The following is a 72,089-nucleotide window of genomic DNA, read 5'->3' as shown; positions in this document are numbered from 1 at the left end:
ACATGCTATCTGTGGTTTTCATGAGCAATAAAAAGGGCGGAAATGATGTTTATGTTGATCTCTATTCCAGCTTTATGTACAGGTTCCGGAACTCTCGGGACCGAGGTGATGAAAACCTTTTTTTGATGTTTGTAGCATCGATAATGCTATTCATCATCATTTTCACTGAAAGCTTTGTATCGTTGCAAAGTCTCGGTGGCTTTATGTTTCAGAGAAGACTCATAGGCATGTTAATACATGCGGTGGCATGCCTGGTGACAAATCAAGTGAATTCAAGAGTTAAGCTGGATAATTGACAGTTTCGTCTTGATTTATTACAACATTGATCAATTGATAGGTTGTCACTTCGCTTGATTTTCGTTGTGAATGCTGAAATTGATGCACAGACTGACGTCGTCGTTTTTAGCTGTAGATGGACTGAGGCACTGGCGGTTTTTGTAAGTCCCTGTAAATGGAATGTAGCGTCCCAGCTGATATGCGTTGATTTCACTGATAGTTGCTGTTGCATTTCCTACTCCAAAACTGCCCTACCGTTTTCTCTGTTGACGTGTTTGCAACCTGACTTGATCGATTTCATCGAATTACAGTTTTAAACATTTATGTGTGCTTTGTAAATTTTCGAAAGTAGCTATGAATACGGTACAATACAACGAATATCAACTTCAACAACATCGTTTCGTACTTTTAAAGTGCTGGATTTGCCACCATCTTCGCTTCATCGTCGACGAAAGAGTCGATATCCGTCTCTGACAGTGATAATGTCGGCACATAATTTTCGTGCATTTTCCGTCACACACCAGGCGTGTTGAATAAATCACATGGACCTTGAATCATATTTGATGGCTTTAAATACAGTAAGTCTGCATCAGTGTCGAAATCTGATATTTCTGCTGGGGTGACTTGATCACTTTGATGTGATGTGGATTTTTCGATCAGCCAATCAAAATGTGTGCTTGTGGCAACAGTCTCTTGTGGGATTCAATGGAATAGGTTAAGCGCTATTTATCTACAAAAACGTGGTGCTTCGCAATGTAATCCATTACAGATTTTAATTTTTGTTTGAATACACGAGCGGAAATATCGCGACGATCCGATGGTGACAGTACAGTTAACTGTTGTTTTATTTTGTGCCATCTGGGATTGCATTTGAATGTAAATGTAATAATTCAGAAACCTTCAGGCAGTGTGTACGAGAACTCACCATAGTTTCATCTCAGTCAAATGAATGGTACAGGAACGCATACTGGACGAACAAAGAAGCATTCATTGTTATATTTGCAGATTACACACTCTACAAGCTGTTCATTATTAAGACAGCATATTAAAATTTGGTGTTGTTACACTGTATATTAAAGAATTATGAGACTGATTAGCAGTTACGCATAGTAACAGAATGCCATTTACAGGGGAATCTTTGTGGTTCAAATGGCTCTGAGCACTATGGGACTCAACTGCTGAGGTCATAAGTCCCCTAGAACTTAGAACTACTTAAACCTAACTAAGCTAAGGACAACACACACATCCATGACCGAGGCAGGATTCGAACCTGCGACCGTAGCGGTCGCGCGGTTCCAGACTGTAGCGCCAGAACCGCTCGGCCACCAGCGGCCGGCGAATCTTTGTGGTTTCTTGTCTTGGTAGTGGAAGACAGTACCTGTGTGCCAAAAATTTATCACTTGCTTTAGTCGCTAAATTTACCTGCAGCGGGGTACAATTCCCCACATTTAGTGACACTCATCCTACTGTGCGATGGTACTAATTTGAAACGATATTCCTATCGTCAGGGACTTTCAAAGTTATCACTGAATAAAGTGGTTGCCTCGTCTACATCGTAGGGGTCACGATCGCGCTGATACTGCCTGTCCCTCTCAATAACAATTAATTTAAATTTCACGAAGTAAATATGTCTGTTCTGGTTGGATATATGGCATACAAATAATGACATACGACAACATTGTAGGTAATTGAATATTGCCTCTATCTATTAATCAGTTTTACACATTCAACGATGGACTGGTGAAGACTGCTCTAATTGCCGACACAACTTCGACCTAAATATGTCTCCAACCCCCATATTCTGTGCCAGGGTTGTTCAATCCCGTCTCCAGCCATCCTGATTTAGGTTTTCCGTGATTTCCCTAAATCGTTTCAGGCAAATGCCGGGATGGTTCCTTTGAAAGGGCACGGCCGATTTCCTTCCCAATCCTTCCCTAACCCGAGCTTGCGCTCCGTCTCTAATGACCTCGTTGTCGACGGCACGTTAAACACTAACCACCACCACCACCACATGTGCCAGGGTTGATACGTCGGCCGATGGTTGCACCAAAAATACCCAGTTAGTAATGATTGAAAGAGTTTATTTATAAAAGATATGTTTCTATGTGGATTGAAACAAAACATAAATAAGTCGCTTCTTGAAATACAACAATCATACTTCTGGCAGTTGGAGACCAGTTAGATTGTCACTTAGTCTCATTTTATTTAACACACAGTTTATAAAAAGTCCCGTAGGGTGCTCAAAGTACAAACTGAATGAACGACGTTTAAGTCCTGTAAGGAATAAACCTGTCTAAGTCCGGCACGTAGCCATTAAGAGGTACAATTTTACAAGTCCACAAGTTTGCCACGATGACAGGCGAGGATGCCATGAACACTGTAACAAGTAAATCCACAGCTGGCAACTGCTGTTGGAAGTCAGGCGTGAACGGCAGCGACATTGTGCAGGCGGCTCTTGTGCGAAAATCCTGATTGATGGAAGTCTTAAGGAAACTCACTCGGAGCGAAAATGTCGGGCCCGACCGCTGCCCTAAATACCACTTGATGCTAGAATTCGGCCGGGGCTATTTCCGATCACGTTCAAACCTATCTGTTATTATCAGGGGAGTAACTAAGTAAGCTACTGCTGTTTGTTTCAGCTAATGATTCAGTACAGGGTCGCCAGGTGCCAGAGCATCTGTAAGTAACATAAAATAAAGACATATAGTTTATGGCCTTTAGGCTGATTGGAAGCTATCTGTTATTCAAAAGAAAATTTGCAGTTGTCTTAACAACTCTGATGTAAGTATGGTTGATGGCCTTGGTTAAAAACTATATTCAAGTGAGATGGGGTTACTTCATATACAGGGTGTTACAAAAAGGTACGGCCAAACTTCCAGGAAACATTCTTCACACACAAAGAACGAAAATATGTTACGTGGACATGTGTCCGGAAAAGCTTACTTTCCATGTTAGAGCTCATTTTATTACTTCTCTTCAAATCACATTAATCATGGAATGGAAACACACAGCAACAGAACGTACCAGCGTGACTTCAAACACTTTGTTACAGGAAATGTTCAAAATGTCCTCCGTTAGCGAGGATACATGCATCCACCCTCCGTCGCATGGAATCCCTGATGCGCTGATGCAGCCCTGGAGAATGGCGTATTGTATCACAGCCGTCCACAATACGAGCACGAAGAGTCTCTACATTTGGTACCGGGGTTGCGTAGACAAGAGCTTTCAAATGCCCCCATAAATGAAATTCAAGAGGGTTGAGGCCTCTACCAATCCATCGGTCACCGAATCTGTTGTTGAGAAGTGTACGAACACTTCGACTGAAATGTGCAGGAGCTCCATCGTGCATGAACCACATGTTGTGTCGTACTTGTAAAGGAACATGTTCTAGCAGCACAGGTAAAGTATCCCGTATGAAATCATGATAACGTGCTCCATTGAGCGTAGGTGGAAGAACATGGGGCCCAATCAAGACATCACCAACAATGCCTGCCCAAACGTTCACAGAAAATCTGTGTTGATGACGTGATTGCACAATTGCATGCGGATTCTCGTCAGCCCACACATGTTGATTGTGAAAATTTACAATTTGATCACGTTGGAAGGAAGCCTCATCCGTAAAGAGAACATTTGAACTGAAATGAGGATTGACACATTGTTGGATGAACCATTCGCAGAAGTGTACCCGTGGAGGCCAATCAGCTGCTGATAGTGCCTGCACACGCTGTACATGGTACGGAAACAACTGGTTCTCCCGTAGCACTCTCCATACAGTGACGTGGTCAACGTTACCTCGTACAGCAGCAACTTCTCTGTCGCTGGCATTAGGGTTATCGTCAACTGCACGAAGAATTGCCTCGTCCATTGCAGGTGTTCTCGTCGTTCTAGGTCTTCCCCAGTCGCGAGTCGTAGGCTGGAATGTTCCGTGCTCCCTAAGACGCCGATCAATTGCTTCGAACGTCTTCCTGCCGGGACACCTTCGTTCTGGAAATCTGTCTCGATACAAACGTACCGCGCCACGGCTATTGCCCCGTGCTAATCCATACATCAAATTGGCATCTGCCAACTCCGCATTTGTAAATAGTGCACTGACTGCAAAACCACGTTCGTGATGAACACTAACCTGTTGATGCTACGTACCGATGTGCTTGATGCTAGTACTGTAGAGCAATGAGTCGCATGTCAACACAAGCACCGAAGTCAACATTACCTTCCTTCAATTGGGCCAACCGGCGGTGAATCGAGGAAGTACAGTACATACTGACGAAACTAAAATGAGCTCTAACATGGAAATTAAGCGTTTCCGGAAACATGTCCACATAACATCTTTTCTTTATTTGTGTGTGAGGAATGTTTCCTGAAAGTTTGGCCGTACCTTTTTGTAACATCCTGTATATTTTACGAAGATCGACACACGTTGGTAAAACTCAACATGGCGAACATGTTAGTTTAAAACAACTAGAAATACGTGATGTATTAAACTGTCTCAGATACAAGTAATAGACTTATTGTGGGTACGCAAGGTACTGGAAAAGACAGTACAAAAGAGGCGTTTCTCCACAGATCGTGACTGAAACGACTTTAAAAGTGACAGAGATAACCGCAATACCTTTGGTACTAAGGAGAAGTTCGACTTGCGCTAGAATAAAAACGTGACGGAGTAAGTTAACGAGGAAGTCATGGTAACTCAAGATACACCGTAACAAACGTTGAGTCCCGAATCGTGAATGAATTAAAATAAAAATGCAGGATCGTGAGTACGGTTCTGAAACTAGTCTAATTTGGTCGCAGGGTCCCTAAAGTTCAAACCTCATCGCATCGAGAATGCTCACTACCTTGGCTACCGACTAGGATCTCGAATGAACACCAATTAGTCTCTATCGATCTCAGAAACAGAAAGCTGCTGTTCTCCAGTGATCTCCAATACTGAATCTGCTCTCCTCCGCTCTCCGGAACAGAACGTTCTCTCCACTGTTATCCACAACATAATGTTCTCTCTCCTTTTCGTGTCTCTAACTGTGGCGTCCCACCAAAAATAATTTTACCAGAAAAGCTGCGTCTGCCAACCAGAGCTTATGCTTATTTGTTGACCTATAAAAAAAGAAAAAATTTTGCACACGAGTTATCTCCTCTTACCTTATAAGGCTCATAAAGAAGCACGCCACTTATTAGCGGCCAATGAGAGGTCTAGTCTTGCCGTTAGCAAATGCTCGTTTCTCCACCTACCATTCCGACTATTATTCGAAAGCTTCTTAACTCGTCTCACAGTCTTGTGAGGTCATAGTTTCCTACCTCATCAGCGGACTGTCAACCCTCGACTGGCGCCGGCATATTACTCGGGAGTGTGTAAACGATCGCCAGTTTCTGAACTGTCTCTTTGTTGCAGGAGCCATCGTGTCTGCAAGAGTTGTGTCTCCACCGTTAATCAGTGAAGTGTACGTCTCCTGGGTACGTACTGCTGAGAACAAACCATGACGAACCCCTAGAGGGCTTCACACAGGCCAGAGGCCTTGCTGTTCGCATTAAGTGAGCACAATAGGCCACCTTGCCGAAAGAGGCGTGCTACTCGCTTGCAAAATTCAGCCAACCAAACATTACCTCGCACGAATGAAAAACTACTATATCAATAATATCTGACTTCCTTGTCCCTGGAACTGTTAAGAGGCATGTGAAATTTCTATCTACAGTCTATTAAAAAGAACTAATTACGAAACCGACTGAAATTACTTCTGCTCAGATTGAAATTACAGATGGAAACCAACGTGAGCCATTTTTAATCATAGCAGACTGAGGTCTCGGTCAAAGTGAGACACATGCCAGCATCTTCCCATGCTCATTAGATTAATTTATACCTTTGTCGTTCGTTTTCGGACTGAATTTGCATATTAGCTGGATTAGGAAAGGAATCAGAAGTGAGGACCCAGATTATTATTTAACAAACATGCAAACCTAAAAAATACAGTGGCACATTTCTTTCACAGAGGTTGGTTATATTTGAAAACATTTAACAAATGACATTGCACAGTTCAGAAAAATAAAAGATATGAGAGGGATCTGACAGATCACTCTCAATGTGTCTCGCAGAACGTAATGGGTACACGCGGCCTGCAGCTCCTAGCAGTGCTATAGTTGCCTCCTGGTGGATGGTCGGAACATGGTCGTCTCTCTTCTCGGAAATTGTACCGTTGTGGCAGGCGTCTTCGAAGCACTGATGTGATGTTGGTTGTTGACACTGCAGACGTTAAGCCTCAATACTACATGACTCCACACCCCCCCCCCCCCCACCACCACCACCAACACCACCATCTGCAGAGAGGCAGGTTCCGTGCTGGCAGCTGGGGTGGTCAGGGGAATGACATCCACATCCATTGGCGTTGGTCCCGACGTGGTTTCTGGAACTGTTGAAGTTTCCTCTGGTGAGCTGGCCCCCCACAGCAGTTGAGATGGCCCAGTGGGGACCAGGTTGCAGATGGCGGGAGAGCAAAAGAAAGTGGTAGTTTTTCGGTGTTAGGGGAAGGACCACTGTGAGATTGTATTTGTTTGACATGTTTGTGGCACAGTGTGCCATCCTGAAGGGTCACCTTGACCAAGGGCCTTCCTACTTTGCCCACTAATGTGGAAATTACTGCCAGAAATTAATAATGGCGTGTATTAATAAAAACACTGACTCTTTAAGTGGAAAACAGTGATGGTTAGATCACATAGTAAAGGGGCTGTGAAATTTGGAGTCAATCATAGAAAGTTGGGACGGATGAGACTGGTTGTGAAGTCTTCCAGCAGGAGATGAGCCATCCTGTAGGCTCATCCTGCGAGTTGTCAGAAAAAGGGTGAGAGCCTCCTCCAGAGGATGGTCATGGTGAAGTTCAAAATTTTTTTGTTTTAAAAGTACAGACCTTGATGCAGTAGCACGCCCTTCAGTGTTGTGAGCTCATTCCAATGGTGGCAGTAGCCCTGAACCTACAGCTGCTGGATCTGTTTGCAGTCTGGCAGTGAACCGCGACACACCAGGTCGAGGATGTTGCTGAGGGTTGTGTCCACTGTGGTGTGGCATGCGATGAAGCTGTCCAGCGAGAGGTTGGCCATGGCTTCTTCTACAGCGATGTCCAGCTGGAAACACACTTTTAAATCCTTTTCGAACACTGGGACTGGTAGACATCATCAGTTTCTTCATCTTCCACACCCAATGCTACGTACCTTTCCTTGGTTCTGGCTTCTTTCTGACATATGTAGCATAACAGATTTATTGCAGCCAAAGTGAGCATTTAGTGCGTGAAGTACAGGAATTATTCTCTATTCACTATTATTATGCTTAGTCAGTACATAATTTCAGCAACGATTCTGTTCTCATGCTACAAATTACAAATGAAATCTCTGACACTGGTCACCGCACGTTTCACATACACAGCTCGTGCTGGGCTCGTGAAAACTCTGGGTGTTGCTCCGTTTGTGGTGAAATACATTCACGGAGAATCTTGTCACTACGTGACGGAATTCGTATCCTCCGTGCGTCCATTCATGGTTTGTCACGGCGCCTGTAACATAGAAATCCTTTTTGACTCATTGTTTGCTGCAATCTCTGCCTTCATGACTCGCAGTTGGTCGAAGTCCAACACACTTTTAGTGGTGTTTTAACCTTTATGAATTCCATGACGCTCAAAAATCTCTCCCGGAAAAGCCATCATTAAAAGTAAGAGGAGCGTTAGAAACACGAAGTTCGAAGATTGACCTTCCAAAAACACAATTTTTGGCATCCTTGACCATACACCACTGTTAAAAGATTCGGTTGGCTTGTGTTTTGTCTTTCAGACATTTCTTTAACAGCTCTGGATGAGCAAGATGCTGAAAAACAGGTTTCATGGCAAGCACAAACAGCATGTGTTATAGTCACTTTTAGAGGGAATGTCTACTTATCTTCCTCTTTTGATTTCACGTGTTTACAGCACTCATTGGAACACAGGCTGTGAACTGGTTCTGCATCTGTAGACAGCTTGTGGAAATAAACTGCCCAAATAGCTCTCTTCATACTATCTACATTGTCCCTGTTACTTCTAATAGCCATACCATAATATTGTGTAACATGATCAATTTGTTTCTCAGTCGGTCGACGGCTTATATTTAGACCATGTGATAACTTAGTAGTTCCCAATTGCTATTTTAGTCTACGCAGTCTCGTGCCTACCCTCTTCTGCATGTGATTAATGCACTCTAGTTTTGTAATTGACAAGTCACCGTAGGGTTTACTCCCTACGAATGGTGAAAAACAATTCCCACAAATTTCAGACAATGATTATTTTCAAATATCTATTTCAAATAGTAAATATTGGAATATTTCAAAAAAGAAACACCAAATTAAGCATAAATATCCTTATTTTAATGATCTGCTCAAAAGTGAAAATGTCAAATTTTGTAATTTTACGCGGTATGCTGATGATGAAGTCCCATACTCCTTGACAGAGAGTAGGGTACGATGCGGGAGACCCGCACCGCTGTACTAGCCAAGGTCCTAGCCGAGGTGCTTTGTTAGGCGGTACGACTCCCCTTAAAGACACCGCCGAACTTTTTCATGTTTATCTCTCTTTTATTATGTACTGCGCCATCTACTGATTTAACAGGCGCTATGTGTTGTCTACTCGAAATATGTTTGTTTTCTGTTTTATTCATACTTATATACTCGCATCATAACATGGTTATTTACATGTAATGAATAACTACTGTCCTATTTCGTAGTGAGGATGACGGTATTGTATACCAGAAGATTGCATTGTGAGAAAGTAGATGCGAAATAGAGAGAAATCTGATGTCACACAAAACTTTACTATTAATACAAGCCAATGGAGTACCATTTCCATATGCAGACGAAGAGATCTGATATTGTTTGCGTCAACATAACCACGCAGTCTCTGCAACCAGTCAGCTTGATTTAAAACTCTCGGTGATGCATCCAGCGGAATATAGAATAACGAGACAAATGTAGGAGTCGGAAATGCAGACATCAATGGGAGATTCATTGGAAGTATCCCCACAAAATTTTATTTAGAAAACTCTCGATCGAACGATTCTTAAGTACTGTCCGTCAGTGTGGATCCTTGGGAAGTTCGATTAGCAGTAGAAAGTGAGGAACGAAGGCCGATTAGGGTTTAACTTCATTAGAAGCAGGCTAAAGTATCGGCCTGGGGAAGGAAATCAGCCGCAGCGATTTGAGAGGAGCGATCCGACATTTTCTGTAGGCTGTTTAAGGAAAATTGTACCGTAGCACTGGTTGCCACCAGATCACCGAAGCTGAGCGTTGTCGGGTTTGGCTAGACCTTGGATAGGTGACCGTTCGGGTCTGCCGAGTGCTGTTGGGAAGCGGGTTGCACTCAACCCTTGTGAAGCCAATTGAGGAGCTGCTTTACTCAGAAGTAGCAGCGGCTCCGGTCACGAAAACTGACACCGGCCAGGATAGCTGTGTGCTAATCACATACCCCTCTATGTCCGCATCCAGTGACACCTATCGGCTGAGGACTACGTTGCGGTCAGCCGACACCGATGGGCCTTCCGAAGCCTGTTCGGGTGGAGAGTTTATCAAGGAAACATTATAAATCATGAATGTGAATAGCTACACGGGTTTTTGAACTACCATCCAACTGAAAGCGAATCTAGTGTGAATTAACAGAAAAAATTGGGAATTTTATGAGATCTGCCGATTTTTCGAGATTTATGTAGTCAGAGCGATAGCGCCACAGAAGTACTCAGGAACTGTAGTGAAAGATTATACAAGAGAGCCGCCGATGGCCACGATGGTGCTGGTGTCACTGTAAATCGCGTCAAGAGACATCTGTAGTAAATATGACAGTAAATGCATAGAAATTAGATGACGTACGGAGTCGACCGATTGTTTTGCTTAGTCTTTCCATGAATCCCACAGGAAGCGGAAAAACTGACAATTCGACACTACGTTTTCTCCTCCGTGAAATGTACGAATGGTTTTACATGTTCATCTACATACATACTACGTACGCCACCGTACGTAGGTGGCGGGTCGTACCTGTACCACTACTCGTCATTTCCTTTCCCGTTCCACACGCGAACAGAGCGAGAGATAAATGAGTATCTAAATGCCTCCGATGAGCCCAAATTTTTCGTATCTTATCTTCATGGTCCTCACGCTAAATGTATGTTGGTGGCAGCAGAATCGGTTTGCAGTCGTCTTCAAATGCCGATTCTTTAAATTTTCTCAATAGTGTTCCTCGAAAGGAACGTCCCCTTCCCTCCAGGGATTCCCATTTGAGTTCCCGAAGCATATCCGTCATACTTGTGCGAACCCAACGGTAACAAATCTATTAGCAAGCCTCTGAATTGCTTCGATGTCTTCCTTTAATCCTACCTTGTGCGGATCCCAAACACTCCAGCAGTCCTAAGGAATAGGTCGCACTAGCGTCCATGTGTGGTCTCTTTTACAGATCAATCACACTTTCCTAAACTTCTCCCAATAACCCGAAGTCGGCCTTTCTTCTTCCATTCTAAAATCCTCACGTGCTGGTTCCATGTCATATCGTTTTGCAACATTACACCCAGAGATTTAAACCACATGACTTTATCAAGCAGGACACTATTAATGCTGTGTTGGAAAACTACGGATTTGTTTCTCCTACTCTGTAACACCCCACCCGTCACTTAGCTGGTTTTGGCGTGTGTTCACCCCAACTAATTGACTAACAGATCAACAGAGAGTGCAAAACTGCCGCAATATCGGATAACGCAAAAAAGTAATATGGCCCTGTGACTCCTGATTGAACTGCGGTGGCAGTGTTGACATTAATTTGTTCAGAATTGATCCCTTTTTAATTAAAAAGGGGTGCACATTGATGTTATATTCAGCTATTGAACACCAGATGCAGATGTGAACATAAAATTAATTAAGAAAGTGACTTGGGATTTCAACTACTTGATTGAAAACAGATGCAGTCGATTATCACAGATTTATTTTAACTCATGACCTTCCATCATCACATTACATGACTCTCCTAACAGGCAGTGGTAATAAACTGCGTATGCGTGGAGTAAAGCGCGATAAATCAAAAGTAATTTCTATCGACTGACCCAGGTGTAATGCGAAGTGCGAGAAGAATTCTACAATCCACAGCCCATGAAACCCTCGTGGGAACTTTGCCCACATGATCCAACAAATTAATCAGTGGCCGGAGCGGGCGCAATATCACCGAATACAGTGTGGCGGAGCAGCGTCGTTGTGTGGACGTCGGCCGACCTCGTGGTGCTGCAAGGCTGTGCTCGTCTATTCACTCCTAGCTATCTTGCTCAGTACATAGCTGAACCAAAACTTTCTATCTCCAAGCTCAATCGTTCCATTTGCGAAGTCCTAAACTGCAGAGATGCTCACTCTTTCTCAGGCAAGCTGAGTAAAGAACGCCACGTCCGCACTCTAGGCAAGCTGGGAACAGAAGACCTCTACCGAGACTTCTGCCAGTCCGCTCTTCGCCTCAGTTTCCCCTCCAGCAAAATCACTTACACCAATTTCAGCGCAAGTCGCGTTAATTATGCATCGCTTCCCAGCGCCAACCAATGCCTGCTCTGGTAAGTCAACAAATTCCCACAAAATTTCCCTTCCTCTCAACTTCTGCTATTTAGCTCCCCCCAGGCCACCCATCAAGGTTAGCGTCTGCACGAACACCAAGTTTTCCGGAATTCTGACTCCCACGAGAGTACTTCAAATTCCTTGGTCCTACGTTCCCATCGGAGGCCGGCGTATTTCATTCTGTCGCTCTTCACCTGATTTACTTCAGACTCTGCAGACCGTGAATTCAGCGTGAAGTTGCTATAGTCAAGAACACGCATATTTTGACCTCTGTTCACCACTCCACCACAGCTTTGCACGGCTTTCTCTCATGTTTCACAGGAAACGGGGCGATGGACATTTATCAACAGGTGTACAAGTTCTCCGTCTGTTTCCCGGTACACCAGCATGGAGTCGGGGTCAACCACCCCCTCACTGTCACTCATCTTAAGGCGGATGGAGGCCGCGCATCGTTACCGCTTTCTCAAGAGTTTGAGCCGCCCTAAGCTGCCTATTGTCGCTTCCCTTCGCCGCTCCCCCGCCGGCCATGGTGGTCAACTCGAATACTTCCCTGGGGTAAACTAGCCTCCAGTATATCGACGCGTTTCCACAAAGTTTTCATGTCGTGTGAATTACTTTAAAACCATCACCCGACATTAATTATTCCAATACGTCCATACTATACCCTCTACAAGATGCATTGTGCCTTGTCAGTCATTTTTGTTCAGCCCTACTGTTCGCTCAACGTGAGTTAGGTGATCTTTAATGACTTCATGCAAGGGGCACAGTTCTTTCCATCTTACAACTCATGCGCGTTAACTTACATTTCTTTACATTTAGAGCGAGCTGCCATTCGTTACACCAACTGTAAATTCTTGTCTGCGTCATCTTCTACACTACTACAGTCACTCAACTTCGACTCCTTCCTGTACACCGCAGCATCGTCAGCAGACAACCGCAGATCCCTGCCCACCCTGTCCGACAGATCATTCGTGTACAAAGAAATTAGTAGCGGTCCAATCCCACGTCCATGAGGCATGCCTGGTTCGGCAGAGAGGAAGAGTGCACAGCAATGTGTGTGTGTGTGTGTGTGTGTGTGTGTGTGTGTGTGTGTGTGTGTGGTGTGTGGATAAGGCTTCTTTATTAATTTGGCTGTGTGCAGTTTCTTAAGGATTTCACTTTACATAAAACGGGCCCCTGGACCAGATGGGATGCTTTGCTTTTATTTATTCATTGGCCCTGACTCCAATCACGTCAAGCCTTGTTGCACTTTGCAATGACACTAACTTTGTTCTTCGCGTAAAATTCCACCATTTCTTGTCATTGTGTTCGTTTATCCTTCTCCACTGTTCAGAGTTACGGTTGTAGGACTCGATTTAGCAAGTTTGGGACTATTTTTTGCCGCTGACATCTCTAAGCCGTCTTCAGGTTTTTGATTCATGATGTCTGGAGATCATCGTCGGTGCTTATGAACCTGATCCATAGGGTTTTCGGTCGAAAAAGTCAAACATCCTTTAATTCGGTCTGTTTCTGCGCTTTCGTTTATCATGACCATGATCTCTTCCTCTAGTAAATTGTTCTAGCATCACAAGTAAACTGAATGTTTTGTGCATCTGCTCTGAATTAAATGGAACGTTGACAAAATTTCTGTACTCTTCTATACACAGAAAGTTAACTAAAACTGATATTCATAAGATGACCACCTCTGTTTATGTACCACTTCTTCTTATATCACATAGACATCATACACACACACACGTGTCCCTTCACTCAAACGTATGACGGATGCCTGATGTCGGAATCGAAATTAACATGACCATGTTAAACAATGAATGCAAGAATAAAATTAAAATCTATTCTGAAGTTAATTGTGAGCGAAGAATACTGTTATCTGTTGGGGCTGCGGAGTGCACGGGGCACATTACCACACAATAAATGGGCATTGATTCATTGGGATATATTTCGTAACTCAATGCTAATCGACAATGCCAAACTGTAAAAATGAGTGCAAATCGTCCTATTTTATTTACCTCCTCGGCTAGAAGCGTGAGTTTAGCGATAATTATATACTGTTTTGATAAGGTTTTACATGCGAGAAATGTTTCTGCTTTGACCGTATCAGATCAAAAATTTTCTATTGACTAGAGTCACAATGATTTCCACTGCAATATCACACTTTAAGAAGTTAATTTATTTCATTTAAAAAATTCCTGTTGCCAGTACTTAAATCATAACTTTTAATAATTCAATAAGAACTGCAATATTTGTGACATCCTCATCAGAAGCCACATCTCATACAGAGTGGTTTGTTATTGTTATTCTTTTAGGACCCATGATGATGTGTGTTCCTAAGTTTCTTACCTGCTGCTGCTACTGAGTGTTACGTGATCTCTTACTTACTCCTCTGCTCTACAGCCCTTGAAGGGCCCTGGCCTGTATCACAATATCCTGCCATTCTATCTGGTCCATGGCTTTCCATCTCCATCCTCGGACACACAACTTTTTCCTGTCTTCTTTAGTTCCGTCCATCGATTTGCTGCGGTCGCTATCAAAATATCTGTCCGGTTTATTCCTTCGCACCAAGTGATTTTTATAGTGGAAGGTTGTTAATCTTCCGCCCTATGTGATCTCTGGTTCTCTCTTATTGTAGCCAATCATGCTCTTCAGCTATAAGTGACAGCCTTACATCCATTTTGAACAAAAAACGTCCAAAGTTAAGAATAACAAAAGCTTGACCCTGAACATAGTAGATACACATATTAGATGCAAATAAAAAATTCAAATGACTTAAGGGAAAATGCAGTTCAGGATTTGAGTGTTAATTTGGTGAAAACACAACATTGTGGTAGTGGACCCTATTTTTTTTCTTTATTGTGATTTAATTCCCCTGCCCCTTATGGTCAGGGGAGGGCCATCAGCAGCACAATCCGCCGCTCTTCAGCCGAGTGACATGACAGCTAATACAAGAAGAAAATTATACATATAAAGGCGAAAAAAAGGGGTACATAAAAACAGAGTAAGGGGAGATAATGGAGGTAAAAATACACTGACATGGAGACGTTCATGGGGGGACAATTAAAAAAGTCGACATAAAGTTAAAAAAACACAGTTGGCGATTCGTAGAGCATGAAAAGGGCACTGAAGTCACACACACTGGTTAAGAGTATTAAAAACACTCCAGAACAAGACACTTTAAAACCACTTGAAGAGATGAAGCACACACAATGAAGAATAAAACTGCCAGGAAGGACTGGCCGAGGGAGAGGATGGAGAAGGAGGGGAGAGCAAGGTGCAGCAAGGAAGGGGGGGTCATGAAAAGAGTAGGGGCGTCAGCAGGATCACCAAGAGGCAGGAGACAGATGGGGCAGGAGATGAAGAGGGAAGACAAGGCAGGAGGGAGTGCAGAGACACAGCGGAGCACAGGAGAGGAAGGAGGTGTAGGAGGGGAAAAGCCACCCAGGGGAGGGGTGGGGGAGGAGAGGGAGCCCTGAGGAGGAGACAGGAGGAAGATGGGGTTAGAGTTGGTAGGAAGGGTAGATCTCAGAGCAAAGCTCTTCATCTGGGAGGGTTAGATAGTGGAAGTTGCATTGGGAAAGGAAGTGGAAGGTGTGGAGATGGAGAGAGGGTGGGACACAACAGTAAAGACGCAGCAATGGGCTGGAGGTGGAGAGGAAGGGAGACACCAGGAGGTGAGAGGGATCGAGGCAGCGGAAAGTATACAGGGTGTAGAGGTGTTCAAAGAAAAGGAGAAGATGGAGGAAGGGGCTGAGGTCGTAGAGGATGTTCATGGGGGAGGAGAGGTGGATGCGGAAGGTGAGGTGGAGTGCAAGGCATTTGAGGATTTGGAGGGCCTTACAGAACCTGGGAGCGGCAGAAATCCAAGCAACGCTGGCATAACAAAGGATGGGGCAGATCAAGGATTTGTAGGTGTGAAGAATGGTGGGAGGATGCAGACCCATGTCCAGCTGGACAGGAGTTTCAGGAGGCGGAGTCTGTTGTGAGCTTTGTGTTGGATGGTAAGGAGATGGTGAGGCCAAGGTATTTGAGGGTAGGAGTGAGGTGGATAGGACGGCCATAAATGGTGAGGTAGAAATCATGGAGACGGAGGGAGTGGTGGTGCGGCTTATGATGATTGCCTGGGTCTTGGAGGGGTTGATACGGAGGAACCATGGTTGCACCAAGTGGTGTACTGGTCAAGGTGGTTTGGTGGGTACGTTGGGACCGTTGTAGTGGACCCCACACGCCAGGCTAGATTTATTAGTTTGGTTGCGTGCAGTTTATTGAAGAGTTCACACAAAACTTCGTGCTATGTCCTCACAGCTGTAAACTGCTCTAATTTGGTTTCAAAGCTAAGATGTCTGGGTTGTACAGGGTGCATCAAAAAGAATCATCCGATTTAAGAAAAAAAATTATAACTATGTCTGTAAACTCAAGAGCGAGCAGCGCTTTTGGTGGGGGAAGTGGCCTTTCCCGGAAGAACCCTGCAACCGGCCTACAGGGGCACCCAAAATCAGTTGCGCCTTACCTGTCAAGCGGCGTAGATCGGGGTGCTGCCAGTGTCAGTCAGTTAACTTTGTATACTCACTGATATACTTCGGTATCCAGAAGTGATCGATAATCGCCCAGTATTGCAAGAAAATGTGCAGAATACGAAGAAGAGGAGGTGTTTGCAGAGTAACGAGCGTTCAGTCGTCTCTAATGTTATTACAACGCGTGTTAAAGAGGCGACACAAAAAGAAATGTTGGCTAATATTACCACCAGTCCAAATCAAGCGTCTGCAATTTTATGCAAGGGTCAGCCTCGCCACAATAGGACGCATAAGGAAGGAACGAGAAAATAAGCTGCGTCGTTTACTGGAATCGCCACAAAAGAAAACTAATAATTCTGGAAGAAAACCATCGTTATAAACAGTTTCACAATCATGTAAAACCTTTGATGCTTGTGGAAATGTATTCTGTCGCTAAATCTCTATCTCGGTTACTACTCACCTGATTCTAAGACATATTGCTTAAAACATATGCGCATTAGCTGCTCTAACACAGCTTAAATTTCGTTCGAAACATGTACACCGATTCTGGACATCTAAGTAAGAGGTTTGACATACGAGGTGCCTTCACACATTAATTTTTAATTTTTGGTAAGAACTTTGTCAATCTACATCAATGTTGTGCTCTACAAAATATTCCCATTTACATACTATACACTTATGCCAGTGCTTTTTCCAATTACCTAAACACTTTAGGAACTGTTTATAGATCTCTTAACTGTACATTTTTAATCTCATCCAAACTTGTGAAATCGCTGTCCTTTAAGGCCTACTTTGAAATGTTTATACCACTTGGTTTACTCATAACAGACTCACGAAAAGTAATATTTAACATTTCTAAAATTTTCGTTCACTTTATTCCATTCTTATAAAAAAATTTAATACAGATTCTCTAATCTGTTTTTTTACAGAACAAATAATCTTTGATGCTACCAAAACACATGTAACCTTTTTGACAGCTGACAAAAGAGTAAGTACCCAATATGCATAACATTGTACACATACTTTCCAGACACGTTTACGAAGACAATGACAAAAAGTAGTGCAAAGCGAACTAACACAGCAAACAAAATTATAAATTCCTGGTACTTTTTAAACAATATTCGCGTTGTAAGAAGTGTTAAGTTCCAATGTAGCCCTTCAAACAAAACTTCTACCTTTTAGTATAAACACAAAGTAAGATCAATCCTTAAATTCTACAGATTGCTTGCATTATATGGGGTTCGTCTTACTAATAGCAAATAGACAAACATACATTCACATGAACAGGCATTGGGTTCTATGTTTCTAGTAGAGTCCTGACTTCCCTTCTTATGTTAATATTATTTACTCTATAATGTTGTGTTTCGGAAGAAGCTATCGTCTTTTATATTTCTTATGGTCTTCACGCATTTGTCTAAAAATAAACGCAACCGAGACGTATCTGTACGCAGCGTCGCCACAGATTTAAAGCGCGCGCCGCGTCAGGGTCGGTACTACGTTGTGAAACAGCCTGTAGAAGCGCCTCGTGACGTAGCTGGGTAGCCAGAGTGGGGACTCGCTCGCTCGCTCTTCAGTTTACCGACAGACTATATTATGTTATTATTTTAGATATGTGCGGAACAATGTACTGTTGGAAAGAGCAAACTCTCGAGTTTTACATGGTTCCCGCTAGGTAGGAGCCGTGTGCGCCCACTTCAGTTCAAGTAAAAATGTTGCCGGTACAACAGAAAGAGTCTTGTGGTCTACATTTTGCACAGTGTGGGTCAGTAATAACTGTTCAGCGTGACTTTCGCACTACGTATGGTGTGCATCTTCCTACGGCACAGAGCATTAGACGATGGCATGAACAATTCCGAGAAACAGGTTGTTCGTGTAAAGGCAAATCGCCGGAGCGTCCGCGAGTGTCTGACACAGACGTCGAACGCAGAGTTTCACAAGGAGTTTCCAGAAATCCATTTGCCGCGCACCTCGGAAGCTCAACATGCCCCCGATGTCCGTCTGGCGTGTGTTGCGTCGACGTTTACACATGAAACCACACAAAAGTCAGCTACTGCAAGCTCTTCGTGGCCGGCCGGTGTGGCCAAGCGGTTCTAGGCGCTACAGTTTGGAACCGCGCGACCGCTACGGTCGCAGGTTCGAATCCTGCCTCGGGCACGGGTGTGTGTGATGTCCTTAGGTTAGTTAGGTTTAAGTAGTTCTAAGTTCTAGGGGACTGATGACCTCAGATGTTAAGTCCCATAGTGCTCAGAGTCATTTTTGAAGCTCTTCGTGAAGGTGACAAACAACAACGCGATGAATGCTATAATTTCGTTCTTGGCAAGATGGCGGATGACAGTTTTCTTCTACGCTAAGTGTTTAGTGACGAGACAACGTTCCATTTATACGGAACGGTGGACCGTCATAATGTGAGAATATGGGGTACGGAACAACCACGTGAAGTTGTACAACATGAGAGGGACTATCCAAAATTTAATGTGTTTTGTGCAGTTCCGCGAAAAATGTGTATGGCCCATTTTTCTTTGCCGTGAACACTGTTAAAGAAACACATATGTCGATATGCTATTGAGAACTTTCTTTTCCCATAGTTGTTTACTGATTCGAACGACTTCATTTACAAACAGGATGTGGCATCGACACACTGGCATCTGAAAGTGGGGTAACTTTAAATCAAAGGATCACTTAAACCACGGATCGGTCGCACTGGACCAAATAAAAAATGTCGTGTGACTAGGGCCTCCCGTCGGGTAGACCGTTCGCCGGGTGCAAGTCTTTCGATTTGACGCCACTTCGGCGACTTGCGCATCGAACTGGACCAAATGATTCATCCTTACATTACTGGTCTCCAACGTCACCGAAGCTTATTGTATGAGATTATTTCTTTTGGTAATTTATAAAAGACTCTGTTTATGTGACTCCGTTGCCAACAACAATGAATAAACTGGGACATGGCATAATAGCAACTGTGGAAGCTGTAAATCAATTCAATACATGCTCACTGCAGTGCGGGAACAATTTGAACACCACATTGGTATATGCAGTGCATAAGAAGGGGATATTGAACACCTATGAAAAGGTATGAAAAAAAATACTTTTTGAGTTTCCCGTTCATCAAAAAACAAAATTCATTGTATACGTTTTTTTAGTTCCAGAAATATAGGCATGCCAAATCGATGATTCGTTTTGAAACACCCTGTATTTTACACTCAACAAGCGCAGCACATCGACTTGCCACTGTCCCAGTATATGTCCGCACCACGCTAAAAGATTATTTACACTTGATTTTAATCGTTGTTTCATTGTTCTTCGACCCATACGCCTTGCTGAGTGTCCAGCAGCTACTGAACATCTCGAACTTAAAGCAATTGCTACCCGCTATTAACGTTTCCAAAAGTCTTTGCGTCTTCTCTCTCGTGAATCTTCCCCGTTAAATGCTTCTCTCCACAGTTCAATCTTTTACTCCATTTTCGTGCTTTTCTTCTGTATCTTCACAGTCTTTGTTTATTTGACACAAACCGTAGCTCAAACACAGCCATTGCTCAACAACACCTCGACAACTTTGAATGTTCAACTGTGCCTGTCTAGTCCGACTTCAAGTTTTATTGTACATTAGTTTCTCCGCTGACTGTTGTTCAGTTAATGAGAACCTGCTCCAGATGCTTAATTAGAATTTATTAAGTCCACTCAACTGGTTTCGGGCTTGATATTAGGCCGTTATCAAATGTTTCTGAAACTGCCAAATGTTAATACACTTGCAAATGAAATTCTGAAACACCTCAGAATATAGCTTTTCTAAGCTAAAGCATGTTAACAATTCTACTGTATCGGATTGTACAGGTTTTATAATTACGACACGCCCATTTTTCTCATGATGTCATTGGACGCGAAACATTTTGACAGCAACTTCTACTATTTTTATCATTTGACATTGCTTCTCTACAGCTTAACGTAAGTTGCATATTCTTTCTGCACTTGTAGAGATGGTATTTGATTCCTGTTTGTATAGCGGTCTTCTTCGGTGCTTGTAAACCATAGCATTATGGTTTTGGGTCGTAAAAGTAAAATATCTTTTAATTCATCTATTTTCGTCCGTTCGTTTGACACCATCCGAAACAGAGGTCTTTTTGAACAATGTGCAATAACAGACGGCGGCTTGTGGCACGATTTCCTTAACTTCCCGTTGCTGCGAAAATTTTTCACAGACAATTTTACAAAATTCGTTTTACTACGCGAGAAAGTTGTCACTTACGTGACTTAACAAATATATGATACGCAATATATTACAATGTTGTCGTGATAAATCACTACATTCATAGTCAGTGGACTGTAAATTACAACGACCGACATCAGTAGAGGGAAATTTGGTCCAGAGATACTCCTACAGCAAAAGCCACAGCATTCAAAACGGATTAAATGGTTTAAAAAATTTTAATACCCATAGATTCGGATAAAAGACCTGCTATGTGGTTAAAATTTCTCTTATCCGCACAGACCTCCAGCCATCGTACTGTGTTCGCCTTTGTGGATCGTTTGACTTTTCTCTGCTTCATATCCGGATACTTTTATATAGTAGGCAGCATTACGTCTTTGAACAAGATCCTGAACGTGGGCTTTCCACCACAGTTTACTGTCTATCTGAACACCTAGAAATTTGAAATACTCAGTTTCACTAATCATATGCCCATTCTGTGAAATTAAAACGTCGGTTTTTGTTGATTTTGTGTTATAAACTGTAAAAACTTATTACTGCCGGATATTTTTGCGGTGTCTCATCTCTGCAAGCAATCGTTTATCGACAAAAAGCAACAGTGCTTCCGCTGCATGTCGAACTACTACAGTGCTTGACAACAGCTACGGAGCAGAGACTTTGTAGGACAAGAATAATTACAGGCAGTGATGGACGACATGAAACGCAGTACATTCGTAATAGAGATGGAGTTATGTATTTATAACGAAAAATTGTACAGATTTCACGACCTGAGAAAACAGATAAGAGATATAAATAACGTTCGGACTCTCAGTAAGGAATATGCACTCCTCTGGCACTAATACACACTTTGCACCTGTTATTCGTGCTGGCTACCAAACTGTTGATGAATCCTTTGGAGAGACTGTCCTTCTCCTCTCTCAAGGCGGTTCTCAGTTCTTGCACTGTTCGGGGAGGGGTTCTTCGTTGAGAAATACATCTGCCAGGAAAATTCCAGGCATGGATTAAAGGGTGTAGGTCTGGAGAGTAGAAAGACCATTCCACACGTACTGTACCCTAACTTTGCAGTGTGTCCGACACCTCAGTGGTCCTGCTAGGGCGAGCATTATCGTCCATAAGCAAAGATTCAGGACCTACCGCACCACTGAACACACGGACATGATCCAGAATAATCTCCCCGCAATGTCGCAGTGCCGTAAACGCAGTTCGTGCAAAGATATGCAGTGGTGTTCGGCCATTATGCTTAATGCCTGCCCACACCATAACGCCTAGGTCATACTGGTGAAGTTCATGAACATTCTACGGCGTGTAGCGTGTCTAGTCACTTGCCACAGTGAAGTGACATTCGTCGAAGAACTTAATTCTGGACCACAGTTGCTGATTCCCACGCAACACGCTCCCTACACAAATGAAGTCTTACTCGACGATGGCATGTTGGGGATGCTTTTAACAGGCTTCTGAACATACAAACCAGCCTCATTTAATCGCCGCCAAATGGTTTTGTCAGGGACACGTAGTGGTCGCAAGGTCAGCACCGATCTGTCTAGCAGTGAGATGTCTGTTCCTTTCCCCGTTAAGTCTACGCTAAGCATATTTTTTGGTAGTAAGATAGTGTTGATCACAAAATATTGCTCCAGAAGTTGGACCATTATAGAGTACGGGGAGTAGGTCACAATTGGTTCACCTCTTACTTTAGCAACAGACAGCACGAGATCATTATTCACAATGTTGGCAATGGCTGTGATGTGGGGTCTGAGTGGGGTACAGCCACGTGGGGGGTGCCCTAGGGATCAGTGTTGGGGCTTTAATATAATCCATTATGGAGTCGAGGTAGCAGTTGTCGTTATACTGGTTATCACTGTTAGCATTCAACCGCGATTCTTATACATATATTTTAACAACGCATTTCAAGAGACAATGCTCTCATCATCAGGTTGTAAAGTCTATGTCATGAAATTAAACGGACCAAAAAGACAAAATACCATCACAAATAGTTGGGAAGTCCATAGAGTAAAACAGAATTATATACTTTTAATTCTGTTTTACTCTATGGACTTCCCAACTATTTGTGATGGTATTTTGTCTTTTTAGTCCGTTTAATTTCATGACATAGACTTTAAAACCTGATGATGAGAGCATTGTCTCTTGAAACGCGTTGTTAAAATAGATGTATAAGAATCGCGGTTGAATGCTAACAGTGATAACCAGTGTTGGGGCTACTCCTGTTATATAAATGATGTGCCCTCTGGTATTACAGGTAATTCTAAAATATTTCTGTTTGTTGATAACACTAGCTTGGTAGTAAAAGATGTTGTGTGCAACATTGGCTTCGTTTTAAAATAGTGCAGTTCATGACCTAAGTTCATGGCTTGTAGAAAATAAACTGACGCTAAATTACAGTAACACTCAGTTTTTACAGTTTCTAACACACAATTCAACAAAGCCTGACGTTTCAATTTCACAGAATGGGCATATGATTTGTGAAACTGAACAGTCCAAATTTCTAGGTGTTCGTGGAAAGCCTACGTTCAGGAACTTGTTCAAAGACTTAATGCTGTCATTTTTACTATTTGAAAGATGTTCGAAGTGAGTGATCGTTCGACACGAAAATTAGTCGACTTTACTTATTTTCATTCCCTTATGTCGTATAGTACTATATTTTGGGGTAACTCTTCCCATTCTCAAAGGATATTTTTGGCTCAGATACGGGCAGTTCGGGCAATAAGTGATATAAGTTCTCGAGCCTCTTGTCGACTACTATTCACTAGTCTGGGAACTCCGACACTGGCCTCTCAATATATATATTTTCTTTATTGTAGTTTCCTATGAACAATATCACCTTATTACCAATAATAAGCAGCTTTCACTCAGTTAACACTCGACAGAAATCAAACTTGCATTTCGACCGGACTTCCTTAATTCTTGTGCAGAAAGGTGTGCAGTGTACTGCTGCATCCATTTTCGGTAAACTACCACAAGAATTGAAAATTCTTAGTAGTTATCCTCGCGCTTTCAAATCGAAACTGAAGAATTTCTTCATGGGTCACTCCTTCTGTTCTGTCGAGGAGTTCCTTGAAAAGTTAAGCTGATTCCTATGTTTTATTGTTCATTGCGTTTACTTAAAACTTATGGCTTGTCTTTCTTTGGGTTCATAAACATTTTATTTTATCTATTATAACTTTTATGTTGCAGTTTCATGTGCTGACACTTTCCATGACCTTGGAGATTTCTCCTCAATTTGGTCCTACGGAAAAAATAAAATAAAGTAAACACCGATTACCACAGTAGTGACACTTTGACCAGCTTCAATCCGTCGAACTGTTTGTCCACGATCTAAGCACTCAGAGAGACGTCTACAGACATGTCTGCGTACCACACTAATCAGTTCCACAATACCTTCTTTGAATAATGTACTGCATGAAGTGATGAATGCACACAGAGCGCTGGTGCACAGGCTTCACTGCAGTTAACATGTCCCGCCCTCTGCGTTTCCTTTTACTATCTTTGGTCGCGAGTTACTTAGCAATTATCAGTTGTTCCGTAGCAGTTGGTAGTTGTTCCTTAGCGAATGTCTGTTCCTCCGTAGCAATTGTCAAGCAGTGTAGGTTCGTAATTTTTGTGTATGTATCCTGATGTTCATAGTTAGTTGTTCTTTCCAGACGTACTTCTTTGTCCAGATTTTCTTGGTTATCTCCCTCAGGTAATGAATTCTTCTCCTTCTCCGTTTTCCTAATGTCTTTGCATTTAGTCTGCAGTTTTGATTGGGCCCCTTTGATGTTTCCCATTCGCTGTGTTTTCTGGTAGAATATCTGTAAGTTGGTTGGTTCATCTATTTTATTTAGCTGCTAGATTTGGACTCTAGCGGTTTCTACGCCATATGACACGAAGGCATTTTTGTTGGGGAAAGGCTGACAATCTGCCGCGATCACTTTAATTTTTGTTGCATTCCCGATGGGCTATTAGCGTTCTTTATTAGTTTTGACCACCAAGTTACGATGATGTTTTAGAAGACAGTCGTAAAACAACAGAGACTGGCCATTACGTCGTAGCGCACTGATTCAAACGAAAGCTGGAGATAGCCAGGGAACTTCGCTTTGCATCTCGTGTCTCTTAGTGGCGCAGCTGTAATTAAGGCTAAAAGTTTCCGGTCATGATTTAAATAATGAAAAACTGCACTATTACTTGTTTCCTTCATGCTTAGCACTACTCGTTTCAGAATTTATTCTCAATTTCTAGCGTATTTGTTTACGTAAAGATATGCACTTGAGAATCAGTTGTACTATGCATGAAATGAATAAGTAACTGGTGCAGTTTTTCATTATTTAAATCATAAATGACACAGTTCCAGGCTTTCTGAAAACATCGATTATGATGGAGCAAAACTGAGTTTCCACTCAGCTCCGAATTCATTAACGACGTTTAACAAGATCTCACGGTCCATCGAGTCGCCCGTTTTCTGGCAGTCTACAAAGAAAGCGACGTAGTATTACACCTGAGCGTAAATATCTGATTTTCTTTTACGTTTTCGCCGTATGTCTCACAGGCGGGGCTCAAGACGCAGCGGCAACGCCGCCAGTGCGCCTGCGCCGAGGCGAGCCGAGCAGCGGCGAGTGTGCGCGATCCTTGCCGAGCGCAGCGCAGGCCGCGGCCATTAATTACCTGCGCGAGATGCCCGACGCGATAGCAGCCGGTGCAGAGGTGGCTTCCTGGCGCGAGACCCCCACTCCCACGGCTGCTGCTCCTCACACGTAGCGCGAAAAGTTTACCACTTCACTTTAAAGACAGCACGTTTAATACTTCTGAGCTGCAATCGTGTTTTATTGTCCGTACAGTGGATACATTTCGCAACAATTCCATTATTAGCAGTCATCGTGTCATTGTCAACAGTCATCGTGTCGAAAGGAAAAACACACATGAAGAATGGTTTGCAGATACCCTCGATATACAGGGTGACAGTTACTGGACTATATGAAAAAAAACGTAAATTAGTTACAAACTACGGCGTGCACACTCTTTATTGAACATGATGCATCCAAGTTATGACATGTTCGATATGCTTGCCATCATTGGCGATGATATGGCGCAGACGAATAGCGAAATCCTGCACGGCCCGCTGAAGTTTCGGGACATAGACGCTGTCTATAGCCTCCTGAACGACTGTTTTTAGTTCAGCAATGGTTTCGGGGTTATTGCTCTACACTTTGTCTTTCGTCCAGTCCAACAAAAAGTAGTCGTATATGTTGAGAACAGGAGAATGTGGCGGCCAATCGAGGCCCATGCCAGTGGAAGTACTCCTCCAGGACATTAAACATTCTCCTGTTTTAAAGGAGTCGAGCTCCGACTTGCACGAACCACATCTTGCCGGAATCAGGGTCACTTTGGATAATGGGAACGAAATCATCTTCTAGAACCTTCACATACTGTTCGGTAGTCACCATGCCATCAATGAATATCGATCGCACCGATTATTCCGTGACTGGGCATTGCGCACTACACATCACCCGTTGAGGATGAAGAGGCTTCTCGATAGTGAGATGCGGACTCTAAGTCCCCGAAAAGCGCCTGTTTTGCTTATTTACAAACCCATCGAAATGAAAGTGGGTTTTGAAGCTAAACCAAACAATATTCACATCAAAGTCCTGTTCTTCAGTTGTGTGGACAGAAATGTTGGTGAAACACAACCACTGTTCCATGACCCTGGCACTTAATGGCTGATGGGCCGTCCGGGGTGGCCGAGCGGTTCTAGGCGCTACAGGCTGGAACCGCGCGACCGATACGGTCGCAGGTTCGAATCCTGCCTCGGGCATGGATGTGTGTGATGTCCTTAGGTTGATTAGGTTTAAGTAGTTCTAAGTTCTAGGGGACTGATGATCTCAGCAGTTAAGTCCCATAGTGCTCAGAGCCTTAATGGCTGATGGGTTTCAGTTTTATATGGGAAGAGACGCAGGTCTTCAACAGCAATTAGTCGCATTGTCTTCCGGTTGATTACCGTCTGCTTTGCAGCTCGTCTGATCGATTTCCTGGAGCTTTTTTTCAAAAAAGGAGTAAACGCCTGAAAACATCGAGAAGACACACGCATGATATTGCCAACACTGTCATCACGAACACTACCTGCTCTCTCAAACTTGCGAATGAATTTCTTGATTGTTAGCACACTTGGATTGGTTGTCTTCAGCTTGAAACGGTCGCAAACTTCCTTTGAGCCGCAGCTGGGACCTTCAGAGGTGGTGGTTCACACCACACCGGGGTACCTCTAATACCCAGTAGCACGTCCTCTTGCGTTGATGCATCCATATATTCGTCGTGCCATACTATCCACAAGTTCATCAAGACACTGTTGATCCATATTATCCCACGCCTCAACGGCGATACGGCGTAGATCCCTCAGAGTGGTTCGTGAGTCACGTCGCCATAAGCAGCCCTTTTCAATCTATCCCAGGCATGTTCGATAGGGTTCATGTCTGGAGAACATGCTGGCCACTCTTGTGGAGTGATGTCGTTATCCTGAAGGAAGTCATTCACAAGATGTGCAAGATGTGGGAGCGAATTGTCGTCCATGAAGACGAATGCCTCGCCAATATGCTGCCGATATCGTTGCACTGTCGGTCGGAGGATGGCATTCACATATTGTACAACCGTTACGGCGCCTTCCATGACCACCAGCGGCGTACGTCGGCCCCACGTAATGCCACCCCAAATTAGAAGGTAACCTCCACCATGCTGCACTTGCTGGACAGCGTGTCTAAGACGTTCATCCTGACCGGGTTGCCTCCAAAGGCGTTTCCGACGATTGTCTGGTTGAAGGCATATTCGACACTCATCGGTGAAGAGAACTTGATGCCAATCCTGAGTAGTCCATTCGGCATGTTGTTGGACTCATCTGTACCGTGCAGCATGGTGTCGTGGTTGCAAAGATGAAACTCGCCATAGACGTCGGGGGTGAAGTTGCGCATCGTGCAGCCTATCGAGCACAGTTTCAGTCGTGACACGACGTTCTGTGGCTGCACGAAAAGCATTATTCAACATGGTGGAGTTGATGTAAGGGTTCCTCCGGGCCGCAATCCTTAGGTACCGGTCATCAGTTTCACTAGTAGCCCTTGGGAGGCCTGAGCGAGGCATGTCATCGACAGTTCCTGTCTCTCTGTATCTCCTCCATCTCCTAACAACAGCGTTATGGTTCACTCCGAGACGTCTGGACACTTCTCTTATTGAGAGCCCTTCCTGGCACAAAGTAACAATGCAGACGCGATCGAACCGCGGCATTGACCGTCTAGGCATGGTTGAGCTACGGACGAGCCATGTACCTCGTTCCTGGTGGAATGACCGGAACTGATCGGCTGTCGGACCCCGTCCGTCTATTAGGTGCTGCTCTTGCATGGTTGTTTACATCTTTTGAACAGCGAGGTACCGCCGGAGATGATTCTCTCTCTCATTGCAGCTCCTTTTATACACGAATTTCATACGTTTTGCTGTCCAGCGCCATCTGTCGGACATTTTGTGAAATTTCTTTTTTTTTTGTTCTAATAAAACCCCATGTCATTCCAAGCATGTGTGTAAATTTTTACCTCTCTATCTACATTATTCCGTGGTTTATTAAGTTTTCAAATTCATACTGACTTCTTGATCACCCAGTATAATTACGAGTATATAGCATATAAATTAAAGAGGTGTGCAGCCTATGTCTGTGTGAACGTTTGTTAGACCACTGTGTAAATATTTGAAATATATTGATCAAGAACTTTTCGAGAAGGTGCAAATGGCTTTGAGGACTATAGGAGTTAACATCTGAGGTCATCAGTCCCCTAGAACTTAGAACTACTTAAAGCTAACTAACCTAAGGACATCGCACACATCCATGCCCGAGGCACGCATGGAACCTGCGACCGTAACAGCAGCGCGGTTCCGGACTGAAGCGCCAAGAACCTCTCGGCCACCGCGGCCGGCAACTTTTCGAGAGATTAGTTAACAATCTTTCCCCTTTTTATAGTACACATATATTTATACACCACATATATTAAGGAAATGTATAACCTATGACAGTCCACGCTTTATTTAGAGTATCATGTAAAAATTTGAAGTAAATTGGTCAAGTATTTCTGGAGATTTGTTCTAATACTCTTTCCCCTTTTTATAGTATATGTTCTATATAGTATATATACGAATTACATACCATTAAAGAAATGTGTAGCCTATGTCCGTCCGATCGTTTATTAGGGTATCGCGTAAAATTCTGAAATCGAGCAAGAACTTTTCGAAGTTTTTGCTAACAACGTTAAGCGGCCTGTCTTTATACAGTGGAGTATAGACGACTGCAACATAAGCATCAATATCAAAGCTCTGGATGTTTTTCAAAAAATTACTCCGTTTCTTACATATACTGCTAAGTATTTACCATGAGATTTGCCTTACTAATTTTTTTGCGCATTAGTAACAGCTGCAGCGGCTGATTCATATTTTATCCTTTTCCTGTTACTAAATTCCAGTTACACATGACAAACCAATTTTCATCTCTCGTAATGTACCGAATACTTCACTTTACCCGATGACGCCAGGTGCTGTGCCCCAAGACCATGAATGCAGTCTGGTACGTCGTTCTCCTCGGAGCCTACATGTATGGCGCAGTACTTAGAACCGGACCTCGTTTCAAAGCCTGTCAAATGTCAGGTAGTTTCTTTTCCTGAAGACAACATCCACCTAACAAGTCCACCTCGGAAATACGAATGCGGTATTATTTCACGTCTGCAATATTTTATCGATGAAAATAAATAATATGTTTCAAAATCATCAGTCCATTGCGAGACTAGCACGTCTCATGTTAACATTACATCTGACATAATTTATCACAAGATACAATGAAGGCTTTCACGACCGGATGTCATAGTAGCTGAGGAGACTTCGTGGCTGTACCGCCATGGTCGAAGAAACTTTTCGTTTCCTGACATTTTGTCCAGAGTTGTGCCGTAGCAGCTCCATACACGTCCAGAGCTGCGCTGGACAAAAAGTCAGGAACCGGAAAATTTCTTCGGCCACGACGGTAGAGCCATGAACTCATCAGCAGTTAATCAGAACCTGTGTTATTTCTCATACCAATTAGCAGATATCTGACGCTGAAATCAAGGACAACAAGGATAACACCAGTGATTTCAAGGGTCAGGATCATGCCGCCAACGTCTGTCTCAATTTTATCTATCTGGGTAGTTATTTCTATTATACTGGCTGGATCATGATGAGCCTCAGAAGAGAGGAAGCGAAGGCCGATGGTCCTCGCACGTTCCTGACACCCTAGGGAGTGGCAGTTCAGTTTTAAAAGGTAGGACAAGAGGAGTATTGTAGCCACAGGTAGCCAGTGTATAACCCACGTATTTTCATGGCGTGGTACCAGCCGGATAGGTTCGGCACGTTTTCCACAAACTAAGGCCAACACGACGTGAGATGCTAGTCTCTAGTTAAAAAGCGGCAATAACGAGCTGTGACCGGAGTCCGGGAAACGCAAATAAACTGCCGTTTCATAGGCCAAGCAATTTGCTCAAAGCACAGATTCACAGAGTTCATTTTCTCCGCGGCACCTTCCGGGAAGACAAGGGAGAGAGGGACCAGTCACGAAATAGTGATCTCTGTTTTTCTCGGGGAACGTTAGGTTGCTCTGCTTTTTTAGAAATTTTCCTCTCTCTGTGGGGGCTGAACTGCGTCAGTCAGAGGCTACTTCACGTGAAGTCAAGGTAGTCATTTTCTAGAGGAGCACGAAGGTAATTCATTGGCTGATCTTAAAAAAATATGAGAAACTGACAGGCTAGCAGTTTCTCAGAGTTATACACACAGGAAGGCAGTCCATCGTCTGGAACATTAACTTTTCTGTGGAGAGGGATTTAACAGTTTTGCAAAAATAATCTCATTGGACAACATTTGGCAGATCCTTCTGACTGGCAAAATTGATTTTACCCTGACTTTGTGGGGATCAGAGAAAATATTGCAAAATAGAGATGACCTTAATTTGGTCTTCACTTCAGAACTTGTCTTCTATTCACGGTGGTCTTCTGACTGGGCAAAAACACGCTTCACTGAACTTCCACTTTTGCCTTGGAGCTGCAATGGAAGAGGGACTGATTTTCCGAAGAGAGGCTGCAACATTCAATGGCTGACGTGTGACAGTGGCCGGCTGACCACCTCGCATGCAACGTTCAACTCTCCAACACACGAATGATGACGGGAACATGCAGCACAGGTGAACCAGGAATGCTGGTTGTTAGGCGTTTGCAGGCATATTGTTTTGACTTGATTAGGTTACACGATTTTTTACCTTTGGATCGGCAGCCGAGGGTTCATCAATGACTGGCCAGTTTGCCTTACTTGTATGTGGTTTCCATATGTGTTCTTGGTACAATCAGAGCAATCTCCGTATGCCCGTCTACAGTTACCTCTTCTCACGAATGACTTGTGATGTGGCAATCATTTTCTTTGCACCCAATCCTCGTGGACTTTGTCAAGACTTAACCTGTCACTAGTATACAATTGTTCTGTATTTGCAAATCACAGTTTTCCATTCTCAGTGGTTGATAGATCACGATAATATGTAATTTTTTGGGTCATGTTCATGTATGTACTCAAAGAGAATATTGTAGTAAATTGGGGTCTGTTTGGACAGCTATTCATTCCAGTAGTTAGATGAACCCCTTTACAATTACTGAAATTTTAATGCTATTTGAAACAATTAAACTCAGGACTCATTTAATAGGGCCACAGTATTCACTTACTTATCCATTTGGACAACAGATTCATCACAGTATCTAAGTTCATGGGGAGTGGTCTGCCCACGGGTCAGTCCGACTGATGCAGATCACAGCGACAGCCGAAAGATTCGTCAAACTCGGTCGGCGTCTTTCGTGTTGACTGAAATGACTGGAAAAAGTCTGACGAATGTATTATGACTGTTTTTTTCCGTTTTAAGTTTATTGCAGTAACTGAATTAAGATTAAGACTGAAAAACCTATAATAGTTGATTATAACATTGCTGTGGAAAATGGCCATGCATACTTATACAATGAAAACAAACATAGTCCAACAGTTCTGTTTGAATCAACATAAACTGTGCCCTAGTCGCTTTGAAGATGTTGTTACAGTATTTCAGTGAGTACACTCAAAAACATCGTACTGCAGTCCCCTAATGCATAAGTCAGTTAGCAACGAATATATATCAGTGAATCCGAGGTTACTCCAATCTCACGACTGAAGTCAGAAAGAGAGCTGCTACTGGATATTCCAGTCTTCCCTTCAGTTTGGCCATAAAATCCTGATTCATAAAAGGAAAACTGATCGTAAATGTGACTCACTCAAGTTAAAACACTAATTTCGTGGCAGCGTAAAGGTAATACTACACATATAAACTTACGAGTCTTTTATTCGGAAGATATAAATTATCCTCCTCATTAGCATTCGATAAGAAAAACAGCCACTTGCATACCACTGTAATCTAAACTACTGGCAATTAAATTTTAATGCACTTTTTACGACTTAAAATCTTGCCAAAACGAAACCCTTTAAAGTTCACATTGAGAAGAAGAATGTTTCCATTTACAATCTAATGATCCGATACATGGAGCTCTCTAGGAACAGAACAGTAGTAGAGGATGGTAAAGATGGGATTAAACCGGCTGTACTATTTTTGCAAGAACTGTGTGTCCTTCAGCAACCTCCCACATAGGGTTCCTCTTTTCCAGCCCTTCCGCTCCGTGCGCACTTCCGACGTAGCGGCGCCAACATGTCGCCATCCTCCAGATACGCTCTTGCGAATGCTGCTTCTTCTTCTGCCACTATCCATCCACTGGCGAATGAAGGCCTCTTCACTCTGTTCAGTCCCGTAAGGTATCAGCATGTTGCTGCAGGTAACATGAATCTCGATCTTCCAGTGTCTCTTTCCTGTTTCCGAGGCTGCCAGTGAATTATCATAAATGCACCTCTCTCTCGGGAGGTCGTTTCTGCTTTTGTCAGTGCCCAGTACTTGCGTTTCGTATCTTTGTGCTAACTTCTAACTCCAAGAGCATGAAGCCATTGACAGTTCTAACAGAACTATTCGGTGTAGCTCCAAGTAAGTAAAACGTCTCGATTCCTCTCACAACAACGAGTATATTTATTTACGCCAAAGAGCAAAAAGAGTCATACTAAGATACTATAATACATTATTCTAATGTGCCACGACATCATCCTCACCCTTGGACAACTTCCAACGGTACAGGCAGTTGGAGTGGCCTGGTAATCTCTCTTCGCTCAAAAATAGTGAGAATAACAGTCCAATATACTACGTACCAGCCAATTTGTAAGTCCTCTACCACCACCCTTTTCTACAGGGTAATACATTTTACTTATTTATTTTCACGTCAAGTTTCGTAGGACCAAATTGAGGAACAAATCTCCAATGACATGCAACGAGTCTGTACATGAAATTACAACATAAAAATAATAACAGATAAAAATAAAATGTTTATAAACGCGAAAAAGTCAGTCAATAAGTTTAAGTAAACGCTATCAACAATAAAACAAGGACCAGTTTAATTTTTCAAGCAATTCCTCGACAGAATAGAAGGAGTGACCCATGAGGAAACCCTTCAGTTTCGATTTGAATGCGCGTGTTGCTGCTAAGATTTTTGAATTCCGAGTGGTAGCATATTGAAAATGGATGGTCATTTTCACTAATCATGTGCCCAGTGTGTGAAATTAAAACGTCAGGTTTTGTTGAAGTGTGTGCTAGAAACTGTAAAAACTGATTGTTACTGTGATTTAGCGTTAGTTTATTTTCTACAAGCCATGAACTTAGGTCATGAACTGCACTATTTTAAACCAAGACAATGTTGCACACAACATCTTTTATTACCAAGCTAGTGTCATCAGCAAACAGAAATATTTTAAGTTACCCATGATACTATAGGGCACATCATTTATATAAATAAGGAACAGGAGCGGCCCCAACACATATCCCTGGGGCACCCTCCACTTGACTGTACCCCACTCAGACCCCAAATCAAAGCCATTCCCAGTATGGTGAATAATGACCTTTTGCTGTGTCTTGCTAAAGTAAGAGGTGAACCAATAGTGAGCTACTCCTCGTATTGCATAATGGTCCAATTGCTGGAGCAATATTTTGTCATCAACACAATCAAACGCCTTAGTTAAATCGAAAAATATGCCTAGCGCTCGAAATCTTTTGTTTAACCCATCCAGTACCTCACAGAGAAACGAAAATTTACATTTTCAGTTGTTGAACGACTTCTAAAGCCGAACTGTAGATTTGAAAGTAAATCGTGCGATATAAAATGAATAATTATCCTTACATACAAAGCCTTTTCAGTAACCTTAGCAAACACTGATGGCATAGAAATAGGTCTAAAATTGTCTACATTATCCCTGTCTCCCTTTACATAGAGCGGCTTTACTACTGAGTACTTTAATCGTTCAGGAAACTGACCATTCCTAAAGGAAAAACTACAAATATGGCCAAATACAGGGCTAACATGTGCAGCACAATATTTTAATATTCTGCTAGATACTCTACCATATCCATGAGAGTCCTTAGTCTTCAGTGATTTAATTATTGACCCCATCTCCCTCTTGTCTGTATCACAGGGGAGTATTTCAGACATCAATTTCCGAAAGACATTTGCCAAGGAAGTTATATGATTCCCTGCAGGAACTAATTTTTTATTTAATTCGCCAGTAATGCTCAGAAAATGATTGTTAAATACTGTACATACGTCTGATTTATCAGTAGCAGAAATAATTTTACTACGAATTTACTTTATATCGTCGACCTTGAGCTGCTGACCAGACACTTCCTTCACAACTGACCATATGGTTTTAATTTTCTCCTGTGAATTAGCTATTTTATTTGCATACCACACACTCTTTGCCTTCCTAATAACATTTTTAAGCACCTTACAATATTGACTACGAAGTCTTATGCGACGGAGTCCTTGCATAAAAAGTTCTCGGTTTACTTGCCGCGGAGGTAGTAATCGAAAGCTTGGGATTTTGTCCAAATTTGACGCGGCAAGTAAACCGAGAACTTTTTATGCACCTTACAATATTGTTTGTAATGGCCTACTATAGCTTGATTGTGACCACTTCTAACATTTTGATATAATTCCCGTTTGTTGATAACCTTATCCCACTAGTCAGCCACGCAGGGTGCCTATTACTCCTAGTACCCCGTTTAGAACATTCTAGTGGAAAGCAACTCTCAAAGAGCATGAGAAATGTGTTAGGGAAAGCATTATGTTTATCATCTATGTTATTGGCACCACTACAAACATCCTGCTACTCTTGTTCCTTGACAAGGTTTAAGAAACTCTCTGTTGCTGTTGGATTAACTTTCCTACATAGTTTCTAAATATACACTCCTGGCAATGGAAAAAAGAACACATTGACACCGGTGTGTCAGACCCACCATACTTGCTCCGGACACTGCGAGAGGGCTGTACAAGCAATGATCACACGCACGGCACAGCGGACACACCAGGAACCGCGGTGTTGGCCGTCGAATGGCGCTAGCTGCGCAGCATTTGTGCACCGCCGCCGTCAGTGTCGCCAGTTTGCCGTGGCATACGGAGCTCCATCGCAGTCTTTAACACTGGTAGCATGCCGCGACAGCGTGGACGTGAACCGTATGTGCAGTTGACGGACTTTGAGCGAGGGCGTATAGTGGGCATGCGGGAGGCCGGGTGGACGTACCGCCGAATTGCTCGACACGTGGGGCGTGAGGTCTCCACAGTACATCGATGTTGTCGCCAGTGGTCGGCGGAAGGTGCACGTGCCCGTCGACCTGGGACCGGACCGCAGCGACGCACGGATGCACGCCAAGACCGTAGGATCCTACGCAGTGCCGTAGGGGACCGCACCGCCACTTCCCAGCAAATTAGGGACACTGTTGCTCCTGGGGTATCGGCGAGGACCATTCGCAACCGTCTCCATGAAGCTGGGCTACGGTCCCGCACACCGTTAGGCCGTCATCCGCTCACGCCCCAACATCGTGCAGCCCGCCTCCAGTGGTGTCGCGACAGGCGTGAATGGAGGGACGAATGAAGACGTGTCGTCTTCAGCGATGAGAGTCGCTTGTGCCTCGGTGCCAATGATGGTCGTATGCGTGTTTGGCGCCGTGCAGGTGAGCGCCACAATCAGGACTGCATACGACCGAGGCACACAGGGCCAACACCCGGCATCATGGTGTGGGGAGTGATCTCCTACACTGGCCGTACACCACTGGTGATCGTCGAGGGGACACTGAATAGTGCACGGTACATCCAAACCGTCATCGAACCCATCGTTCTACCATTCCTAGGCCGGCAAGGGAACTTGCTGTTCCAACAGGACAATGCACGTCCGCATGTATCCCGTGCCACCCAACGTGCTCTAGAAGGTGTAAGTCAACTACCCTGGCCAGCAAGATTTCCGGATCTGTCCCCCATTGAGCATGTTTGGGACTGGATGAAGCGTCGTCTCACGCGGTCTGCACGTCCAGCACGAACGCTGGTCCAACTGAGGCGCCAGGTGGAAATGGCATGGCAAGCCGTTCCACAGGACTACATCCAGCATCTCTACGATCGTCTCCATGGGAGAATAGCAGCCTGCATTGCTGCGAAAGGTGGATATACACTGTACTAGTGCCGACATTGTGCATGCTCTGTTGCCTGTGTCTATGTGCCTGTGGTTCTGTCAGTGTGATCATGTGATGTATCTGACCCCAGGAATGTGTCAATAAAGTTTCCCCTTCCTGGGACAATGAATTCACGGTGTTCTTATTTCAATTTCCAGGAGTGTATGTGACATTTGTATGGGCACAAAAGCCTTTTAATGTTAAAATTTGCGCATCATGGCCTGAAAGGCATTCACCCTTTTACTAACAGAATGCCCATCTAGTAATGAAGAATGAATAAAAATATTGTCTATGGCTGTGCTACTTCTAGGAAAAGGGAAATATCGCCAATTCTAATCTTCTGGCGTCTACCGATGTTCTGAACTTGATGAAAGCTCCTAAGTAACAGTACGTAGCCTTTGTTCCAATGATTCTAGAAGCCTTCAGTTAGTTTCTGCTGTATCTTGAATTCTTTTACAAAGTCAGCTCATTCTGAGGGCTTGAAACCTCTCGGTAAAGTGTCCAAGACTTCCTCCTACCAGAAAGCACCCTGGTATATGCAATTCGTCATGAGTCTGGGTGATTAGTGTCCAGTTGAGGCGGCTTCGACGCTTACAAGAATAGGTTTGAAGTCTCTCCTCGTCCAGCCTGCTTCGCCTGAGTACTTTACGAAGGCATGGTTTAAATGAACCGACCGTTCTCTCCCGCCAAACTCCCCAGTAAGCCGCACATACCCCAATGAACTTACAGGTCCTGGGGCCTGCTTGTATCCATGTTAGGGTTATGGAGGGGTCAGTCCAAAGCGTTGCATTGCCAACCTCACAGTCGGTGGCATTGCAGTAATAACGCAACAGACTTCCTCCCAACCATGTAGCTAGAAATTTGAGACGTCATATTGTTACTCTCTTGAAGGCACTAAACTGTCTCGCTGCAAATCAAATGTGCGTAAGTGTTTCCGTTCCTCACACATGACGTAAAAGGTCAGAAGCATCGCAGAAAATGTGAACGCACGAGCTTCCGTTCCCAGAGGCTGACATCCACCTGAGTGTAGAGATTATAAGGATCCGGAAGGAATGATACCCACTACGCCATTTCGGTGCAAGTTGATTAGGAAGGATTTCGCCCGAGTACAATTCTAACAGCCAAGTGTCTTGCAATAAAATCTTTCCGGTGATGGCCACTGACGAGACCAAACCCTGAGCATCATAGAAGCTTGCAGTAACTCGGGAGAAATTTCTTTTGGTCGCTGTCACGTCTAATGCTTCGTTGGTGATAGCCCTTTGAGGTAAAGAAGACCTATTTTGTGCCCCATACTACGCCTAGTAATGTGTTATTCGGTTTTACGTTTTGTCCTTGGGCCTTACATATTTGGGTCAAGCGTGGTGAACTTGCCCACTTTGACAATGACAACCGTATTTGTTGCGTCAACAACATCAATAGAGAGACATCAGACCATTTCGTCCTTTGGTTCCAGCCGCAACACCATCCATGTACTTTTTCTTATGTACTAAGGCACCAGCCGTGGGGAATTGTGACTTGTAGGTGGTTGCCAGTTCCCTGAATGTGGTCGATAACAGGAACGACTGCAGTAAGACCTAAAGGAAGGCGTTTGAAGCGGTAAACAGTCGCCTTCCGTGTCTGCATTGATTGTGAAGTTTCGCTGACGAAACCCAGACGAAGACTTTATACCACAGGAACGTCATGGAGTCTTGGTCATCCTAGTTCAGAGCAAGCTGAGAGAAAGCTTTAGCGATATCAGCTATAATGGCGAAACGTCGTAGGCGGAATCATAGGAGCACTACCGTTACTTCTGGTAGAAAGTTGGGACCAATCCGTAAAACGTCGTTCGGCGACGGGGCGCATTCTTCATGAGCATATCGGTAAAAACCAACTCGCCATTTTACAGTTCCTTGTCTTTCTTTTTCGACCACGTTATGTGGCAAATAAAAGGTGTCTGTACGTGATTCCGGAGCGGCTAACTAACATTATTCTGTCTGATGTATTCTGACATCTGAGTTTTGTAGGCTGTCTCAGCTGGTTGGTTTTTAGTAGACGCTTTTGCAGTGCAGCAAATCGTCTTTCAGCTTTACGGAAATTGTTAGGAACAACGCATGTGGACTTACGTGGCAGACGAACTACTCATCGGGATAAGGTAAGATGCATTGAACTCTTCCAGACTCACGATGTCCCTCGCGCTCATTGATGGTTGCTGTTCAAGGCTAACACTTATCGATTCTAAATCCCCAAAACTCCTGATATTATGATCCGTTGGCTGTTGTGACGCGAGTTTACTAAGGTTAACAGCAGTGTAGATTGCTGAAACACCTGGTCGACTTACGCGAAGTACCCAGCCAAACTTCGAGGACATCAAGACTGGAGACGGAAATAGTCGTATGGGCGATGCATTATGAACTATTTTCCGTTATTGATCGGCTCCTATAAGTAAAAGAGTGGGAACGTGGTATGTCAGCAGGATCAGTCAGTGACAGGTTACATACGTGTTGTGCAATTGTGGTATGTTGTGGTACAGACGGGTGACTGCTGAAGGAATGTGAACTCACAAAGGCATTGATACTAATGTGCTCGTTTTCCATGTATAAAGGTGTTATAGCAGTACACTACCGTAATAACTCTGTAACTTGTTAGAGTTAAAAAGAAGGTGCGTGATGATTTGAGTTTGTGTGGTGTTCTTTTCCTGCGTAACGGAAAAGGGACAGTACCTTAGAACCTCAAAAACGATGACTACAGTTCAAGAGAGACAGAAAAACACGCATGCAAACAGCGCACATAATAATCATGCAGATATTTGCTATTGACAATGAGATTAAATTCTCGAAATGTTTTGTACTAAGCATGAAAAAATACGTAACTTGTGCAGTGTTTCATTACGTAAGTCACGCACAATACGGTTGTGGCATCCGCTTATTATTATTAGACGGAATTTGATTAGACTGAATATTACGCGCTGAAGCCTAGGGTAGCGCGTTTAAATTTGGTCGTACTTCTCCGTGGATACTCTGACTAATCGGCGCTCCGTCTACTTCTTCCGCTAGAAACTCCCTTCGGATAAGTTATGCCTTTTTTACGCGGATTATCCAGAGATGACAGATTTCTTCTGGGAGGGCACGCGATATCTGGCGAAGTGTCACTCCACCATAGGCACTGACGTCTTTGCCCAATGAATTTAATGCCTGTATTCTTCGATAATACTCCGTGAAGGTTAAATTGAGGTTTTCCGGAGATACGAAGTGAACAGGCACAATCGCTTCGAAATAATCTAGGTGCGCCTGAATGATTTTATTACCATCTCCGTGTCGTTCCTGAAGAACTTTCGTTGTATCCTTGAAAGCGGACACGGTTACGGCGATACCATCGACTAGCATCTTAGGTTCACTTTCGAGGTAGCCTCGAAGAAATTGATGCTTATTAACCGTAGAAGGGGAGGAGTTGCTATCCACCGAGCTCTCAAGTTATTCCCGAAATTTAGGCCAGCTCTCCACGTCTCTTGAGAAGGGCTCTGATTTAATGGACGATAATTCAACTGTCCTGGTAACTGCATTGGCTGAAGGATCGCCATTCTTTGTGCTTGATGATGACGTGGATTCAGAGAGTTTTCTTTCGGTACCCTCAGATACGCTGACATGGGAGCGCTTCGTTTTATCAGCATAATCCTTACATAGCATTGTTGTAATCATTCTCTGACATAAGATCGCGTATTTGGTCGTCCAGAAGTACAACAGTTGACAGCGTGTCCTCCAAAAGAGCCTTGTAGTATCCAAATTCGGACAACGGCGTCGTAGATGAGAATTCTCCGATCGCGGTGAGAAATAGAGTAAAATTTGATCTCTGATGACTTCGCTTTCTTTGTAGAATATGCAGTTTTTCTATCGCTGTGTCTACAGTACTGTCACAACTTAATGATATTTTCACAAGATTGTAGTTGTGTACAAATAAAAATCCACTACGTTGACATGCGACACATCTTCCGAAACATGAAAACCTAAGTTTGGTAACCGTTTTCCGCTGTCGTGTTTACATGACAAGGTAGAAGCGAATTTGCTAGCCCAGTTAAATATCGCGCTTGGAAAAACAACTGTTATAGTTTCTATTAAAAATGAAGAAATTCCTAGAGCTGTATTTAAGGTGACGATTTTATTTTGGCAACTAGTTTCAACGTTGTAAAAGCGTCATCTTCAGGCCCATACACTTGCTGACGTCAACTGTATGCGGCTGATACTAGAAGTCAGCGGTGAGATACGGAGTGCTCCGTGTGGAAGGTGGTTACTGCCCACGTTGTTACAACGTTGAAACTAGTTGCTAAAATAAAATCGACACCTTAAGTACAGCTGGAGGAATTTCTTCATTTTTAATATAAAAATTTATACCAGCTGACTTCCCACGTCCTCCATTTCAGCTATGGATGCTCGAAGGTTATAGTTTCTGATTTAGTTCAAATGGTTCAAATGGCTCTGAGCACTAAGGGACTCAACTTCTGAGGTCATTACTCCCCTAGAACTTAGAACTAGTTAAACCTAACTAACCTAAGGACATCACACACATCCATGCCCGAGGCAGTATCCGAACCTGCGACCGTAGCAGTCTCGCGGTTCCAGACTGCAGCGCCTAGAACCGCACGACCACTTCGGCCGGCTCTGATTTAGTCAGCATAATCGTAATTTCTCTTCAATTTGACGAGATGTAAACAGCTTCAGTTTAGTATTTCTACTTATCCCTCACTGTACAAAAAGCCACTCCGAACCTATTAGCCGAAAATTTGGATAAAGAAGACTGACGGCCCAAGCTCGTTTCAAAACCGACTAGAAACGGATTTCCTGACCCGATTTTGAAGTGTTTACACGACCACCCAGAAGCGGTATTGAGAAATCCGTTTACGAAATCCGGCTTTGGCAGCCCCATGTAAACGGGGTGATGATGACAGTAGCAAATGTACAAAAGTTAGTAGCTGCTGTTGACAAAAGGAGTGCGGAAGTCAATCATAGATAATAACAACCGCTAATTTGCGGTACATGTGCCACAGCAGTATTACCAGCAGCGTTATATGCAGAATTATTTGCAAACGACTTAAATCGAGCGCACGCCTGTCATGGCGGCATATATCAATTAGTTTTCGCTTTTGTTTATAACGTTGACGACAGGACATCAGTCAGCAATGGTGTAGAGATGAGCGAAGCCGATGCAGTGTTGGCTTCCTCTATTGGCGGGCGTTAATTCTGAGATTGTTTACTGTGGAAAGTGGATTAGATTTGGTTTGGTGCCGAATCAAGATTTTAGGAATTGCATGGCATGTCATGGGGAGAAGTGTGTCAGACTTGGCGACAAATATAACTAGAGTGTACGCCGGCTACGGCAAACCAGGACTGCTCCCGGCTGCGTACACAAGAAGCGGAATTGTCGATGATTAACGGGTGGATCACTTGCAAGGTAAGTTAAAATTATTGTCAGTTTTTGTGGTACATCTTTTGTCGGTGTTTTTAACTCTGTAATGGATACCTGGCGTCGTGACAGTCGCGTGCTTGATTGCTGTTGCTGTCAACACAGTAAACAAAATCGATATCTGGCATCACGACAGTCGCGCGCTCGATATGTGTTGTTTGCAAGTAATCTTGAAAATTACTTGTAATAGTAATGGCCTTGAAATGCTTTCGAAAAGCGGATTAAGGCTGCTATATAGCAGAGCGGAAACAGTCCCTTCCCGCAACCGTGAATACGACGTCGCTCACCATATCTTAATATGATTGCGCGGCTTCTCCTCATTATTAGAAGTGTTACTCGCAGAAATTCTTCCACGTGTCGGTTGTGGTGATCCTTTCCCGGGTTTCGGCCTCAAAATATGCGATGTAGCTGCAAAGTTAAATCAGTAAGAGGCGCCACTTGCTTTCACAACAATAAGAACATTTATTTACACCAAAGGGAAAGAGTTATACAAAGACATTGTAATATATTATTTTACCGCTCCTCGAAAAGAACTAAGCTAACATTACTGTCACCGGAACACCGACAGTTATACCTGACACGGAGACCTAGGCAAATGTAGAACAGGCTTTTGTGACTACAATCATCCACACCATGCTGTATCAGGAAGCTATAAGTTCTTTTATGGAAACTGCTAATTTAACTAGTGATAGACGCATTTCACACTATAGACGTTTAATTGCAATGTATGTACTGTGTATTCCAGAGCGTTTAAAGGTGATATTGGCCGGTTATGGGACGATCTCTAGATTGTAGTAACGGTCTTCGATTCGCTCGTCTATTCCGTCACCGTATTCCGTAGACCCTATGGTGGAGTTCCTACTATGATAGGAAAAAGTTAAGGTAAAAATCTGCAGGGAAAAGCGATAGTCGGAAACTATTTTGTAGGCTGTCCTAACAATTTACGGCTATTACATTGCTGCGTTCTATTTGCGCTTGCCTAGGCTATAAATGAAATAACTAAAATTTGTAGTGAACCTGGAACAACGGCAACGGACTTGTGTTTTCAGTATTCTTTTAAACTCGTCTTGAGTGGTGTTTGATGCCTTGATCTTGGTGAGGCCCAGTTTGAAGTTATTGGTATCTTGGTTTACTCTTCATCGGCCGATATTTTCCATTATCTGTGCAGTCGGATCTGACCGTTGGAAATCGGTCAGATTGCCGGTCGGTCGTGAACCGTCCCTACGTTGTGTAGCCTTCCAATGAAGAGGTTGTCGGTCTGGCTGCTTGTCTCACCTAAACGTGCGTTAGTGTTACTTCTCAGGCCGATCCTTGGAACCTTCTGAGCTCCGCTCCTTGTATTTTACATAGTGATTTCCTTTTTAGTCTTAAGTACTCTGTGTGGCCTTCAGCTGAGTTTTCCAGCTTAAATTAAAAATTAGAAATTTCTTTGTCTGGGCTTTAAACCTTGAGATGCTTTGGGTTTCGTATGTGGCCTTCAGCCGAGAGTTATGTGAAGCATTTTAGGACAAAACCTTTAGCCTATCGTAGTTCAAATTTAGAAGCTCCTCCCTTTAGGCCGTATGCCGTAAAATTGTTTTCTGCGTGGTGTGTGGCCTTCATCCGAGTTTTAATTTCTCTTAAGTTAAAAATTAAAAATCCTTATCTTGCCCTTAAGTCATAAGATCTTTATTGTTTAGTAAGAGGCCTTCAGCCGAGTATTACACCAATATTTTAAGATAAGGCCTTCAGCCTTTGCCGGCCGCGGTGGTCTCGCGGTTCTAGGCGCGCAGTCCGGAACCGCGCGACTGCTACGGTCGCAGGTTCGAATCCTGCCTCGGGCATGGATGTGTGTGATGTCCTTAGGTTAGTTAGGTTTAAGTAGTTCTAAGTTCTAGGGGACTGATGACCACAGCTGTTAAGTCCCATAGTGCTCAGAGCCATTTGAACCATTTGAACCTTCAGCCTTTCCAAATTGAAAGCTCTTCTTCTTAGGCCTTAAGCCGTTAAATTGTTTTGTTGATATGCGCCCTACAGCCGTGTTTTAAGCCTATCTACATTAAAGTTTGAAAATCTTTGTCTTGGCCTTAAGCCGTAATACAGTTCTTGATTAATGTGAAACCTTCAGCCGAGTTCTATGGGAAAAATTTAAGCTAAAGCTTTCAGCCTATTTATATTGAAGAAAACAATATTTTTCTAAACAAGTGAAACTTCCAGAAGAACTCCTGTACCTCAGTTCCTTGCTTAGGCCTTGTGCCTTGGATTTTCGATATGGCCTTCAGCCGATCTAAATTAAATCAAAGGAGGTCTTTCGTTAAAACCTTGAGAGTTTTTGATTCTTGCTTGTGTGATTGTTTTAAAAAATGAAGTTTATATGTTGAGTTATTTTGGCCCCTTTCCACAAAAATAACCGCATCTGCTCTGTCCTGCTAGCCCAGGGATTTCAATATTATCTGTTGTAATCAGCATAAAGGAGGGCAAGTGTGGATTATCTAGAAGTTGTGACATAATTCTGTCTTGTTCTTCTCTAAACAATCAGAGTTGTTTTTAGCGGTATATTCTTCTGATTGTGATGTCAGCTTACATAGCCAGCGAGAGGTTGGGAGTTGATATGGCCTTCCATCCAATGGAACGATAGTTTTGCATCGAATTAAGAATCGCATTCTTAGACAACAAGCCGAGGCAATTCATGGAATAGTATTCGGTCGCGATTTCTTACAATACTTGTAGCGGAAAAACAGCAGACCGTTGCAGATGGGCACGAAACGCTTACAATTTACATTCTGTTAGATGAATACAATCATCTTTTCCTTGACCATCAAGTGTGTGTAATAAGTGCGAAAACCGATAATACTGTTACGATGCACCCTCCACCATGCAGTCTATTATGGTTTGCAGCTACCATAAATCTCAGTGTATAGTTCCAACTGTGTTGCAGCTACCATAAATCGCACCGCTGAACGTTATAACAATGACTGAAGGCAGCTGTAATTTGGGCGATGTCCTCAAGCTCTAACGTATACGTTCCATTTACGGTATTCAATCAGTTGGAAAGTCCAGAAGTCCAGGAATACGAGAGAGGATTAGACTTACCAAGTTGCATTATCAACTAAAGGGCTAAAGTTGTATTTCAGTGCTCAAACAGAGGGGTACAACTAATTCGATTCCATGTGGGGGAGTTCATAAGAAAGCACTGACTGCAGTTGATGGCTTTTGGTGATATGTGTACATCGGTGGATTTCTCGCCTATTTTAGATTCATCGGCATAAAAATTCAACACTCCCTGTAAACACTATGTCCTTTTCAGTAATAATTAATGTTGTCAATTTAAAGTACGTATTTTGCACCCTTGTGGTACGCTTTTATTGACCCACGTCACTGACTCGGGGATGCTCGAACACATCATCATCTTTTCACGGATTCATTTTAATTCTTCAATATTTCGCTTATAGGAGCAGAAATTCAGTGTAAAGTAACTACAGAACAATTTGGTCTCATTCGTTAACCAACGGGACCATGTGCACGCATCGGCCTATCCTTACTGACTTTCTTTTGACCGACACATCTTTCAACACTTGCATTAGTGATGCTGTCGCGCTGACAAAACTGAAACAAACGGGTCGTTATAGATAGATTCAAGCATACACTCAACTGTTGAATTTAGAAATCACATGAAGAAAAAGAATGACCCTGCTTCGTTATACCCACGCCCACTGATAATGCTCTTTAAATGAAAATACGCATAGTAAGAAATGTTCTGCTGTAGTGGAGCAAAACTCTGCAGTTATTTTATTACAAAGGGAGATATACAGCAGCTGCAGAATAGATTCTCTACATAAGACTTGGCGTTCTTTGGGACTTCCTTTTGTAATACAGTCCAGACTGCACAATTATCAAATAAAGGAAACTGGTTTCAGTCTTTCAGAATGTCTAAATATGAAGCAGGTGGGCCAACGTTTATTTGAAAATAGTGACGTTTGCAATATATTTTGAAATAGTCTGTGAATTACGATCGTTGAACTGTTCTAGATCCAGGTGGCTTGACTTGTTCTCTTTTCTAGTCATCTTGGTTCAGCAGAAGGTTAGGCAAATTCTTAACCATCTCAAGAGGTCTGGTTCATGAAGACAAGGGGGAAATCTTGAAAAATTTGTCACTTCTCTAAATAGTGTAGCCCGAGGAATAAGAGTGGTAAGCCCGTGTAATGCTTACCATCCTTTAACAGATCTTTTGGGAGCAATTTTATGTATGATTCATAGCTTTTGGTATCACACTTTTTTCTGAAATGTATTTTGTGTTCCAAGTGAAATAAAGCATGTAAATTAATTTGTATAGCATAGGTACATATATCTGGAAGTAAGAACAAAGTAGAAGCTTATTTTTTTCTGAAAGTTAGGTACACTATTATGTTTAAAGCTGACTTCTAACAAAGATGTTGCTGTCATAAATTATGATTCAAAATTTTTTTAATAATGATTATCAAAAATTTCAGTAATTAATTCAAAGCTTTTCTTTAAAACACTCTTTAATTTTCAAATTTAAGTCGTAAGAATAGTCTACTTTTTAGTTAAATATGTTTTAAGACAGACGAAATTTCAGCCATCGATCTTTAATAGTTTTTAACCAATGCGCACCAGAAAATCAAAAAAGAATGAACTTCCTCGAAATTCAAAGTTAAGTTTGTGTCTCCGCCTGCCATGCATATCACTAACGCATCCCAGGTCGATATTCATCTTGTTTCTGGTGTTGTTCTCCCTCCATTTTCTTTTTCAGGCTTTATATACTTGCTTCTTTGGTGGCTTCCAACACTGATTTCTCTGCTTCGAATAGTCTCCTGGAATCGATAGCAGTTAAAGTGTTTTACATGTTTATTCCATCAGGCACTCCCATCAATTCCGTAACGTTAAACCTTGACGTTGCACATCATGTAAATATAGCAGAACACCCAGTGCGGCAAGTGAAAGAGAGGGACGGATAGATAGCGAGAAGGATTTAGGTGAGAGTCATAAATCCTTTCCAACGAAAATGCCCTCCCTTCATGCCTCCCCTGTGTTTCCACAGATGATATATCACTGATCTCATTTGTACTAAGATTACAGTACACGCTAGGTGCCTAGTTGCTTCTACCGCCCTGAGTGGAATGCATAAGTTATGAATATTGTTCACCAACTTGCGGTCTTCTATAGTTGTTTTCCCCTGCCAGAATATAGCACGTAGGTCGTGGGTCCTGTAATAAACTGTTGATGAGGAACTGGTATTATAAAAATAATTAAATTGTGAATTGGTTTGTTTAAACGGGGTGCTACTCGCTTTTTACTAGCGGAATACGAGAAACTGGACGATTATAGTCCATTTTATATACCCCAAGTAATTTCCATGCTTCACACTTTCACAGAAAATGAACAGAATAACGAACTGCATGTTTGCGTAATTACTGTGAAACTAGTTCTCAATTACATATCCAAAAACCAAAGATTCCTGATTAAGTTCTTAACCACTATCGACCGCGGCCGACAGCATATCTGTCCCCCGAGTCTACCGATCGAGCTATCACATTTTCAAACCAGACATTAATTATTATTATTAAGACATTAATTATTGATTGATACTGACCGCGGCAGACAATTCGTCTGTCCTCCGAGACTGCCGAACCAGCTCTTTTATTTACAAACCAGGGATTGTTAATTAAGCCATAATTGATACCAACGATGGCACACATGTCATTCCGCCGAGACTCTGATTTTAGAGCCGAACCACTTCTCCCGCCATCCTATTTAGGCGCGATCCGAAGATCGAAATGCTTCGTCTGGCTTCTCGTCTACAATTTGTTTATTATTCTCCTGGTAATTGACGCTTTTGGTATAATGGAATGATAGCATGTTACTGAGAGATGCTTTTATATGAAATGTAAGTAAATTCATTGTTTAGTTTTTCTAATGTTAATAACATAAGTTTATCATTTTGGCGCGCTACCTCCGAACACAGCAGTCACTAATTGTGGAGGAGGAAGATAATTTAGGCGATCTTTCTCACGATACACGCACAAAATACACCATCTGTCACCGTTTCCTCAGAACACATTAAGTCATCTTCCCACGGCTGTCTTCTCAACTGTTCTAAGAAGACCTTGTTGCTGAATTTGATGGCTGTAAGGCCAAAAATATTACACCAGCGCATCTATTTTCGAGGTAGTTAGTCCTGCCAGAAAAAAATTTGGTATCTGTTCCCGTATACAGTTATTAAAACTCTCATTTGAGTTTTCAGTCCTACCATGCTACTACGTGTCTAATAATCTTGTGTCACTAAGACATTAGAGACTAAAAAGTCACAAAAAACAGGAAAGTGAGAGCAGAATTCTGTTTTTATCACAGCTGTATGAGTAACATTGGGGCTTCATCACGTGTGTAGAAACATTTAAATTCCTCTTTCTTCGGTACAGAATTTTTTGGACAATAAATAAAAAAATCGATTTTTTGACACATATTCACGTACTAGTTAGTCCCCTTACGAAAGCAGACTACGCAACTGGCTTTCGCCAGTGAGTATAATGTCAATGGTGGAACGATTATGTTCTCAAAAAGTCGTTTTGAATGTGGACCCCAAGCACCAGAAGTTATGTGCAGTTCCCCTTCTTTACTACAGTAATAATATCAGCTATGAAGCCACGTGTTCCTTAGCCTGAAAGCATTAATCCATACAGTAGTGGCTGCAGGACGGGAAGAGATAGCGGAGGGTCTGCTTGGGCGCAATTGACATTCTACGGTGGCAGCCAAGAGGGCCGCGCAGGAGTCGGCGCGATGCTGGTGCCTGTAGTGGCGGTTCTGGCGCTCATCGGCGCGGCGTCGACATCAGCTCAGGTCCCGCACATCGTCGGCGGCACCAACGTGTCGATCGAACTCGTGCCGTGGCAGGTGTCCGTCCAGACAGGAGGCAGTCACTACTGTGGTGGTTCCATCATCAGCAAGTCCTGGGTGCTCACCGCAGCCCACTGCATCCATGTGTCAAAAAGTTACCAGATTCGCGCCGGCACCGCCGACTTGAAACAAGGCCAACTATACTCTGTCGTAAGGAAAACGATACACGAGAGGTACAACGTGCTGGCGTACGACTGTGACGTGGCGGTCTTGAAAATACGAGGACAGTTCAAGCTGGGAGATAAAGTCAAGGTATGGGGTAACAGAATTATCTGTATATAGCTTATCGATTAGAATGGTAAACAGCTGGATAGATAACCTTCACTCACAGGAGGAAAAACATCCATTTCTCACATTTGCTGCATCAGTAATCTCCCCATCATCCAACCCCATTGGGCTAAGCAGGTGGAAGTCGGAAGGTGGAGATCCGAGCTGTAGAGTGGACGAGAAAGAACCTTTCAATAAAATTTTGTGAGAGAAGACTTACCTGAGGCCTTACGCTGTCATGCAGAAGGAGAAATTCTTTTCCACTTTTGTGCTGATGAACGCGGTGAAGTCATTTCTTTAATTTCCTGAGGGTAAGAGAATACTCTTCAGACTTGATCGTCGCACTATGAGGCAAGACATCAGAAAGAATTAGCACTTCCGAATCCTAGAAGACCGAGGGTGGCGCTTTGAACTTTTTCTTCGGAGGAGAGATAGTGTGACGCCACGCCGTGGATTGCCGTTTTATGTACGGTTCGAAGGGGTGGGCACATGTTTCGCCGGCCGCGGTGGTCTAGCGGTTCTAGGCGCTCAGACCGGAGCCGCGCGACTGCTACGGTCGCAGGTTGGAATCCTGCCTCGGGCATGGATGTGTGTGATGTCCTTAGGTTAGTTAGGTTTAAGTAGTTCTAAGTTCTAGGGGACTGATGACCATAGATGTTAAGTCCCACAGTGCTCAGAGCCATTTGAACCAACCACATGTTTCACCGCCTGTGACGACATTTGGCAAAATATGCCACTATCAGTCTCGTAACGCGCAAGCAATTCAGCACAGACGGTCCTTCGTTGCTCTTTATGTCCTTTTGTTAGACTGCGATGAACCCAGCGAGAACACGTGCTAGAGTATCCCAGCTGATGGACGCCTGTGTCACTACTGCCCACAGAGACGTCCGCTTGTGCAGCGAAGTGTTTGACGGTGATCCGCCCATCACCTCGAATTAGACAGTCCGCACGTTCCAGCGCTGCAGGAGTCACAGTTGTATGCGGGCGGCCGGCACGCGAAACATCGGGCAGTTTTGCGCGACCTTCTTGTGATCATGACAGACACTTCTCACTAGGACTCAGCGTGCCAGGCCTCTTACACATTCCGGGAGCGTCTACGAATATCTGTCATGCTGTGGTTTCCCAGAAAAAGAAACTCAGTGGCAACTCTCTGCTTGGAACGCACTGCTAAAACGAAACTAGTCTCCTCCTAATCTATTTTTTATTTCCCTTCTTTCTTTTTTTTAAATTTTATTTTACCAGGTACTGTCACATTTCTGATGAATATGATACTGTGCTGGCTGTACCGCACTTTTACATCCCCTCGCAGTTTAGTTCTTTGGATGCGCAAAAATTATGTCCTTTTAAAAACCTGATTTAACTTTCAAGTTTTGAAACATTTCACCATGAGCTTGGACAGTTCTTGTTCCGCTCTTTGGCTCATGTTCGCAAAAACTGAACAGTCATTTCATCAGTATCCGAGCATTTATTCCTTCATAGATCGTGCAAAACGTCTCGAAATTCAGAAATAAGTGTTGAATCTCGCCTATAATCTTCTTAAACTGTGTCCTCATTTTCAATTCGTCAAACTTTTTCTGTGCAGTTATGAAGCCTCTTCAAGTACTGTTTGCATCTTCTTACCTATTTTCTGCTTCTGTTACCAGTTTACTTTTGTCATCTCTATTCGATGTGCTTCTTGTTCTGTTCCTCATACAATGGTTGATTATTATCTGTGTACGATGTCTATGGTACATTAATTTAATTTTTTCGTTAGCGCGTCACTTCCGTTGACTATCTATTGTCCCCTAATTTTCCTACATTCATGTAGACATTCGACATTTTTCGTTTTATTTGTTTCTTTACGAATTCCATTGTATCATCTATTATCTATAGCTGCTTCTTTTTATGTTTTTTTCCAGTCCTAGTACATTTTATGCTGTATTTAACACGGCTCTTTCAAGGCCATTCCGTTTGTTCCTTGACGCTAGTGCCTCCTTGAAGTTTCCTTCTGTATTCGTCACGTGGTCAGGCTGCGTGTTTGATTTGTTCAGCTTTTTTTAGGTTCCAATAGTTCAGCTGCTTCCTCTTAAACTTCTTTACTTTCAGTTGGCACTTCGCTACCTCTGTAGTAATATGCAGGAAAACAATACACGTCTCAAGGAAAACAAGAGAAGAATGGCACCGCCCAAGAGGGCCTTCTAGAATAAGAATTCTATTTAACAAGCACATCTGGTTCCACGCTAAGATAATTTCTGTTAAGACCACCACATGTAGTGTTCTCACATAATGCCGTGACACCTAAATGTTAGCAAAGCAGGAGAATGCTCGCCCCGAAGTTACGGAAATATGGTTGTGAAGGACAATTACACAAAATACGAATGAGATAATTCTACAAGAAATTGAAGAAAAGAAAGAATTACTGAATGTACTCGTAATAGGTCAACAGAAAGCAAAACTCACTGTATCCTTAATTAGACATCATATTCTTTTACACACTATTTTCGAGAGCAAGATCGTTGGGAAGAAAACGGGAAGACGACCGAGAACATCCCGTTTAAAGAAAAACATAATCAGTGATATAGGATGTTCTTCATAAATGGAGATGAAGAGGGCTGCTGAAGAGAGGAAGCTACGCCTTCTTTTGGAAAAGGAAACAGAAGAAGAGGAAGAAAAAGAAGGTAGTTCAGTGGTATTAGGTGAAGCTTACTATAAATGTCAGCTCCTGGGTAACTGATGAAGTCCTTAACTCGGTTCCGAAAACTTTGTTTCAGGTAAGTATATTCAAAGTTAAATATTTATTGATCACTTGCTATCTTCGACGTGTTGCTCGATCTCGAGATGTTCTTGTGAAGCATGATCGCGACGGCCAACTTGTGCCAACTAAAGGTCTCTATTGATCTGATTCCCATGACGTTTCGTTTCTCAAGGCTGAGCTGTTCAGTTATTTTTTATTCCCTACCTCCAGCGACGATTGCACTCCAGTTTCCCGCAGTCATAGAATTCTGTTTCCCTTTTACGTCGCATTACTGCAGCTATTAATGTTGTTGTGATCATGTCAACTGGTAGCATCACAAGTCCCTTACCAGCTCCTCGATTTTCACTTTTAAGTATTACTGGAGGCGTCTTTAAGTTCCTCCTTGACGAAGCCTGTCTGTGTATCAACCCCAACAGAAAGGAAAGCTGATTCTGCATTGTGAGCGAGACAGGGAGGTCAGATTGTCGTACCCTTATTTTGGCGTACCCTCCTTCCTCTGAAACTTGCTTGCGTATTTCATAAACCTTCAACTCCTACGTGCGTCTCCTACCGCCTCATGAAACACGTAACATTCATCCTGAAGTGGCAAACATGTGAGAAAGCTAGCACTCCGCATGCAGTGTTTTGTTCGTCTCTGTGAAAGACCGTGAGCTCGACTTGTTCTCGTCATTTGAAAGGAGATGCATGCCAGATAATGTTGCGACCAGTGCCGTAGGTGGAAGGAGCTGGCTGCTTCCCTGCTAGCTGCTAGCTGATACGTCCATCCTGCTGCCAAGGCGCCTTCCACTAGAACACTAAGTGCCAAGTTATTCCGCTGTGTCCTGATGCACTGGAGACGAAGTCAGTTTACATTCTCAAGTCAGGTTTACAGTTACCACTGTCTGATAGCCTATTTTATATTTCAGTTTTGTTTTTAGGGTTCCGTTCCTCAAGCGGTAAAAACTGAATCTTTATAAGATCACTTTGTTTTCTGTCTGTCCGACTGTTAAGACGAATCAAGCTGAAATTTGTGCCACATGTTAAGCTCAACAGTCTCTTGCCGGTGTAGAAAACGTAAGCTTTTAACTCGATGCAATCAAAAGATACAGCCATTATTACCACATATATTGATACTCGCAAACTCACTCATCAAAAACTATAGGGTACTTCACGTTTATCTAGAATCAAAATTTGCCAAGAATGAAAGTTGAACTGTACAACAAAACGAAAAAATTCGAAAACTGTGGATTTGTAATCATATCACATGAAAAAAATATTCCTTTTGTCATTTATTGTCTGGCTTCAAACTTGAAATAGAAACGTTCTCAAACTTTTGGAATCCCTGGGATTGATACCTTGCCAGTATAAATGTCGATGACAGGCAAAGATCGTCGAGATTTTTGATTACTGAAATGGATGAATTGTCTGTATACATCTTAAGTTTGTACGGTACCCTCAGAGCGCCCGTCCAATTATTCTTATTTTTTCTGACACTCTACCTTCTCTCTAAAGATGAAATTTGGGGTTCAGCTCGAATATTTAAGCACTGTAATCCAATCGATCCGCCTCTTTTTTTTTAAATACAAAATGCTTTGTCCTTTCATACGAAACACCCGATTTTAAAGTGTTACCAGAGTGTGATAAGATGTTATTCCATCAAATGTTTCACTGAGACCTGCATTCTGTTTTTTATTGGTCAAAACTATTAATTACCAGCCACCGAAGTTTCTGTCGACAATGAAGATTGTGGTGCCTCCCAGGCGTGAATGGCGTTACTGTGTGTACACTGACGAGCCAGAACGTTATGACGCCATACACTATCGATGTAAATCCGTCCAGGCGATAGCAGCATCACCTGGCGAGGAATGATTGCTAGTTAGACACACGCATCATGCCTCCAGTATCCGTGAGCGTGCTGGCTATGTGTGGCAGACTGTGATGAGCCGGAGGCTCGGCACTAGCATTTCGGAAACTGCACGACTTCTCGGATATTCGAGGAGTGCTGTTTGTGAGTGTCTTCAACATGAGGCGAAACCAAGGTAAAACCACGTCCATACGTCATGGGGTTGCGCTGCCACCCCTTATTACAGATGTCAGATGTCATAGAGTGGGCAGACTGGTAAAACAGGACAGGACGCGAACTGTGGCAGAACTAATATCAGACTTTAATGCTGGGAAGAGTGAAAGTGTGTGTGAACACACAGTGCTCCGAAAACGCCTAAAATGGGCCTCTGGCCGACGATGCATGTATGTGTCAATGTTAACACCACACCACGACATCTATAACAGAAGTGGCCGTGTAACCATCGGTACTAGACATTGGCGTAGTGGCAGGGCTTTGCATGGCCTACTGATTCCCAATACCTTCTTCATCGTGCCGATGGGAGCGCGCGAGTTGGTCGTCTTCCAAGGGAACAGCTCGTTGACACCTGCACTGCAGAATAGAATCAAGTCGGCGACGGCTCCACTGTGCTTTGCAGAATATTCACGTGGACATCCATAGGTCCATTGGGGCTCGTGCAAGGCACCATGACGGCCAAGGAGTATCGTACATTGCTTGCAGATCACATACACTCCTTCATGACGATCATGTTTCCCAGCGGCAGTGGCATTTTTCAACAAGATAATGCGCCATGTCACAAGGCCTGGATGTGATGGTTTTGAGGAACACAGGGGCGAGTTCCAGTTGCTGTGCTGGCTACCAAACCCGCCATATCTGAACCCTATCGAACACATCTGCAATGTGACTCAATGTGGTTCGTAGCTCATCGCCCCCTCCCTGGAATTTACGGCAAGTAGGAGACTAGTGTGTGCAGATATGGCGCTAGCTCTCTCTTGCGACCTACCAAGGCCTCATTCTTCCATGCCACGATGCGTCCGTAATAAATGTGGTCATACCGGCTTTTACTTAACTGGTCATAATGTTCTGGGTGATCAATGTATATTTTAAACTAGCAACATTACAAATTATTTGTGAAGATTGCAAACAAAAGAGTTGTGCTGATACATTAGAAAATTAAAATGAATGTGGATTTATAAAAGGGTACTAGTAAACTGTCTGTTGGATGGAGTGGCTGAATGTAATTACAAAAGAAAAACGCAATGCTCATTGTGGACACAACTGCGCGAGTGACCACGTGGTTTGAGGCGTCTAACGACCCTACCACAACAAAGGTCGAAATTTAATAATGATTGTGGTGTCGCTCACGCTGATAAATACTGCATTTTCGGGCAACAACAAAGTTATTATGTGGCAGGTGTCATTAGAGCACAGTTAATAAAGATATTTCACGTAATAATGAATAAACTAGGCACTCATCTTTTCGTGTTTCCCACGCTGGTCTCGTTGTAAAATCATGGCTCAATCGTCGAAAATCTAGGTGGTGATGATTCCAAGCTCGGATGCAAAGAGGCCTAGGTTTTATTCTGCTATATTCAAAAGTTTTATAGATGTGTTTCACAAACCATTCTTGAACATTACACTTTTGCAGGACAACGGTGATGTAAAAAAGTAATCAGCACTCCGAATATAAGTTACACTTCCTTTTTATTACTTTTGCTGCAATATCACGTAACACACAAAACATCACATCACAATACAAAACATACTTGAAAACATCTTCCTCACTGTTAAAGTTCACATTTTATAAGCTGACTACAATATGCGTCTTCCCCACATGACGTCCAAGACATGACTATTTCAAGGTCCGACTAAGTAACTAATAATCGCTTACGCGCCCAAAAATCAGAGTTACAAGTACGTCAAAGATCATAGTGACAAAAGAAAGAATACACATAAGAATAATATCATTGCAATACAAACATATCGATGTATCAAAGTACCTCTACATTAATGAAATCAAATCTGAATGTTGTCTTTGAAATATGTAAACTACTTTACAGAAACACAGTAGGATATTACTGGTATCGAGAGGTTCAGATGAGGTGCCGTAATGGTTACGTAATTCAAGTACCATTACAGGCGCCATGTCAGGGATTGCACAGCCCCTTCCGCCGGAGGTTCGAGTGCTCCCTCGGGCATGGGTGTGTGTGTGTCGTTAGCATAAGTTACTTTAAGTAGTGTGTAAGTATAGACACTGATGACCTCAGCAGTTTCGTCGCTTAGGAATTCACGTACACATTTGAACATTTGTGGAGACCAACCACTAGGTTAGACAGGTGGAGGTATCACGTGCTGTGACTCATCACTGCATGAAGAATCGAACTGCTTTATAGACCAATGGTAGCTTCGTCGACTCCTGTCATGATGAAAAGTGGAACAGTGAAAATAGATTAATATCGGCTCTCGACGGTGCTGTGCTTAAAGTACTAGATACCTTTGAGAGGAGCTTGACTCAGATCTCTGGACAAACACACAGTTCTATGTTTTCCGAAATAATGTAAGAGGAATTCTGAAATGATTGATTTCCAGCTCCATCCATGTCCAATTAGAGCTGTTACTTTGTCTCTGAGCACCTTGTTCTTTGTTACCTGGAACAGAAGCTCTCGATAGTATCTACATCAACACCTACATCTACATCTACATTTATACTCCGCAAGCCACCCAACGTGCCACTGTCATTACCTACCTTTCCTGTTTCAGTCGCGTATGGTTCGCGGGAAGAACGACTGTCTGAAAGCCTCCGTGCGCGCTCTAATCTCTCTAATTTTACATTCGTCATCTCCTCGGGAGGTATAAGTAGGGGGAAGCAATATATTCGATACCTCATCCAGAAACGAACCCTCTCGAAACCTGGCGAGCAAGCTACACCGCGATGCAGAGCGCCTCTCTTGCAGAGTCTGCCACTTGAGTTTATTAAACATCTCCGTAACGCTATCACGGTTACCAAATAACCCTGTGACGAAACGCGCCGCTCTTCTTTGGATCTTCTCTATCTCCTCCGTCAACCCGATCTGGTACGGATCCCACACTGATGAGCAATACTCCTGTGTGAAATACCCTACAATAGGTGCTTATGGTAGGCTCATTCGACAGTACCATTGCTAACAGTGTACAAGGGCATGTAACTCTCAAGAAACTGTGGTAACAGAATGCCTCATGCCACTAGCCCCTCCAACGGAACCTGCTGACAAGTCATGGTAATATATGTATGCCATTTCTGAAACAAAGAGAACATTTTTTATCAAATGTCCTAATATAAATAAAAATTTTAGCTTTGTCCTTTCCCCATTTAAAAATTTATCTATATCCATGAACGAAATTTTCATTTTACTAAAAAATAATTTTTTTAAAATAAACTTCAGTATTCAAAAACCAAAATTTAAAAAATACAAAAATTCTAAAATTAATTCAAATTCAGTAACATGAGCTGATTAATCTAGATTTTGTTTTTTACCTCGATAAATAAAATTTAATCTAATGATTTCCAGTACTTTATCTTCATCTTCTGAAAAGATTTTAGTATAATGATCTGGAAGAGTAATAAAACTTTTTCACTATATTTAGTTCAAAATAGCTTTTGTAATATTCTAAGATATGTTTCTTTTCAGCTCTGTTAATTTAGTATACATTTGTGTACAGCCATTACTATAACTGTTAATTTCACTTGCTAGATTTTCAACACTACCATTCATGTTCATTTTGTTTTGCTTCTATTTACATAGAAAAAAGTCACACTTTCAAATGTTTGCAATTGCAAATGTTAAAAAGTTGAAAATACTTAATTTTTGAAATTGAAAAGGATTTAAAAAGGATTCCTGCCTCGTTGTTGCACCACTCAAAACACATCGTGCGTGCAATAACGCCACCGCAGCTCCGCGTTATGTTTACTCTGTCTGGCCTGCTAGCTGCCGACTATCGCTACACACTGCCAGCGGTCCCAGACTTCATCGCCCAGCCGCGCATTTACTGAATTTTAACAAAATTCCTCTTTTCTACGGCGAAGACTAATACCAGCGAAGCACTGTTTTCTGGCATTGCTGCTTTCTAACAGACAACCACATTATCTGTGAACAGTCTTAAAAAGCTTCTGATGCTTTCTACTTAATCATTCATATACATTGTAAACAGTAACGGGCCTATCACATTTTCTTGGGGTACCATGGATATTATCTTTACAAGTGTCGACTTTGTTCCGTTAAGAGTGACTTGTGTTCTATCTCCAAGGAAGCCTTGAACCCAGTCGCAGAGCTGGTCCGATATTCGATGAGGTCGTAGTGGAACGGAGAATAGTACTGTTTGGCAACCCTATAGAATGAATTCAATCAGTTTCACCCCCGTCAGGCCTCAGAAAGTGGTACCCACGCCCTACTATGGAATGCCGATATGAAATGTAGTGCAGTTGCCAAGCTTTATTTCTGAAGAGAAACGGAGGAAAAGAAAACTTCAGACTATGGTATAAAGATCCTACAACAGATTATTGGAAGACTTCAAAGGTACTGCTCCTTTCAGTAGACTTGGAATGACTTCTACTTGAAAACTAAGTACAACTACCCTCCTCTAAAATATAATCGTTCAGCCCATGCCATTCCATTGCAACGAACCAGTAAACAAACGAAGCACAATAGCTTTCCCTACAAAGCTTATTCAAACTGTATTCACTTTCCCATAGAAAGCATACGAACGCTCCCCAGATGTGGTCAGGAACGGAAAAAAAATTCCCCTATAATACTCAATAGTATGAAGTTCAAAGCCCCAAAAACTTACAGAAATTTATTTTCTTACTCTATAATCCGACGAAAATCTTATTACATTTTAATCCCGTCCGACTCAGATAGGGAAAGTTATTTGACAAATTTGATGGTACAGTGGTTGAGTGACAGACAACGAATCCAAACGTTCGAGGTTCGATTCCTGGTAGTCGTAAGATTTTTATCTGTCTAATCGATTCTTTCAAATGATAAATGTCATTTCCACCATTGTTGGCGTCCACATTAAACAGCACGTCCTCTTCTAAGTGGTTAGGTAAGTCACTTCAAAGGTCGTAGAAAAGAAATTGGCAACCATTTGCAACAGCACTGTGCTTAGTAAAGAACTATAGATTTGACGCCAACCTTCAGTTTGATGACGGCATTACCTTTCATCTGCACGCTACCTACAGGACTGACACATAGTGTGTTGCAGAACATTTTTAGTTTCCGCCTTGCAAGTCAGCCTTCGACTTTAAGCAGTTCTCTCGTGCTTGGCTGCGGCTTTCATTATGTGTTTACCAGTTATAGTGGCTTGCAAGAAAGGAGGCGCGTGCGTGACGCTTCGTGGTCAGGGTTTTTTCTATTACCCACAGCACTTGCTCTAGCCGTTTCCTACACTGGTAACTAGCGACGTCCGGATACGTGCCACATTGGGAACCTCCGATCAAACTCTCGCAGGAAAAATTATATGCTGAGGAGACTATTGCTGTCCCTTGTTAACGCAATACTTGTTGCGTTTCCGTTACGGCACGAACAATGAACATTACAGTATGGCTGTGCTCCACACTTAGACCGGCATATGTATATTTTTTTAATTATATTCATTTTATTATTTCTGTAATACTCCGTTACATGTCTGTGTTACATGCAATATATGAATGCGAATATGTACAACTGTAGACTGTATAACGGAATGACGACAGTGAAAATTTGTGCCGGACCAGGACTATAACACGGATTTCCTGTTTTACACGAACGTTCACCTTAGCCGGTTTGTTTTCTCTGTACGACTCACAGTCAGTCACAAACTTTCACATATCGTCGTTGATGCGTTCTACTTTAGTATTCCTCACTTCTATGTCTTACACATCGCCATAACTGTTTTTTTCTCCTACATGTTACGATCATGCGTTACACTACTCTGGACAGCGAATGGTTGCTTTATACTGGTAACACATGATTCGTTGATCACCCCTTGCAGCAAACGACGTATCCCGCTAATTGATAAAGTCTATCAACTAAAATTCGTTTAAATTACGCTTACGGAAAAATTTAGTTTACTTAGTGTATCGTTTGACATCTTGTTTTCCTTTCTTTCCTCTAAATTTAAGCTCAGTAGCTTTACGGTTGTTTCTCTACCATGTTCCAGCACATTCTTCAAAGTTACCACGCAGACTTCAACATTTAATCCATTTAAATATGCACTTTTAGGTTTCCAGCTTCCACCCTAAGCAAAATGCTGATCAGCTATTCCCTACATGTTATAACGCACTATGTAATTCCCGTGCGATGGGTGGACATTTCATTTTATCTGAAAGTCACTACCTGGTAACGGCAGATAAATACGATATTGAAGTGACTGTCTTGTTAAGAAGTGCGATGCAGTGCATGCTTGTCCGGACCAACACTTCTAAACAATACAGGCACTGTAATATCGTATATGTTACATCTAGTTACCTCCTTTTTGGTGAACTACAGGTGGAATACGTTGTCAACGAATAACATAGTCTCTATCCCCCCACTGTTTAATACACTATCTGATCAGAAGTATCCGGAAACCCCCAAAAACATACGTTTTTCATAGAAGGTGCATTGTGCTGCCACTTCCTGCCAGGTACTCCATATCAACGAACTTAGTAGTTATTAGACATCGTGAGAGAGCAGAATGGGGCGCTCCGTGGAACTCATGGACTTAGAACGTGGTCAAGTGATTGGGTGTCACTTGTGTCATACGTCTGTACACGAGATATCCATAGTCGTAAGCATCCATAGGTCCACTGTTTCTGATGTGATAGTGAAGTGGAAACTTGAATGGACACATACAGCAGAACAGCGTACAGGCTGACCTCGACTGTTGACTGACAGAGACCGCCGACAGTTTAAGAGTGTCGTAATGTGTAAAAGGCAGACACCTATCCAGACCATCACAAAGAAATTACAACCTGCATCAGAATCCACTGCAAGTACCACGACAATTAGGCGGGAGGTGATAAAACTTGGCTTTATGGTCAAGCGGCTGCTCATAAGCCACACATCACCCTGTTAAATGCCAAACGATGCCTACCTTGGTGTAAGGAGCGTAAACAATTGACGATTGAACAGTGGAAAAACGTTGTGTGGAGTGACTAATCACTGCACACAATGTGGCGATCCGATGGCAGGGTGTGGGTATGGCGAATGCCCTCTGAACGTCATCTGCCAGCGTGTGCCACCAGTAAAATTCGGAGGCGATGGTGTTATGGTGTGTTTTTCATGGAGGGAGCTTGCACTCCTTGTTGTTTTGCGTGGCACTATCACAGCAGCAGGCCTACATTGATGTTTTATGCACCTTCTCGCTTTCCACTGTTGAAGAGCAATTCAGGGATGGCGATTGCATCTTTCAACACGATCGAGCACCTGTTCATATGCACTGCCTGTGGCGGAGTGGTTATATGACAATAACATCCCTGTAATGGACTGACCTGCACAGAGTCCTGACATGAATCCTATAGAACACCTTTGGGATGTTTTGGAACGCCTTCCCGGGTTCGATTCCCGGCGGGGTCAGGGATTTTCTCTGCCTCGTGATGACTGGGTGTTGTGTGCTGTCCTTAGGTTAGTTAGGTTTAAGTAGTTCTAAGTTCTAGGGGACTGATGACCATAGACGTTAAGTCCCATAGTGCTCAGAGCCATTTGAACCATTTTGGAACGCCGACTTCGTCACAGGCCTCACCTCTCCTCATTCCAGTACTCCGTGAAGACTAGGCTGCCATTCTCCAAAAAACTCTGCAGCACCTGATAGTACGTATGCCTGTGAGAGTGGAAGCTGTGATCAAGGCTAAGGGTGGCCAACACCATATTGAATTTCAGCACAACCTATGGAGGACGGCACGAAATTGTAAGTCATTTTCTGCCAGGTGCCCGGATACTTTTGATCACATAGTGTATTTATACTTATAATTTCCATACTCTCTTAGCTCGTCCAGATAGGGTTAGATTAGAACCAATCAGTAAACACATGGAAAAACGCGCTAAACCTCATTTCCACGCAGTAGCATTTTAAGCAAAGGTAGCAGTTTCTTAGATGGAAATAAACGGTCAACTATTGACAAGAGTTTTTCAGAATGAGGTTTTAACTGAGAAACGTGTTATAATAAAAAAGTAATGCTGTGGAACATTTACTTGGTGAAACACACTAAATGCCTCAAACTTCATTTTCTGCTGTTGCTTCCTGTTTTTCTTACAGATAGTGCGTCTGGCGACCTCCCGTCCGCAGGAGGGTGCTTCGGTGCTGGTGTCTGGGTGGGGGGCAACGTCGGAGGGGGGCAGCACATCGAACTTCCTGCTCTCCACCACTGTGAAGGTGGTCTCAGTGTACGACTGCAGGAGGTGTTACCCCAGCGTGGGGCTGACGAACACCATGATGTGCGCCGGGGTGCCCGCTGGCGGCAAGGACTCGTGCCAGGGCGACAGCGGCGGCCCCCTCGTCCACGGCAAGAAACTCGTCGGAGTCGTCTCCTTCGGCAAGGGCTGCGCGCGGCCTGGCTATCCGGGCGTCTATGCGGACGTGGTTTCGCTACGCAAGTGGATCACCCAAAAAGCCCGCATCAAGTAACTGTGCAATGCGGTCCACATGGCAGTCGCTTTCGAGCACCAGGCGTACTTCCATATTACGAATATGGTCTTCAGTGTGTCCACAATAAACATGTAGGGAGTTACGTGACTTGGAGTGGCATCGATGCTGAGATTGCTGTAGGCAAGCCACAAAAAGGTGGTTTATACACATAAAGCACGTGTGGCGTACGCTACGGGTTCCGTGCTGTCGACGCCTCGCATATGCAATGCTCACTTTGTAGAGGATGATTGGCTGTAACCTGTATCGAACCGAAAATTGCTGTTGACGACTACGTCCGCAAGATTCTGTAGCACTGGAAAGAAATGAATATGGACCTAAAATTGTTTTGGAACGTTTGAGAATATATTCGTCGTAGTTCTACTTCAGTATCCCCCATTTTTATGTCTTACACATCGCCATAACTGTTTTTGTTTTCTACATGTTACGATCATGCGTTACACTATTCTGGACAGTGAATGGTTGCTTTATGCTTTACACTGGTAACACATCTTTTGTTGATCACCCCTTGCAACAAACGACGTATCCCGCTGATTGATGAAGTCTATCAACTAAAATTCGTTTAAATTACGCTTACTGAAAATTTACTTAGTGTATCATTTGATATCTTGTTTTACTTTCTTTCCTCTAAATTTAAGCTCAATAGCTTTACAGTAGGTTTCTCTGCCATGTTCCACCACATTCTTCAAAGTCACCACGCAGACTTCAACATTTAATCCACTTAAATATGCACTTTCGGGTTTCCAGCTTCCACCCTAAGCAAAACTCTGATCAGTTATTCCCTACATGTTGTATCACGACGTTTTACTGTATACCATACTCCTACAGAGTGATTTGCGAAACATGTTTCTGTTCAGAAGACTAATTTCAGAAGTTCATAATGTGATCCATTTTGCTTTTAATGCATTCCTTAGTAACCGACTGTTAGTTTTACAGCCTGTATAAGTCGTGCTTCCGAAAGGGAGTAAATGTCTGTTCTGTCTGCCAAGAACCCGAACGTTAATAAAACTCTGGAACCGCTGTTGTGTTACTCTTCCGTGCAGGGAAAATAATACTGAGAGAAACCTGTTCATGCAGTCAGTTTCAGCATATACGCAGCCTAAGTAGTTAGTGGTCCAGTCACTTTACTTGAGTTTTCACACACTAATTATTCGTAAAAGCAAAGCTAGTGCTTGTATTACTAAAATAAAATTTTATTGCACTTTATCTTCAAACTGTATATATAAAAAAAGTACATATTGCTGAATTGTTGCCTCAAAGCTCATCAGCGCTACGGTTCCTACGCGACCTTACAATGTTCCTTCCACGTTTCATTCTGGATCCTACACATAAGCCAGATAAAAGAAACACATCGTAAACTATGTTTTTCAAATTTATAATTCGTGCCTCGGCGCTACAGCTTTGTTACTGGTGGACAGAAGTAAATTTGCTGCAATCGGTGGTGCGGCAAATAAATCTTGCATATTCGCTGAGTACTTGCACGATTTGCAGCCTTGTACATACTAGTAGGTTTTATCGATTAGTTTTCGGAAGTGCTGTCGGATAATTATCTTTTCTTGTACCAACTGTAACCACAAAACTATAATCGAAAATTCGATTAACAATGAAAACTACATGAATTGCAACGATCTCCATCCTGATTGGTATGCACCCCGAGCAAAATCCAACTCCAGTGAAGTTAATTCTAAGTTTCCTTCATTCAGTTATTTTGCGATTCCTAGCCATGAGGTCAGAGAAAATTTGTGAATAGTTGTGTTATGAGGATTATTTCTTTTACTCTACGTAGAGCATTTGCTGCAATGATATTGTACATTACAAGATACAAATATATGCTTGAGTGTTCTCGAAAATCAGAGTGCTGTCTTTGAAAGGCAGTTCTTATATGTGTAGTGCTTACCTTAAACAGGAACTTGCCAAAGTTCGATCAGTGTGTATATTTCGAATAAAATACAGATCTGCTTTGTAGGAATCGTCGAACTCCCAATTACATGGAACCCTCTTAATTCTTAATTCAATGCCAGTGTCTACTAAATCAGTATTCCAATAACTTGGCGTTACAACCGGAATTTATTAAATGTTGACTATACATCAGACAAGTGATTAGCCATTATGTGAGGCTGATATCCAGTCCAGACTATGACATTCAGCCAACTGAACAACCAACTATTTCGAAAAGAGTTAGCCAGTTTTTACATTAGTGCAGTATATTATGTTCGAGTCGTTGATATTCCTTGGAGGTGCATGAAAAATTGAAGAGAGTGTTAAACTGTGTTGTAACTTTCCCGTACCTACCAGGTTACTGTAAATCAAAATACGTTAGTCTTAAAGTTGACTATGTTGAAAAATAGATGAATGATTTTGATGCTTAACAACTCTTTGTTAATGTACTTTTTGTCCGATCTTCCTTTTTTTTCCCTGTTCTACAAGCGTGTGTGCATTAATTTTCAACCTATCCTCGCGTACATTGTGGTAATTGCTGCAGTGGTTCACTTGGCGATTCGTATTGGGTGCTGTAGGCGAGTTTTGATTCGGAATGGTGCTTGTTTTCAAGGAAATCCTGAAGACTAAAATCCGTCAGAACCTGGAGCCGTGGACTTTCGTGTTCAAGTACTTTACCGACTGAGTTATTCAAGCACAACTCATGACCCGTAATCAAAGTTTCTCTTGTGCCATGAGCTCTTTCCTACCTTCTGAAGTTGTCAGAAATTCTCCTGTAAATTTTGTGACCCTACCACTCGTGGTAGAAAGGATACTGTGGAAAAATATCTTAGCCGCAGCCTAAGGGATTCTTTTCAGAATGATTCGTTGCCAAATCGTGGGTTCTAGTTGGTGATGAAAGGTGATGCTTTTCCATCGATTACATATTTGTTTAAGCCCTATTCACATTAACCTTTAACTTCTCAGTAAGGGATTTTTACTAATCAATAGTCAAGTGCCCAAAAATTAGTAGGAAACACGTTCAAGCTTTATCAATTACATGTAGTACATCTCAAAAGGCTATAATGACTAGTGCAGAAGTAACTGTTAAAATTATTTGTACTTCCTGTGCACTGCATAATTAGTTGAGAATGACGAGTACGAAAAAATATCTTCCATAGGGCAGCTGAGACAGTGCATTGTATACTTAGTTGAGAATTATGAGTACGAAAAAATATCTTCCACAGGGCAGCTGAGACAGTGGGGATGTGGGTGCAAGTGTAATAATATCTCCTTCTTGGAGACAAGTTTGTAACAACCAACTGCCAAATATCAATAATAATAATGAGGCAAATTATATACCAAACAAGCAATACGGCTTAGAGACAGATTTGGCGACTGTTCCAGAAACTCTGGAGCACTGCCTTGGCAGAACAGTATGGCTGAAGTCTATAAGCGTAAATAAATACAAAAGTAAATATTGCCATAACCAAAATTATGCACCTACTTCAAGTAGTAGTATATGTAATAAATAATGTGACTTACATTATTATATATTTCTCTCTTCGCCAATGGTCATGGCAGCTTCCAGTTCCTTCAACCATTTCATACTAGATGCTTCAACTGATCCTTTCAGAATCTTGCGACTTTTCTCTTTTCGTGCTTACATGTGGATCACAGATTTTTAATTTTATTTTTTACATTCAGCGCATCAAATTCGGGTAAATTTATTGCTTCAACATATTTAGATGAGCAGCGTCCATTATGTTGCTATCTTTCTACATATCCGATCTGAAGTCTCACAAATATTCACGCGTTTTGTACTCTTAGACAAATTTTAACGTCATTTTATAATGAATTATTCCAGGCAAGCTGCAAATAGCTGAATTACTAGTGCTTCTTCCTTACCGTAAGCTAATTCGCCTATGGCGTCATTTGCAAGTAAACATCTATTTGGAATACAGACCCATATTGCATCAGAGAGACAACTGACGATTGTCTATTTATTGCTAGACTGTTATAAATCACGCAGTTTTTGTTTGTGTAGAGTTTTTTCTTGAAATACTTTTGAAAAGTGCACTGATAGTTTATTCTCGTTGATAAACTGTCAGGCTATCAAAAGTATTTCACGAAAAAATTCTAATTAAGTAGAAATTAAGTGACTTATAATAGTCTAGCAATAAATAGACAGTCGACAGTTTACTCGCTGATGAATAGAGGCGTCTTACTTGAGAGTGGCGCTACAGCCCAAGCAAGGAAGAAGAACTATATTTAAACGATTTGCAGTTTGCCTAGAATAATTCATTATAAAATGTTATATTATGACGTAGTCTACGCTCTCGGCCCGGCCGAAAAGAAAATTTTAACGTCGTTTCACTGGATCACTCAGACATTTTTCTAACAATTTAGAAATGTATCATAAAAGAACGCTCACATCAGACTTCATTTCACTGACACGACAGGTCACACCGACCGGGTAAACAGCGAGCAGACCGCCGAGGCTACATCGGCCGAGGATGAGGTACTTACTCGGGTGAGAAAGTGGAACACCTGTCTGTGCATTGTCTTGGCAAGATCGCTTGCCCGTTGTTGGGCCGAGCACAGGCTGTAGTTACCACATTAGCCGAGCATTCCGCCGAATGCACTGGCTCGGCCCAGCAGTCGGCAAGTGTAATGCCTCCCTCCGCAGCCTTTCATGGGACCCGCACTCCGGTCAGTTCGCTCGGCCGCCGACTGCAGGCAGCCGCGCCTCCGCGCATTGCGCGTGGCAACTACCAGACATGGAGCGAACGAAATTTGTCACAGGGACACCAAAATGTCACAAGCGCAGGTCCCATGTTACGGTACGGAAACAGAAACCGACAGTAGCGCTCCGAATAGCCTGGCAGAAAAGTTCGGATTCGGGAAAATATGGCGAGATAATCTGTACTCTTGCTTTGCGAAATCCGGGTACTAAATGACAATATTTTTCATTTATACTTTATGGGTAGGTCTTGTAGTGTGGCGCTAAAGCGTAGCTACTTGTAAAACCTACTACTGGAATTTCCTCCGCGTGGCTGTTACCAAGTGGATATTATGTTCCTGATTACGACCTTTTTGTGTATATTGCACTCTTCGAATTGTATTTTCAATGTATTTTTCGTATTTTGCTTAATTTTTCCTCTCGTCCATATTGGATGGGGTAAATATTCCACATTTGTTTTTGTTTCATATGGAGCAGAAACTGGTTTCGTCGTATGGTATTCAGTGGACTCATCGTTATTTGTTACTACTTATGAATCAGTGTGTGTACTGCTCGATTTACATTTTAAGTATATTGCTCGTAGCCTACGTTATTTTTTTTCCCATCCGTTATTCGTACTATCGTATTTAATGGAGGCCACCGAATTTTTTATTGACTACTAGCAGCTGTTAATAACATGTGAAAGCATTTGCGTAACTACTGTAACATTTTTAGCATTTGCAAGGAAGAATGTTCTAGTCGCCAAGTCCATAAAAAATACTCATCTACGTCCATACTCTGCGAGCCACTGTGAAATGGAGGGCACTCGTGGCAAGAAACTACGTCCTTCAAAGCAAAATTACAACTCATTCCGTGACAATATGTAATAAAGTTGCATACCAGTACCGTCAAAACCATCAAATGAGAGAAAATACGGAAAGCAATACACTTAGCAAGCATTTAAATCGAGCAATTCACAAACAGCTTCGTAAGCAGCAACAAATGCACAGAATCCGCAGAACGCCATGAGACGAAACCAGCTTCTGTTTTGTCAGACAAAACCAAATATGGAATCATTTATCCCATCTAATATTACGTATGCGACCAACGTATTTACAATGTAATTCAAAGAGTACAACAAACACGAGAAGTCGTAACCAGAATCAGAAAGCCCCAATGTGATGAAACCAGCTTCTGTTAACTACGAAACGGAAACAAAAACGGAAGACTAAAAATCAGCCAATAAGAAAGCGAGTTGATAGATTGTTAAACCTGCGGCGCCCCAAGTTGTCTGACAGCGAAACAGCGTCGTGCTATAGGTGGTTCCTATGTGCGTGGGTTATCCCATGACGGCGGCAGAGACTAGCTGTGATCCTCAGAGACGTTATGAATTTTTCGGAACCACAACTCGTTGCACTGCCCGCTGTCCCACGTACCCCAGTTGCCAGGGCAAGACCGTCCTGGAAACCGTGAAGTGTTAACTGAAGCGCCATTGGCGTTCTCAGCGACTTTCTACTAAAAAGTACCCTTCAAATTATCTCTCCCTAATTCACCTTCGGGCCCAGCAGCTACCTGAATGTCTCGCGCCATATGTATGGAAGGGAGCATCATCACTACCACAAAATCATGACTTAGGAACATAATCGTACGACGAAAATGTATCGTACAGAGCCCTCATACTCGCTAGTAAGCCAGTTGCCGCAGTGTAGCATACTTGTAGCCACCAAAGCCCGCACGAGGTGCAACGGCATGTGGCGCAGCGATCCTGTCAGTTCCCGCTGTGCACAAAAGGCTCACTGACACTCGAGCGCCTTTTGCCACAGTGCTATGACGACGGAGGAAGACCTTCGACAAATGTTAGCAGACAGAATGTACCTTCTATTGGACAGACCCGGATTAAGCCGGGGTAGTTCCAGCCGGGATAATTTCAAGCCACTAATCGTATAACATTATTAGGAATTTGTGTCATTTAGTGTCAAATGAATGAAGTCTTTCTTGTTCACTCTTACTGCCGTTGCAAATGAGAGTGTATGAGTTTACGAACAGTGATGTGTTAAAGTTAAAAAAAAAACTGATACACTTCATTCACTCATCGTCGTATATAAATAATTCCGTTCCACAAAAAGGTAAACAGTTCAATTACGGACATAGGTTCGTGAACATTGGCATATGTCGCGTCCAAAAAGTTAAAACGGAAGCGGCAACGTAAGCTTAATTTTGAGAATGGATTTAGAAAAAATATTCGTTTGATTTCAACGAAAACTTTGAGTAATGTTTCTTATTTACCGAAGCAAATGTCCACTAGGTCTCAGTTTGGAAAAATTGTGTAAATAACCATAATAATTTCTTCCATTTTTTTTATTTTTTCCCTCTTATGTGAAAAAAATAGTTTCGTTATTTTAAACAAGTAAGAGAAAAAGTTAGAACCATTCTTCCACAGAAATATTGTTTAACAATGCTATTTTCAATTTCCGTTAGTGGTTGAGAGGAATGTATGTTTTGTTATGTGGGTTATGGCTCTGAGCACTATGGGACTCAACATCTTAGGTCATAAGTCCCCTAGAACTTAGAACTACTTAAACCTAACTAACCTAAGGACATCACACACACCCATGCCCGAGGCAGGATTCGAACCTGCGACCGTAGCAGTCCCGCGGTTCCGGACTGCAGCGCCAGAACCGCTAGACCACCGCGGCCGGCTATGTGGGTTATGTCCAGTGGCAAAGAGTGGGGTGCAAATCGGTGCTCGTGTCTCATATCTTACAGAAAACTCACTGAAATCGTAAAATAACTTCACAAATTGTGCCTGATCATAGCAGACAAAAATTTTCCATTTTGGCGTGGCATGTATGTAATATTGAGGTGGGGTCTCCTGTCGCAGTACAGCCCCATTTCCTGTCACGGGATGTAAAACTTGTAATTGGGAACGTCTGTCACTAAATTGCACGTAACGCCACAAATAAATATGTAATGAAGAGATAACCAAATTAATGATATATTAACTCAACCTGCTGGCCTCACTCCTATTGCTTAACCTCCGTCCAGAGAAAAGCTAGTTTATATATGAAGATGGCATCTGTTCTTCCGGACATGCCGCGAGTAATGAGTATGATAGGCAGGGGCACTATAAATATCCGGGACAATAGGCTGCGAATGTGGGTCTCACGGGAGGCGTGCCAGAGATAAGTTCCTGCAGTCGCACTATCCATACACTTGGAGATTATAGTGATCATGCGGCCAGAAATAGAACACAAAATTTCAGATAAACATGTTACTATCTTGTATTAAAAAGCGGTTTGAATATTTGAAGATCTTAATGGACAATAAACAGGAGCACTTGTCGGAAGGGGCAACTACAACTCCGTAGATAACTCGTATGAAGTCTTTGCTTTCCCAGTTATAATATCGAAAGTCCTCGTTATGTTTCTCTTACAGCACTTTCTCATGCAGCTATCAAATTTTATGGCAGTCGTTTTCCTCCTGGGTCACCTTAATTAGCAACAGCACGCGATCATAAGCAATTTACATTAAGTACAGTAGTTCATGTGACTGAAAAATAAAGCCGCCAAATTTGCCTCAGTCTGAATTAATTGAAGAACTTATCTTCATTTATTAGTGTGTAAAAGCAATGACATAGATGCTTTGGCCTTCAGTATTGTTCTTTATAACCATCATTCTTCCTTCTGGTTTAGCTCCACGCCTCGTTACTTTATCTAATTATAGACCTTTGTCATACTACTTTAACTTGTACATAAAAAAGTTAGTATATCAGTTTGTGAGGACTTAGCATCTTAAAGAGGCGTTATGTAGAGAAGAAGACACAGAATTTCTTCTTTCGACATTTAATTTACTTTCAACTGTGACATTCGCATCAACAATACTGCGAAGTAATTGATAAAATTTTCGTTAATGCTCTTCGGTATATAAGTTTACTGTGGGTGCCGTTACTAATTGAGTATCAGCCCAGCCGGCCAAATACTAATGTTGACAGTACTTGCAAACAAATAAGGAAGAGGCAGAACACTTTAACTGATCTTCGGTCGCTATTTGGCAGAACAATATAATTATAAATGAAATGCATAATATTGCGCAGGTTGTACAGTAATAATTTATTTTAATAAAAATAAATGAAAAGCGCTAATTTGCTTTTGTTCTACGGTATTACTTTTGTTGTGTTAACCGATTTTCGGTTTACAATGCCATCTCCAGATATTTACTGACTCTTGTCGTCAAACAGATTACAATGTTTGTAAACGATATTGGAAAAGAAGTGACACATCCAGATTGAAGCAGAAACGTACAGTAAATAACATCTTTGCCAGTATGGTCGTAATGCAATGGACAAAGTAAAAAGTTGAGCAATACGTAAATGTAAAAGGAATAAAGAGTAAAAAACTTTAACACGAAACTGGATAATTCTTGCTTTTAATTGGTTTGTGTAGCATTCTCCATACTTTATACCTTCTGAAGTCATCATCTTATTTTATTTTATCGTTTTTGGTTATTAATATAAACTGTTGTATAGGCTTGGTTATCCAGTTTTGTGTTAAAGTTTTTTCCTATTTGTTACCTTTATATTTATTTACTGTTCAACTTTTTACATTGCATTACGACCACCCCATCAAAGATATTAACTGTACGTTTCTGCTTCAATCTGGATGTGTCATTTCTTTTCCAATATCGTTTTCAAACATTGTAAATTCTTTTGCAACAGTAGTCAGTAAATACCTGAAGATGGCCTTGTAAGCCGAAAACCGGTTAGCATAATAGAAGTAATACTGTAGAACAAAAGCAAACTAGCGCTTTTCATGTATTACAATACCAAGAAATGATGAACGATTCGGTTAACAAAATAATTTATAAATTTCCTTTACTTTACGTCTATGGTGACAAACTTTTTGCCAACAGATTACCGGTTTCGCTCAATAATGACCATCTTCAGATCTGCAGCAAAATATGGGAAAATATAAATATACTAGCAGATTGTCTACAGCTTAAAATAGTAAAATAGATCATAATGAAAAGTACTATTGACATACATATACATTTGTACGCTTTAAGTATGAAGACGCACACCTGTTTTATAAAAATAATGTCCTTATGTACTGCAGCCATAGAGGCATCGTCAAATGTTAAACACAAAATCAGCACCTGCATCTTCATATATATGAAGATGCTGGTGCAGATTTTGTGTTTAACATATATAACAGCGCATATGAAAGAGTCATCTTGTCAGCAGCACTACTGTTCAAAACAAACTGCCGTACGGTGGCCACAAGAAGTGTTGTAAGTTCACCAGATGTCTCTACTGTAGGCATACACAACTCTTCAATGATTAATTGAACAACGCAAAATAAGGGGGGATACAATCGGTAAAGTCTGCTGGTGTATTTATTTTCCCATATTTTGCTGCAGATCTGAAGATGGTCATTATAGACGGAAACCGGTAATCTGTTGGCA

General features: G+C 42.5%; 1 protein-coding gene across 1 annotated transcript; it reads left to right on the top strand.

Moving 5' to 3' along the window:
• Positions 1–48,410: 48,410 nt before the first annotated feature.
• Positions 48,411–61,972, top strand: LOC126252667 (trypsin alpha-3-like). The gene is made up of 2 exons (XM_049953569.1): positions 48,411–48,779; positions 61,604–61,972. The coding sequence occupies exons 1-2, from the start codon at positions 48,411–48,413 to the stop codon at positions 61,970–61,972; spliced, it is 738 nt and encodes a 245-aa protein (XP_049809526.1).
• The last annotated feature ends 10,117 nt before the right edge of the window (positions 61,973–72,089 follow it).

The sequence above is a fragment of the Schistocerca nitens genome, chromosome 4, assembly GCF_023898315.1.
Source record: "Schistocerca nitens isolate TAMUIC-IGC-003100 chromosome 4, iqSchNite1.1, whole genome shotgun sequence".
In the NCBI taxonomy this organism is placed as follows: Eukaryota; Metazoa; Arthropoda; class Insecta; order Orthoptera; family Acrididae; genus Schistocerca; species Schistocerca nitens.
Note: the sequence above shows the minus strand (reverse complement) of the source record. Positions and strands in the feature narration are given on the sequence as shown.

Excerpts from the sequence above, each read along its gene's own strand:
- LOC126252667 (XM_049953569.1), top strand. The coding sequence starts at position 48,411 with ATGCTGGTGCCTGTAGTGGCGGTTCTGGCGCTCATCGGCGCGGCGTCG. Across the intron at positions 48,780-61,603 it reads AGCTGGGAGATAAAGTCAAG|ATAGTGCGTCTGGCGACCTC; the intron begins GTATGGGGTAAC and ends TTTTTCTTACAG.